The 63240-nt window shown below is 48.8% G+C and overlaps 3 protein-coding genes across 7 annotated transcripts in view; 1 reads left to right on the top strand and 2 right to left on the bottom strand.

Annotated features, from left to right (window-relative positions):
- LOC124026208 (sodium/glucose cotransporter 5-like) overlaps positions 1-3443 on the bottom strand; it is a gene marked incomplete at its 3' end in the record, with an annotated part of 3970 nt that extends 527 nt beyond the window's left edge. Inside the window, exons 1-2 of the mRNA XM_046339314.1 lie at positions 2947-3443; positions 240-311 (exon numbers count right to left, since the gene is read on the bottom strand). Of these exons, the coding sequence (XP_046195270.1) occupies positions 240-311; positions 2947-3057 (183 nt within the window). The remainder of the gene's footprint in view (positions 1-239; positions 312-2946) is intronic.
- A 15407-nt stretch (positions 3444-18850) lies between these two features.
- LOC124026209 (phosphoribosyl pyrophosphate synthase-associated protein 2-like) lies at positions 18851-35196 on the bottom strand. Of its 5 annotated transcripts, none has more exons than XM_046339315.1 (11): positions 34842-35196; positions 32068-32222; positions 31503-31555; positions 31334-31433; positions 30041-30213; positions 29787-29902; positions 28580-28635; positions 25397-25527; positions 20804-20874; positions 20552-20698; positions 18851-19096 (listed from the first exon to the last, which is right to left on the bottom strand). In XM_046339315.1, the coding sequence occupies exons 2-11, from the start codon at positions 32091-32093 to the stop codon at positions 18938-18940; spliced, it is 1032 nt and encodes a 343-aa protein (XP_046195271.1). In that variant the 5' UTR covers positions 32094-32222; positions 34842-35196; the 3' UTR covers positions 18851-18937. The 5 variants fall into 5 exon arrangements, with proteins under 5 accessions (XP_046195271.1, XP_046195273.1, XP_046195272.1 ...); XM_046339317.1 differs by having other exon boundaries at positions 34753-35196; XM_046339316.1 differs by having other exon boundaries at positions 34728-35196.
- A 55-nt stretch (positions 35197-35251) lies between these two features.
- LOC124026210 (chromosome transmission fidelity protein 18 homolog) lies at positions 35252-60392 on the top strand. Its single transcript, XM_046339321.1, has 14 exons — positions 35252-35874; positions 40970-41170; positions 41268-41385; positions 46608-46797; positions 47975-48067; positions 51260-51312; positions 53632-53770; positions 55447-55530; positions 55583-55720; positions 58328-58425; positions 58899-59022; positions 59128-59264; positions 59331-59424; positions 59908-60392. The coding sequence occupies exons 1-14, from the start codon at positions 35787-35789 to the stop codon at positions 60184-60186; spliced, it is 1836 nt and encodes a 611-aa protein (XP_046195277.1). The 5' UTR covers positions 35252-35786; the 3' UTR covers positions 60187-60392.
- The last annotated feature ends 2848 nt before the right edge of the window (positions 60393-63240 follow it).

Consider the following 63240-nt stretch of genomic DNA (forward strand, 5'->3'; position numbering starts at 1 on the left):
ACACACACACAGACACACACACACACACACCACACACAGACACACACACACCACACACACACACACACACCACACACAGATACACACAGACACCACACACAGACACACACACCACACACAGATACACACAGACACACACACAGCTGGTAAACAGAGCGGCTCCGATCTTCCACAAGAGGAGCAGGAAATGGAGGACGGTTTGAGATGAACAGCAGATGCAACAGACTGATGTGACTCACCGGCCACCAGGCCATGTCTCTCCCAGCCAGGAAGTATCCACTCAGAGTGTTCCTGCTGACCCTGCACGACGACTGAAAAACAACCAGAGATCCATAGTTACACAGAGTTACATAGTTACACAGAGTTACATAGTTACACAGAGTTCCATAGTTACACAGAGTTCCATAGTTACACAGAGTTACATAGTTACACAGAGTTACATAGTTACACAGAGTTCCATAGTTACACAGAGTTCCATAGTTACACAGAGTTACATAGTTACACAGAGTTACATAGTTACACAGAGTTACATAGTTACACAGAGTTCCATAGTTACACAGAGTTATACACACACCAGACAGAGTTCCATAGTTACACAGAGTTCCATAGTTACACAGAGTTACATAGTTACACAGAGTTACATAGTTACACAGAGTTCCATAGTTACACAGAGTTCCATAGTTACACAGAGTTACACACACACCAGACAGAGTTCCATAGTTACACAGAGTTCCATAGTTACACAGAGTTCCATAGTTACACAGAGTTACATAGTTACACAGAGTTCCATAGTTACACAGAGTTCCATAGTTACACAGAGTTACATAGTTACACAGAGTTACACACACACCAGACAGAATTCCATAGTTACACAGTTACACACACACCAGACAGAGTTCCATAGTTACACACATCAGACAGAGTTCCATAGTTACACAGTTACACACACCAGACAGAGTTCCATAGTTACACAGTTACACACACCAGACAGAGTTCCATAGTTACACACATCAGACAGAGTTCCATAGTTACACAGTTACACACACCAGACAGAGTTCCATAGTTACACAGTTACACACACACCAGACAGAGTTCCATAGTTACACACATCAGACAGAGTTCCATAGTTACACAGTTACACACACCAGACAGAGTTCCATAGTTACACAGTTACACACACCAGACAGAGTTCCATAGTTACACACACCAGACAGAGTTCCATAGTTACACAGAGTAACACACACCAGACAGAGTTCCATAGTTACACACACCAGACAGAGTTCCATAGTTACACACACACCAGACAGAGTTCCATAGTTACACACACACCAGACAGAGTTCCATAGTAACACACACCAGACAGAGATCCATAGTTACACACATCAGACAGAGTTCCATAGTTACACACATCAGACAGAGTTCCATAGTTACACAGTTACACACACCAGACAGAGATCCATAGTTACACACACCAGACAGCGTTCCATAGTTACAGAGTTACACACACAAACCAGACAGAGTTCCATAGTAACACACATCAGACAGAGTTCCATAGTTACACACACCAGACAGAGATCCATAGTTACACACACCAGACAGAGATCCATAGTTACACACACCAGACAGAGTTCCATAGTTACAGAGTTACACACACCAGACAGAGTTCCATAGTTACACAGAGTTACACAAACCAGACAGAGTTCCATAGTTACAGAGTTACACACACATCAGACAGAGTTCCATAGTTACACACATCAGACAGAGTTCCATAGTTACACACACCAGACAGAGTTCCATAGTTACACAGAGTTACACACACCAGACAGAGTTCCATAGTTACACAGAGTAACACACACCAGACAGAGTTCCATAGTTACACACATCAGACAGAGTTCCATAGTTACACAGAGTAACACACACCAGACAGAGTTCCATAGTTACACACACCAGACAGAGTTCCATAGTTACACACACCAGACAGAGTTCCATAGTTACACAGAGTAGCACACAACAGACAGAGTTCCATAGTTACACACACCAGACAGAGTTCCATAGTTACACACACCAGACAGAGTTCCATAGTTACACACACACCAGACAGAGTTCCATAGTTACACACACACCAGACAGAGTTCCATAGTAACACACACCAGACAGAGTTCCATAGTTACACAGAGTAACACACACCAGACAGAGTTCCATAGTTACACACACCAGACAGAGTTCCATAGTTACACACACACCAGACAGAGTTCCATAGTAACACACACCAGACAGAGTTCCATAGTTACACACATCAGACAGAGTTCCATAGTTACACACACACCAGACAGAGTTCCATAGTAACACACACCAGACAGAGTTCCATAGTTACACACATCAGACAGAGTTCCATAGTTACACACACACCAGACAGAGTTCCATAGTTACACACACACCAGACAGAGTTCCATAGTAACACACACCAGACAGAGTTCCATAGTAACACACACCAGACAGAGATCCATAGTTAGACAGATAGACAGATCATTAGGCAGGCAGGCAGGCAGGCAGGCAGGCAGGCAGGCAGGCAGGCAGGCAGGCAGACAGACAGACAGACAGACAGACAGACAGACAGACAGGCAGGCAGGCAGGCAGGCAGGCAGGCAGGCAGGCAGGCAGGCAGGCAGGCAGGCAGGCAGGCAGGCAGGCAGGCAGACAGACAGACAGACAGACAGACAGACAGACAGACAGACAGACAGACAGACAGACAGACAGACAGACAGACAGACAGACAGACAGACAGACAGACAGACAGACAGACAGACAGACAGACAGACAGACAGACAGACAGACAGACAGACAGACAGACAGACAGACAGACAGACAGACAGACAGACAGACAGACAGACAGACAGACAGACAGACAGACAGACAGACAGACAGACAGTATTAGGTAAGTCTCACCCAGATGCCGACGGCTACGTTGAGCAGGAAGTAAGCAGCGATGATGATGATGTCAGAGATACTGAAGGACTGGGACAGAGCAAAGAACTGGGTGGTGGAGTTGGACGCCATTACTGACCGATCACACTAACACACACACCTAACCCTAACAATAACACACACACACACACCTAACCCCAGACCTGACCACTGATTCACTAACCCCAGACCTGACCACTGATTCACTAACCCCAGACCTGACCACTGATTCACTAACCCCAGACCTGACCAATGCTGCAGACACTATGGAGAACGAGTAGGAGAGAGAGAGAACAGGGGCAGGAGATCGGGGGACATTGTGTCAATTGATGATTAAACACCTCTGCTAATGTGTGTTTAGAGAATCACGCTGACACACACACTACCTGCTGGCTGGGAGGTAATGGAGTGTGTTGTAGGTCACACATGAAGCTCGTGTGAGCAGAGTGGACTCAGGTCAGACACCACCAGAGTGGACCAGGTCAGACACCACCAGAGTGGACCAGGTCAGACACCACCAACAGTCAGCAGAGTGGACCCAGGTCAGACACCACCAGAGTGGACCCAGGTCAGACACCACCAGAGTTGACCCATGTCAGACACCACCAACAGTCAGCAGAGTGGACCCAGGTCAGACACCACCAGAGTGGACCCAGGTCAGACACCACCAGAGTGGACCCAGGTCAGACACCACCAACGGTCAGCAGAGTGGACTCAGGTCAGACACCACCAACAGTCAGCAGAGTGGACTCAGGTCAGACACCACCAACAGTCAGCAGAGTGGACCCAGGTCAGACACCACCAGAGTGGACCCAGGTCAGACACCACCAGAGTGGACCCAGGTCAGACACCACCAACAGTCAGCAGAGTGTACTCAGGTCAGACACAATCAGAGTGGACCCAGGTCAGACACCACCAACAGTCAGTAGAGTGGACCCAGGTCAGACACCACCAACAGTCAGCAGAGTGGACTCAGGTCAGACACCACCAGAGTGGACCCAGGTCAGACACCACCAGAGTGGACCCAGGTCAGACACCACCAGAGTGGACCCAGGTCAGACACCACCAACAGTCAGCAGAGTGGACCCAGGTCAGACACCACCAACAGTCAGCAGAGTGGACCCAGGTCAGACACCACCAACAGTCAGCATAGTGTACTCAGGTCAGACACCACCAACGGTCAGCAAAGTGGACTCAGGTCAGACACCACCAGAGTGGACCCAGGTCAGACACCACCAACGGTCAGCAGAGTGGACTCAGGTCAGACACCACCAACAGTCAGCAGAGTGGACCCAGGTCAGACACCACCAACAGTCAGCAGAGTGGACCCAGGTCAGACACCACCAGAGTGGACCCAGGTCAGACACCACCAGAGTGGACCCAGGTCAGACACCACCAGAGTGGACCCAGGTCAGACACCACCAACGGTCAGCAGAGTGGACCCAGGTCAGACACCACCAGAGTGGACCCAGGTCAGACACCACCAACGGTCAGCAGAGTGGACTCAGGTCAGACACCACCAACAGTCAGCAGAGTGGACCCAGGTCAGACACCACCAACAGTCAGCAGAGTGGACCCAGGTCAGACACCACCAGAGTGGACCCAGGTCAGACACCACCAACAGTCAGCAGAGTGGACCCAGGTCAGACACCACCAGAGTGGACCCAGGTCAGACACCACCAGAGTGGACCCAGGTCAGACACCACCAGAGTGGACCCAGGTCAGACACCACCAACAGTCAGCAGAGTGGACTCAGGTCAGACACCACCAGAGTGGACCCAGGTCAGATACCACCAACAGTCAGCAGAGTGGACCCAGGTCAGACACCACCAGAGTGGACCCAGGTCAGACACCACCAACAGTCAGCAGAGTGGACCCAGGTCAGACACCACCAACAGTCAGCAGAGTGGACCCAGGTCAGACACCACCAGAGTGGACCCAGGTCAGACACCACCAGAGTGGACCCAGGTCAGACACCACCAGAGTGGACCCAGGTCAGACACCACCAGAGTGGACCCAGGTCAGACACCACCAGAGTGGACCCAGGTCAGACACCACCAGAGTGGACCCAGGTCAGACACCACCAGAGTGGACCCAGGTCAGACACCACCAGAGTGGACCCAGGTCAGACACCATCAGAGTGGACCCAGGTCAGACACCACCAGAGTGGACCCAGGTCAGACACCACCAATAGTCAGCAGAGTGGACCCAGGTCAGACACCACCAACGGTCAGCAGAGTGGACTCAGGTCAGACACCACCAACAGTCAGCAGAGTGGACTCAGGTCAGACACCACCAACGATCAGCAGAGTGGACCCAGGTCAGACACCACCAACAGTCAGCAGAGTGGACCCAAGTCAGACACCACCAGAGTGGACCCAGGTCAGACACCACCAACAGTCAGCAGAGTGGACCCAGGTCAGACACCACCAGAGTGGACCTAGGTCAGACACCACCAGAGTGGACCCAGGTCAGACACCACCAGAGTGGACCCAGGTCAGACACCACCAGAGTGGACCCAGGTCAGACACCATCAGAGTGGACCCAGGTCAGACACCATCAGAGTGGACCCAGGTCAGACACCACCAGAGTGGACCCAGGTCAGACACCACCAATAGTCAGCAGAGTGGACCCAGGTCAGACACCACCAACGGTCAGCAGAGTGGACTCAGGTCAGACACCACCAGAGTGGACCCAGGTCAGACACCACCAGAGTGGACCCATGTCAGACACCACCAACAGTCAGCAGAGTGGACTCAGGTCAGACACCACTAACGGTCAGCAGAGTGGACCCAGGTCAGAAACCACCAACAGTCAGCAGAGTGGACTCAGGTCAGACACCACCAACAGTCAGCAGAGTGGACCCAGGTCAGACACCACCAACAGTCAGCAGAGTGGACCCAGGTCAGACACCACCAACAGTCAGCAGAGTGGACCCAGGTCAGACACCACCAGAGTGGACCCAGGTCAGACACCACCAACAGTCAGCAGAGTGGACCCAGGTCAGACACCACCAGAGTGGACCCAGGTCAGACACCACCAGAGTGGACCCAGGTCAGACACCACCAGAGTGGACCCAGGTCAGACACCACCAACAGTCAGCAGAGTGGACTCAGGTCAGACACCACCAGAGTGGACCCAGGTCAGATACCACCAACAGTCAGCAGAGTGGACCCAGGTCAGACACCACCAGAGTGGACCCAGGTCAGACACCACCAACAGTCAGCAGAGTGGACCCAGGTCAGACACCACCAACAGTCAGCAGAGTGGACCCAGGTCAGACACCACCAGAGTGGACCCAGGTCAGACACCACCAGAGTGGACCCAGGTCAGACACCACCAGAGTGGACCCAGGTCAGACACCACCAGAGTGGACCCAGGTCAGACACCACCAGAGTGGACCCAGGTCAGACACCACCAGAGTGGACCCAGGTCAGACACCACCAACAGTCAGCAGAGTGGACTCAGGTCAGACACCATCAGAGTGGACCCAGGTCAGACACCACCAGAGTGGACCCAGGTCAGACACCATCAGAGTGGACCCAGGTCAGACACCACCAGAGTGGACCCAGGTCAGACACCACCAGAGTGGACCCAGGTCAGACACCACCAGAGTGGACCCAGGTCAGACACCATCAGAGTGGACCCAGGTCAGACACCACCAGAGTGGACCCAGGTCAGACACCACCAATAGTCAGCAGAGTGGACCCAGGTCAGACACCACCAACGGTCAGCAGAGTGGACTCAGGTCAGACACCACCAACAGTCAGCAGAGTGGACTCAGGTCAGACACCACCAACGATCAGCAGAGTGGACCCAGGTCAGACACCACCAACAGTCAGCAGAGTGGACCCAAGTCAGACACCACCAGAGTGGACCCAGGTCAGACACTACCAACAGTCAGCAGAGTGGACCCAGGTCAGACACCACCAGAGTGGACCTAGGTCAGACACCACCAGAGTGGACCCAGGTCAGACACCACCAGAGTGGACCCAGGTCAGACACCACCAGAGTGGACCCAGGTCAGACACCATCAGAGTGGACCCAGGTCAGACACCATCAGAGTGGACCCAGGTCAGACACCACCAGAGTGGACCCAGGTCAGACACCACCAATAGTCAGCAGAGTGGACCCAGGTCAGACACCACCAACGGTCAGCAGAGTGGACTCAGGTCAGACACCACCAGAGTGGACCCAGGTCAGACACCACCAGAGTGGACCCAGGTCAGACACCACCAACAGTCAGCAGAGTGGACTCAGGTCAGACACCACTAACGGTCAGCAGAGTGGACCCAGGTCAGAAACCACCAACAGTCAGCAGAGTGGACTCAGGTCAGACACCACCAACAGTCAGCAGAGTGGACCCAGGTCAGACACCACCAACAGTCAGCAGAGTGGACCCAGGTCAGACACCACCAACAGTCAGCAGAGTGGACCCAGGTCAGACACCACCAGAGTGGACTCAGGTCAGACACCACCAACAGTCAGCAGAGTGGACCCAGGTCAGACACCACCAGAGTGGACCCAGGTCAGACACCACCAACAGTCAGCAGAGTAGACCCAGGTCAGACACCACCAGAGTGGACCCAAGTCAGACACCACCAGAGTGGACCCAGGTCAGACACCACCAACAGTCAGCAGAGTGGACCCAGGTCAGACACCACCAGAGTGGACCCAAGTCAGACACCACCAGAGTGGACCCAGGTCAGACACCACCAACAGTCACCAGAGTGGACCCAGGTCAGACACCACCAACAGTCAGCAGAGTGGACTCAGGTCAGACACCACCAACAGTCAGCAGAGTGGACCCAGGTCAGACACCACCAGAGTGGACTCAGGTCAGACACCACCAGAGTGGACCCAGGTCAGACACCACCAACAGTCAGCAGAGTGGACTCAGATCAGACACCACCAACGGTCAGCAGAGTGGACCCAGGTCAGAAACCACCAACAGTCAGCAGAGTGGACTCAGGTCAGACCTGAGTCCACTCAGCCTGCCAGCATAGTGGAGTCTGCCACTAGCATAGTTAGTGTAGTCAGCTCAGCTATCACCATTGAGACCGTGTCTGTGCCTCGACCTGGGTTGGGCAAAACTAAACATGGCGGTGTTCGCCTTAGCAATCTCACTAGGATAAAGACCACCTCCATTCCTGTCATTACTGAAAGAGATCATGATACCTCACATCTCAAAATAGGGCTACTTAATGTTAGATCCCTTACTTCAAAGGCAATTATAGTCAATGAACTAATCACTGATCATAATCTTGATGTGATTGGCCTGACTGAAACATGGCTTAAGCCTGATGAATTTACTGTGTTAAATGAGGCCTCACCTCCTGGCTACACTAGTGACCATATCCCCCGTGCATCCCGCAAAGGCGGAGGTGTTGCTAACATTTACGATAGCAAATTTCAATTTACAAAAAAAAAAATGACGTTTTCGTCTTTTGAGCTTCTAGTCATGAAATCTATGCAGCCTACTCAATCACTTTTTATAGCTACTGTTTACAGGCCTCCTGGGCCATATACAGCGTTTCTCACTGAGTTCCCTGAATTCCTATCAGACCTTGTAGTCATTGCAGATAATATTCTAATCTTTGGTGACTTTAATATTCACATGGAAAAGTCCACAGACCCACTCCAAAAGGCTTTTGGAGCCATCATCGACTCAGTGGGTTTTGTCCAACATGTCTCTGGACCCACTCACTCTCACAGTCATACGCTGGACCTAGTTTTGTCCCATGGAATAAATGTTGTGGATCTTAATGTTTTTCCTCATAATCCTGGACTATCAGACCACCATTTTATTACGTTTGCAATTGCAACAAATAATCTGCTCAGACCCCAACCAAGGAACATCAAAAGTCGTGCTATAAATTCACAGACAACACAAAGATTCCTTGATGCCCTTCCAGACTCCCTCTGCCTACCCAAGGACGCCAGAGGACAAAAATCCGTTAACCACCTAACTGAGGATCTCAATTTAACCTTGCGCAATACCCTAGATGCAGTTGCACCCCTAAAAACTAAAAAAATGTCTCATAAGAAACTAGCTCCATGGTACACAGAAAATACCCGAGCTCTGAAGCAAGCTTCCAGAAAATTGGAACGGAAATGGCGCCACACCAAACTGGAAGTCTTCCGACTAGCTTGGAAGGATGGTACCGTGCAGTACCGAAGAGCCCTTACTGCTGCTCGATCGTCCTATTTTTCTAACTTAATTGAGGAAAATAAGAACAATCCGAAATTCCTTTTTGATACTGTGGCAAAGCTAACTAAAAAGCAGCATTCCCCAAGAGAGGATGACTTGCACTTTAGCAGTGATAAATTCATGAACTTCTTTGAGGAAAAGATTATGATTATTAGAAAGCAAATTACGGACTCCTCTTTAAACCTGCGTATTCCTCCAAACCTCAGTTGTCCTGAGTCTGCACAACTCTGCCAGGACCTAGGATCAAGAGAGACGCTCAAGTGTTTTAGTACTATATCTCTTGACACAATGATGAAAATAATCATGGCCTCTAAACCTTCAAGCTGTATACTGGACCCTATTCCAACTAAACTACTGAAAGAGCTGCTTCCTGTGCTTGGCCCTCCTATGTTGAACATAATAAACGGCTCTCTATCCACTGGATGTGTACCAAACTCACTAAAAGTGGCAGTAATAAAGCCTCTCTTGAAAAAGCCAAACCTTGACCCAGAAAATATAAAAAACTATCGGCCTATATCGAATCTTCCATTCCTCTCAAAGATTTTAGAGAAGGCTGTTGCGCAGCAACTCACTGCCTTCCTGAAGACAAACAATGTATACGAAATGCTTCAGTCTGGTTTTAGACCCCATCATAGCACTGAGACGGCACTTGTGAAGGTGGTAAATGACATTTTGATGGCATCGGACCGAGGCTCTGCATCTGTCCTCGTGCTCCTAGACCTTAGTGCTGCTTTTGATACCATCGATCACCACATTCTTTTGGAGAGATTGGAAACCCAAATTGGTCTACACGGACATGTTCTGGCCTGGTTTAGGTCTTATCTGTCGGAAAGATATCAGTTTGTCTCTGTGAATGGTTTGTCCTCTGACAAATCAACTGTACATTTCGGTGTTCCTCAAGGTTCTGTTTTAGGACCACTATTGTTTTCACTATATATTTTACCTCTTGGGGATGTTATTCGAAAACATAATGTAAACTTTCACTGCTATGCGGATGACACACAGCTGTACATTTCAATGAAACATGGTGAAGCACCAAAATTGCCCTCGCTAGAAGCATGTGTTTCAGACATAAGGAAGTGGATGGCTGCAAACTTTCTACTATTAAACTCGGACAAAACAGAGATGCTTGTTCTAGGTCCCAAGAAACAAAGAGATCTTCTGTTGAATCTGACAATTAATCTTAATGGTTGTACAGTCGTCTCAAATAAAACTGTGAAGGACCTCGGCGTTACTCTGGACCCTGATCTCTCTTTTGAAGAACATATCAAGACCATTTCGAGGACAGCTTTTTTCCATCTACGTAACATTGCAAAAATCAGAAACTTTCTGTCCAAAAATGATGCAGAAAAATTAATCCATGCTTTTGTCACTTCTAGGTTAGACTACTGCAATGCTCTATTTTCCGGCTACCCGGATAAAGCACTAAATAAACTTCAGTTAGTGCTAAATACGGCTGCTAGAATCCTGACTAGAACCAAAAAATTTGATCATATTACTCCAGTGCTAGCCTCTCTACACTGGCTTCCTGTCAAAGCAAGGGCTGATTTCAAGGTTTTACTGCTAACCTACAAAGCATTACATGGGCTTGCTCCTACCTACCTCTCTGATTTGGTCCTGCCGTACATACCTATACGTACGCTACGGTCACAAGACGCAGGCCTCCTAATTGTCCCTAGAATTTCTAAGCAAACAGCTGGAGGCAGGGCTTTCTCCTATAGAGCTCCATTTTTATGGAACGGTCTGCCTACCCATGTCAGAGACGCAAACTCGGTCTCAACCTTTAAGTCTTTACTGAAGACTCATCTCTTCAGTGGGTCATATGATTGAGTGTAGTCTGGCCCAGGAGTGGGAAGGTGAACGGAAAGGCTCTGGAGCAACGAACCGCCCTTGCTGTCTCTGCCTGGCCGGTTCCCCGTTTTCCACTGGGATTCTCTGCCTCTAACCCTGTTACGGGGGCTGAGTCACTGGCTTGCTGGGGCTCTCTCGTGCCGTCCCTGGGGGGATGCGTCACCTGGGTGGGTTGATTCACTGTTGTGGTCGGCCTGTCTGGGTTCCCCCACCCCTTGGGTTGTACCGTGTCGGAGATCTTTGTGGGCTATACTCGGCCTTGTCTCAGGATGGTAAGTTGGTGGTTGAAGATTTCCCTCTAGTGGTGTGGGGGCTGTGCTTTGGCAAAGTGGGTGGGGTTATATCCTTCCTGTTTGGCCCTGTCCGGGGTGTCCTCGGATGGGGCCACAGTGTCTCCTGACCCCTCCTGTCTCAGCCTCCAGTATTTATGCTGCAGTAGTTTATGTGTCGGGGGCTAGGGTCAGTTTGTTTATCTGGAGTACTTCTCCTGTCCTATTCGGTGTCCTGTGTAAATCTAAGTGTGCGTTCTCTAATTCTCTCCTTCTCTCTTTCTTTCTCTCTCTCGGAGGACCTGAGCCCTAGAACCATGCCCCAGGACTACCTGACATGATGACTCCTTGCTGTCCCCAGTCCACCTGGCCATGCTGCTGCTCCAGTTTCAACTGGCCTGGGCCCTAGGACCATGTCCCAGGACTACCTGACATGAGGACTCCTTGCTGTCCCCAGTCCACCTGGCCATGCTCCTGCTCCAGTTTCAACTGTTCTGCCTTACTATTATTCAACCATGCTGGTCATTTATGAACATTTGAACATCTTGGCCACGTTCTGTTATAATCTCCACCTGGCACAGCCAGAAGAGGACTAGCCACCCCACATATGCTCTCTCTAATTCTCTCTTTCTTTTCTCTCTCGGAGGACCTGAGCCCTAGGACCGTGCCCCAGGACTACCTGACATGATGGCTCCTTGCTGTCCCCAGTCCATCTGACTGTGCTGCTGCTCCAGTTTCAACTGTTCTGCCTTATTATTATTTGACCATGCTGGTCATTTATGAACATTTGAACATCTTGGTCATGTTCTGTTATAATCTCTACCCGGCACAGCCAGAAGAGGACTGGCCACCCCACATAGCCCGGTTCCTCTCTAGGTTTCTTCCTAGGTTTTGGCCTTTCTAGGGAGTTTTTCCTAGCCACCGTGCTTTTACACCTGCATTGTTTGCTGTTTGGGGTTTTAGGCTGGGTTTCTGTACAGCACTTTGAGATATCAGCTGATGTACGAAGGGCTATATAAATAAATTTGATTTGATTTGATTTGATTTGATTACTGGTCCAACACTCTAACCACTAAGCTACCTGCTGGTTACTAGCCCAACGCTCTAACCACTAGGCTACTTGCTGGTTACTAGTCCAACGCTCTAACCACTAGGATACCTGCTGGTTACTGGTCCAACGCTCTAACCACTAGGATACCTGCTGGTTACTAGTCCAACGCTCTAACCAATAGACTACCTGCTGGTTACTAGTCCAACGCGCTAACCACTAGACTACCTGCTGGTTACTGGTCCAACGCTCTAACCACTAGACTACCTGCTGGTTACTGGTCCAACGCTCTAACCACTAGACTACCTGCTGGTTACTAGTCCAACGCTCTAACCACTAGACTACCTGCTGGTTACTGGCCCAATGCTCTAACCACTAGGCTACCTGCCTCTAACCACTAGGATACCTGCTGGTTACTAGTCCAACGCTCTAACCACTAGGCTACCTGCTGGTTACTGGTCCAACACTCTAACCACTAGGCTACCTGCTGGTTACTGGCCCAACACTCAAACCACTAGGCTACCTGCTGGTTACTGGCCCAACACTCAAACCACTAGGCTACCTGCTGGTTACTGGCCCAACACTCAAACCACTAGACTACCTGCTGGTTACTAGTCCAACACTATAACCACTAGGCTACCTGCTGGTTACTAGTCCAACCCTCTAACCACTAGGCTACCTGCTGGTTACTGGTCCAACACTCTAACCACTAGGCTACCTGCTGGTTACTAATCCAACACTCTAACCACTAGGCTACCTGCTGGTTACTGGTCCAACACTCTAACCACTAGGCTACATGCTGGTTACTAGTCCAACGCTCTAACCACTAGGCTACCTGCTGGTTACTGGTCCAATGCTCTAACCACTAGGCTACCTGCTGGTTACTGTTCAAACCCTCTAACCACTAGGATACCTGCTGGTTACTGGTCCAACGCTCTAACCACTAGGATACCTGCTGGTTACTGGTCCAACACTCTAACCACTAGGATACCTGTTGGTTACTAGTCCAACGCTCTAACCACTAGACTACCTGCTGGTTACTAGTCCAACGCTCTAACCACTAGACTACCTGCTGGTTACTAGTCCAACGCTCTAACCACTAGACTACCTGCTGGTTACTAGTCCAACGCTCTAACCACTAGACTACCTGCTGGTTACTAGTCCAACGCTCTAACCACTAGACTACCTGCTGGTTACTAGTCCAACGCTCTAACCACTAGACTACCTGCTGGTTACTAGTCCAACGCTCTAACCACTAGACTACCTGCTGGTTACTAGTCCAACGCTCTAACCACTAGACTACCTGCTGGTTACTAGTCCAACGCTCTAACCACTAGACTACCTGCTGGTTACTAGTCCAACGCTCTAACCACTAGACTACCTGCTGGTTACTAGTCCAACGCTCTAACCACTAGACTACCTGCTGGTTACTAGTCCAACGCTCTAACCACTAGACTACCTGCTGGTTACTAGTCCAACGCTCTAACCACTAGACTACCTGCTGGTTACTAGTCCAACACTCAAACCACTAGGCTACCTGCTGGTTACTGGTCCAACGCTCTAACCACTAGGATACCTGCTGGTTACTGGTCCAACGCTCTAACCACTAGGATACCTGCTGGTTACTAGTCCAACGCTCTAACCACTAGACTACCTGCTGGTTACTAGTCCAACGCGCTAACCACTAGACTACCTGCTGGTTACTGGTCCAACGCTCTAACCACTAGACTACCTGCTGGTTACTGGTCCAACGCTCTAACCACTAGACTACCTGCTGGTTACTAGTCCAACGCTCTAACCACTAGACTACCTGCTGGTTACTGGCCCAATGCTCTAACCACTAGGCTACCTGCCTCTAACCACTAGGATACCTGCTGGTTACTAGTCCAACGCTCTAACCACTAGGCTACCTGCTGGTTACTGGTCCAACACTCTAACCACTAGGCTACCTGCTGGTTACTGGCCCAACACTCAAACCACTAGGCTACCTGCTGGTTACTGGCCCAACACTCAAACCACTAGGCTACCTGCTGGTTACTGGCCCAACACTCAAACCACTAGACTACCTGCTGGTTACTAGTCCAACACTATAACCACTAGGCTACCTGCTGGTTACTAGTCCAACGCTCTAACCACTAGGCTACCTGCTGGTTACTGGTCCAACACTCTAACCACTAGGCTACCTGCTGGTTACTAGTCCAACACTCTAACCACTAGGCTACCTGCTGGTTACTGGTCCAACACTCTAACCACTAGGCTACATGCTGGTTACTAGTCCAACGCTCTAACCACTAGGCTACCTGCTGGTTACTGGTCCAATGCTCTAACCACTAGGCTACCTGCTGGTTACTGTTCAAACCCTCTAACCACTAGGATACCTGCTGGTTACTGGTCCAACGCTCTAACCACTAGGATACCTGCTGGTTACTGGTCCAACACTCTAACCACTAGGATACCTGCTGGTTACTAGTCCAACGCTCTAACCACTAGACTACCTGCTGGTTACTAGTCCAACGCTCTAACCACTAGACTACCTGCTGGTTACTAGTCCAACGCTCTAACCACTAGACTACCTGCTGGTTACTAGTCCAACGCTCTAACCACTAGACTACCTGCTGGTTACTAGTCCAACGCTCTAACCACTAGACTACCTGCTGGTTACTAGTCCAACGCTCTAACCACTAGACTACCTGCTGGTTACTAGTCCAACGCTCTAACCACTAGACTACCTGCTGGTTACTAGTCCAACGCTCTAACCACTAGACTACCTGCTGGTTACTAGTCCAACGCTCTAACCACTAGACTACCTGCTGGTTACTAGTCCAACGCTCTAACCACTAGACTACCTGCTGGTTACTAGTCCAACGCTCTAACCACTAGACTACCTGCTGGTTACTAGTCCAACGCTCTAACCACTAGACTACCTGCTGGTTACTAGTCCAACGCTCTAACCACTAGACTACCTGCTGGTTACTAGTCCAACGCTCTAACCACTAGACTACCTGCTGGTTACTAGTCCAACACTCAAACCACTAGGCTACCTGCTGGTTACTGGTCCAACACTCTAACCACTAGGCTACCTGCTGGTTACTAGTCCAACACTCTAACCACTAGGCTACCTGCTGGTTACTAGTCCAACGCTCTAACCACTAGGATACCTGCTGGTTACTACGCTCTAACCCTGTGGGTTACTAGTCCTACGCTCTAACCCTGTGGGCTACTGGCCCTACGCTCTAACCCTGTGGGTTACTGGCCCTACGCTCTAACCCTGTGGGTTACTGGTCCTACGCTCTAACCCTGTGGGTTACTGGCCCTATGCTCTAACCCTGTGGGCTACTGGTCCTACGCTCTAACCCTGTGGGTTACTGGTCCTACGCTCTAACCCTGTGGGTTACTGGTCCTACGCTCTAACCCTGCGGGTTACTGGTCCTACGCTCTAACCCTGCTGGTTACTGGTCCTACGCTCTAACCCTACTGGTTACTGGTCCTACGCTCTAACCCTGTGGGCTACTGGTCCTACGCTCTAACCCTGAGGGTTACTGGTCCTACGCTCTAACCCTGTGGGTTACTGGTCCTACGCTCTAACCCTGGGGGTTACTGGTCCTACGCTCTAACCCTGCGGGTTACTGGTCCTACGCTCTAACCCTGCGGGTTACTGGCCCTACGCTCTAACCCTGCGGGTTACTGGTCCTACGCTCTAACCCTGCGGGTTACTGGTCCTACGCTCTAACCCTGCGGGTTACTGGTCTTACGCTCTAACCCTGTGGGTTACTGGCCCTACGCTCTAACCCTGCTGGTTACTGGTCCTATGCTCTAACCCTGCTGGTTACTGGCCCTACGCTCTAACCCTGTGGGTTACTGGCCCTACGCTCTAACCCTGTGGGTTACTGGTCCTTCTGGTGTGTTTGTGTGTCTAGGTAACATCCGTTGGTCAGTGTGTTTTAGAGAAACAGATGGCTCTGACGTCACACACACACACTGCCATCACCATCAATCACACACACACACACACACACACACACACACACCACACACACAGACACACCACACACACACACTGCCATCACCATCAATCACACACACACACACACACACCGTAAACACACACACACAGACACACACAAACATCATAGACACACACACACACACACACCGTAAACACACACACACAGACACACACAAACATCATAGACACACACACACACACACACACACACACACACACACACACACACACACACACACACACACACACACACACACACACACACACACACACACACACACACACACACACACACACACACACACACACACACACACACACACCAGGCAGGAGAAGTGAACATGCTCAACATCAATCATCCAGCTGAATAAATACATCAACTGGAATACAGAACAGACCAGAGGAGGCTGGTGGGGGAGGCTGGAACACAGTACAGACCAGAGGAGGCTGGAATACAGAACAGACCAGAGGAGGCTGGTGGGGGAGGCTGGAACACAGTACAGACCAGAGGAGGCTGGAATACAGTACAGACCAGAGGAGGCTGGTGGGGGAGGCTGGAACACAGTACAGACCAGAGGAGGCTGGTGGGGGAGGCTGGAATACAGTACAGACCAGAGGAGGCTGGTGGGGGAGGCTGGAATACAATACAGACCAGAGGAGGCTGGTGGGGGAGGCGGGAATACAGAACAGACCAGAGGAGGCTGGTGGGGGAGGCTGGAATACAGAACAGACCAGAGGAGGCTGGTGGGGGAGGCTGGAATACAGTACAGACCAGAGGAGGCTGGAATACAGAACAGACCAGAGGAGGCTGGTGGGGGAGGCTGGAACACAGAACAGACCAGAGGAGGCTGGTGGTAGGAGGCTGGAATACAGAACAGACCAGAGGAGGCTGGTGGGGGAGGCTGGAATACAGAACAGACCAGAGGAGGCTGGAACACAGCCTAGGACAGGTCTGACAACAGGGTAGGGCAGGTCTGACAACAGGGTAGGACAGGTCTGATAACAGGGTAGGACAGGTCTGATAACAGGGTAGGACAGGTCTGATAACAGGGTAGGACAGGTCTGATAACAGGGTAGGGCAGGTCTGACAACAGGGTAGGACAGGTCTGATAACAGGGTAGGACAGGTCTGATAACAGGGTAGGACAGGTCTGACAACAGGGTAGGACAGGTCTAATAACAGGGTAGGGCAGGTCTGATAACATCATTTCACTGTGAGGTCTACTACACCTGTTGTATTCAGCATTTCACTGTGAGGTCTACTACACCTGTTGTATTCAGCATTTCACTGTGAGGTCTACTACACCTGTTGTATTCAGCATTTCACTGTGAGGTCTACTACACCTGTTGTATTCAGCATTTCACTGTGAGGTCTACTACACCTGTTGTATTCAGCATTTCACTGTGAGGTCTACTACACCTGTTGTATTCAGCATTTCACTGTGAGGTCTACTACACCTGTTGTATTCAGCATTTCACTGTGAGGTCTACTACACCTGTTGTATTCAGCATTTCACTGTGAGGTCTACTACACCTGTTGTATTCAGCATTTCACTGTGAGGTGTACTACACCTGTTGTATTCAGCATTTCACTGTGAGGTGTACTACACCTGTTGTATTCAGCATTTCACTGTGAGGTCTACTACACCTGTTGTATTCAGCATTTCACTGTGAGGTCTACTACACCTGTTGTATTCAGCATTTCACTGTGAGGTCTACTACACCTGTTGTATTCAGCATTTCACTGTGATGTCTACTACACCTGTTGTATTCAGCATTTCACTGTGATGTCTACTACACCTGTTCGGCGAACGTGACAAATAAACTTTGATTTGAAAACATCTGCTGCACAAATACCGACAAACAATTCGTTTTTATTTTGGCAGAAAATAAACGTGCATATGTGTGTGTAGTCTGTGGTGTGTGTGTGTGTAGTCTGTGGTGTGTGTGTGTGTGTGTGTGTAGTCTGTGGTGTGTGTGTGTGTGTGTAGTCTGTGGTGTGTGTGTGTGTGTGTGTGTAGTCTGTGGTGTGTGTGTGTGTGTGTGTGTAGTCTGTGTGTGTGTGTGTGTGTGTGTGTGTAGTCTGTGGTGTGTGTGTGTGTGTGTGTGTAGTCTGTGGTGTGTGTGTGTGTGTGTGTGTGTGTGTGTGTAGTCTGTGTGTGTGTGTGTGTGTAGTCTGTGTGTGTGTGTCTGTGTGTGTGTGTAGTCTGTGTGTGTGTGTGTGTGTGTGTGTGTAGTCTGTGTGTGTGTGTGTGTGTGTAGTCTGTGGTGTGTGTGTGTGTAGTCTGTGGTGTGTTTGTGTGTGTGTGTAGTCTGTGTGTGTGTGTGTGTGTGTGTGTGTGTGTGTGTAGTCTGTGTGTAGTCTGTGTGTGTGTGTGTGTGTGTGTGTGTGTGTGTAGTCTGTGTGTGTGTGTAGTCTGTGTGTGTGTGTAGTCTGTGTGTGTGTGTAGTCTGTGTGTGTAGTCTGTGTGTGTGTGTGTGTGTGTGTGTGTAGTCTGTGTGTGTGTGTGTGTCTGTGGTGTGTGTGTGTGTGTGTGTGTGTCTGTGTGTGTGTGTGTGTGTGTGTGTGTGTGTGTGTGTGTGTGTGTATCAGTCGTCAGCTCCTATGTTGTGGAACAGACAAGACATTGACTCTCCACAGTGGATCCTCCGTACAGCTTCAGACAGGATCAGAGAAACATCAACCGTCTTTATCTTACAGCACTGGAGCTTCTGGGACGAGTGGGGAATCGTGTTGGTTACCACCACCTAGAGAAGAGAGAGACAGAGACAGACAGACGGGCAGAGAGACAGACAGACGGACAGATAGACAGACAGACAGATGGGCAGAGTGACAGACAGACAGACGGGCAGACAGACAGACGGGCAGAGAGACAGACAGACAGACGGGCAGAGAGACAGACAGACAGACGGGCAGAGAGACAGACAGACGGGCAGAGAGACAGACAGACGGGCAGAGAGACAGACAGACGGGCAGAGAGAGAGACTAAATCAAGAGAATCATGAGAAAACTAATAAAGCTCCAACTAGACAGACAGACCCTCCCCTCCGTTCCCGTCCCCTCCCCTCCATTCCCCTCCCCTCCGTTCCTGTCCCCTCCCCTCCGTTCCTGTCCCGTCCCCTCCCCTCCGTTCCCCGTCCCCTCCGTTCCAGTCCCCTCCGTTCCCTCCCCTCCGTTCCGTCCCCTCCCCTCCATTCCCCTCCCCTCCGTTCCTGTCCCCTCCCCTCCGTTCCTGTCCCGTCCCCTCCCCTCCGTTCCGTCCCCTCCGTTCCAGTCCCCTCCGTTCCCTCCCCTCCGTTCTCGTCCCCTCCGTTCCCGTCCCCTCCGATCTCGTCCCCTCCGTTCCCGTCCCCTCCCCTCCGATCTCGTCCCCTCCGTTCCCGTCCCCTCCCCTCCGTTCCCCTCCCCTCCGTTCCCGTCCCCTCCGTTCCCGTCCCCTCCCCTCCGTTCCGTCCCCCCCCCCTCCCTCCGTTCCCGTCGCCTCCGTTCCCCTCCCCTCCGTTCCGTCCCCTCCCCTCCGTTCCCGTCCCCTCCGTTTCGTCCCCTTACCTCCGTTCCCGTCCCCCTCCGTTTCGTCCCCCTCCGTTCCGTCCCCCTCCGTTCCCTCCCCTCCCCTCCGTTCCCGTCCCCCTCCGTTCCCTCCCCTCCGTTCCCGTCCCCTCCGTTCTCCTCCCCTCCGTTCCCGTCCCCTCCGTTCCCGTCCCCTCCGTTCCCGTTCCCTCCGTTCCCATCCCCTCCCGTTCCCCTCCCCTCCCGTTCCCCTCCCCTCCCGTTCCCGATCCCTCCGTTCCCGTCCCCTCCCGTTCCCGTCCCCTCCGTTCCAGTCCCCTCCGTTCCAGTCCCCTCCGTTTCCGTCGCCTCCCCTCCGTCCCCTCCATTCCCATCCCCTCCGTTCCCGTTCCCCTCCTGTTCCGTCCCCGTCCCCTCCCGTTCCCCTCCGTTCCCGTCCCGTCCCCTCCCCCTCCTATCCTGTCCCCTCCATTCCCGTCCCCTCCGATCCCGTCCCCTCCCCACCCCCTCCTATCCCGTCCCCTCCGTTCCCGTCCCCTCCGTTCCATCCCGTTCCCGTCCCCTCCGTTCCCGTCCCCTCCCCTCCGTTCGTCCCCTCCGTTCCCGTCCCCTTCGTTCCCCTCCCCTCCGTTCCGTTCCCCTCCGTTCCCCTCCCCTCCGTTCCGTTCCCCTCCCCTCCATTCTGCTCTTACCTGACTAATGGCTGACTCCTGGAGGATTCTGGGAGCGTCCGCAGACAGGATGGCATGTGTTGCCATGGCGATGATCGGCCCCGCCCCCCTCTCCCTCAGCATCTCCGCTGCCGCCACAAAACCCACTGCATCATCGATGATGTCATCCTGACATACACACACACACCAGGTTAACGCACATACACACCTCCCCCGTCCTGCCCTGACGATGTCACACAGCCTCCTCCCCGACCTCTGACCCCAGCCACTCACCACGATGATGGCGATGCGTCCGGCCACATCTCCCACGGCTGTGATAGGATGCTTCTCCTTAGGGATACAGACTGACAGAGAGAGAGACGGTAGAGGCCCTTTATCTACTGACCCAGAGTCAGATGATCTCCTTAGGGATACAGACTGACAGAGAGAGAGACGGTAGAGGCCCTTTATCTACTGACCCAGAGTCAGATGATATCCTTAGGGATACAGACTGACAGAGAGAGAGACGGTAGAGGCCCTTTATCTACTGACCCAGAGTCAGATGATCTCCTTAGGGATACAGACTGACAGAGAGAGAGACGGTAGAGGCCCGTTATCTACTGACCCAGAGTCAGATGAAGTCCTTTATCTACTGACCCAGAGTCAGATGAGGTCCTTTATCTACTGACCCAGAGTCAGATGAGGTCCTTTATCTACTGACCCAGAGTCAGATGAGGCCCTTTATCTACTGACCCAGAGTCAGATGAGGCCCTTTATCTACTGACCCAGAGTCAGATGAAGTCCTTTATCTACTGACCCAGAGTCAGATGAGGCCCGTTATCTACTGACCCAGAGTCAGATGAAGTCCTTTATCTACTGACCCAGAGTCAGATGATCTCCTTAGGGATACAGACTGACAGAGAGAGAGACGGTAGAGGCCCTTTATCTACTGACCCAGAGTCAGATGAAGTCCTTTATCTACTGACCCAGAGTCAGATGAGGTCCTTTATCTACTGACCCAGAGTCAGATGAGGCCCTTTATCTACTGACCCAGAGTCAGATGAGGCCCTTTATCTACTGACCCAGAGTCAGATGAAGTCCTTTATCTACTGACCCAGAGTCAGATGAGGTCCTTTATCTACTGACCCAGAGTCACATGAAGTCCTTTATCTGTCTCCTCACCACGCGCTCTCACCACTGGTGTCCCCCAGGGCTCTGTTCTTGGCCTTCTCCTATTCTCGCTATACACCAAGTCACTTGGCTCTGTCATAACCTCACATGGTCTCTCTTATCATTGCTATGCAGACGACACACAACTAATCTTCTCCTTTCCCCCTTCTGATGACCAGGTGGCGAATCGCATCTCTGCATGTCTGGCAGACATATCAGTGTGGATGACGGATCACCACCTCAAGCTTAACCTCGGCAAGACGGAGCTGCTCTTCCTCCCGGGGAAGGACTGCCCGTTCCATGATCTCGCCATCACGGTTGACAACTCCATTGTGTCCTCCTCCCAGAGCGCCAAGAACCTTGGCGTGATCCTGGACAACACCCTGTCGTTCTCAACCAACATCAAGGCGGTGGCCCGTTCCTGTAGGTTCATGCTCTACAACATCCGCAGAGTACGACCCTGCCTCACACAGGAAGCGGCGCAGGTCCTAATCCAGGCACTTGTCATCTCCCGTCTGGATTACTGCAACTCGCTGTTGGCTGGGCTCCCTGCCTGTGTCATTAAACCCCTTCAACTCATCCAGAACGCCGCAGCCCGTCTGGTGTTCAACCTTCCCAAGTTCTCTCACGTCACCCCGCTCCTCCGTTCTCTCCACTGGCTTCCAGTTGAAGCTCGCATCCGCTACAAGACCATGGTGCTTGCCTACGGAGCTGTGAGGGGAACGGCACCTCAGTACCTCCAGGCTCTGATCAGGCCCTACACCCAAACAAGGGCACTGCGTTCATCCACCTCTGGCCTGCTCGCCTCCCTACCACTGAGGAAGTACAGCTCCCGCTCAGCCCAGTCAAAACTGTTCGCTGCCCTGGCCCCCAATGGTGGAACAAACTCCCTCACGACGCCAGGACAGCGGAGTCAATCACCACCTTCCGGAGACACCTAAAACCCCACCTCTTTAAGGAATACCTAGGATAGGATAAGTAATCCCTCTCACCCCCCCCCCCCTAAGTTTTAGATGCACTATTGTAAAGTGGCTGTTCCACTGGATGTCATAAGGTGAATGCACCAATTTGTAAGTCGCTCTGGATAAGAGCGTCTGCTAAATGACTTAAATGTAAATGTAAAATCTACTGACCCAGAGTCAGATGAAGTCCTTTATCTACTGACCCAGAGTCAGATGCTCTCCTTAGGGATACAGACTGACAGAGAGAGAGACGGTAGAGGCCCTTTATCTACTGACCCAGAGTCAGATGAAGTCCTTTATCTACTGACCCAGAGTCAGATGAGGCCCTTTATCTACTGACCCAGAGTCAGATGAGGCCCGTTATCTACTGACCCAGAGTCAGATGAAGTCCTTTATCTACTGACCCAGAGTCAGATGAAGTCCTTTATCTACTGACCCAGAGTCAGATGAAGCAGGGAACTGTGTGGTGTGTCTCTAACAGGGAACTGTGTGGTTTGTCTCTAACAGGGAACTGTGTGGTGTGTCTCTAACAGGGAACTGTGTGGTGTGTCTCTAACAGGGAACTGTGTGGTGTGTCTCTAACAGGGAACTGTGTGTCTCTAACAGGGAACTGTGTGTCTCTAACAGGGAACTGTGTGTCTCTAACAGGGAACTGTGTGTCTCTAACAGGGAACTGTGTGGTGTGTCTCTAACAGGGAACTGTGTGGTGTGTCTCTAACAGGGAACTGTGTGGTGTGTCTCTAACAGGGAACTGTGTGGTGTGTCTCTAACAGGGAACTGTGTGGTGTGTCTCTAACAGGGAACTGTGTGGTGTGTCTCTAACAGGGAACTGTGTGGTGTGTCTCTAACAGGGAACTGTGTGGTGTGTCTCTAACAGGGAACTGTGTGTCTCTAACAGGGAACTGTGTGTCTCTAACAGGGAACTGTGTGGTGTGTCTCTAACAGGGAACTGTGTGGTGTGTCTCTAACAGGGAACTGTGTGGTGTGTCTCTAACAGGGAACTGTGTGGTGTGTCTCTAACAGGGAACTGTGTGGTGTGTCTCTAACAGGGAACTGTGTGGTGTGTCTCTAACAGGGAACTGTGTGGTGTGTCTCTAACAGGGAACTGTGTGTCTCTAACAGGGAACTGTGTGTCTCTAACAGGGAACTGTGTGTCTCTAACAGGGAACTGTGTGGTGTGTCTCTAACAGGGAACTGTGTGGTGTGTCTCTAACAGGGAACTGTGTGGTGTGTCTCTAACAGGGAACTGTGTGGTGTGTCTCTAACAGGGAACTGTGTGGTGTGTCTCTAACAGGGAACTGTGTGGTGTGTCTCTAACAGGGAACTGTGTGGTGTGTCTCTAACAGGGAACTGTGTGGTGTGTCTCTAACAGGGAACTGTGTGGTGTGTCTCTAACAGGGAACTGTGTGGTGTGTCTCTAACAGGGAACTGTGTGTCTCTAACAGGGAACTGTGTGTCTCTAACAGGGAACTGTGTGGTGTGTCTAACAGGGAACTGTGTGTCTCTAACAGGGAACTGTGTGTCTCTAACAGGGAACTGTGTGTCTCTAACAGGGAACTGTGTGGTGTGTCTCTAACAGGGAACTGTGTGTCTCTAACAGGGAACTGTGTGTCTCTAACAGGGAACTGTGTGGTGTGTCTAACAGGGAACTGTGTGTCTCTAACAGGGAACTGTGCGGTGTGTCTCTAACAGGGAACTGTGTGTCTCTAACAGGGAACTGTGTGTCTCTAACAGGGAACTGTGTGGTGTGTCTAACAGGGAACTGTGTGTCTCTAACAGGGAACTGTGTGTCTCTAACAGGGAACTGTGTGGTGTGTCTCTAACAGGGAACTGTGTGTCTCTAACAGGGAACTGTGGGTCTCTAACAGGGAACTGTGGGTCTCTAACAGGGAACTGTGTGTCTCTAACAGGGAACTGTGTGGTGTGTCTCTAACAGGGAACTGTGTGTCTCTAACAGGGAACTGTGTGTCTCTAACAGGGAACTGTGTGGTGTGTCTAACAGGGAACTGTGTGTCTCTAACAGGGAACTGTGTGGTGTGTCTCTAACAGGGAACTGTGTGTCTCTAACAGGGAACTGTGTGTCTCTAACAGGGAACTGTGTGGTGTGTCTAACAGGGAACTGTGTGTCTCTAACAGGGAACTGTGTGTCTCTAACAGGGAACTGTGTGTCTCTAACAGGGAACTGTGTGGTGTGTCTCTAACAGGGAACTGTGTGGTGTGTCTCTAACAGGGAACTGTGTGGTGTGTCTCTAACAGGGAACTGTGTGTCTCTAACAGGGAACTGTGGGTCTCTAACAGGGAACTGTGTGGTGGGTCTCTAACAGGGAACTGTGTGTCTCTAACAGGGAACTGTGTGTCTAACAGGGAACTGTGGGTCTAACAGGGAACTGTGGGTCTCTAACAGGGAACTGTGGGTCTCTAACAGGGAACTGTGTGGTGGGTCTCTAACAGGGAACTGTGTGTCTAACAGGGAACTGTGGGTCTCTAACAGGGAACTGTGTGGTGTGTCTCTAACAGGGAACTGTGTGTCTAACAGGGAACTGTGGGTCTCTAACAGGGAACTGTGTGGTGTGTCTCTAACAGGGAACTGTGTGTCTAACAGGGAACTGTGGGTCTCTAACAGGGAACTGTGTGGTGTGTCTCTAACAGGGAACTGTGTGTCTAACAGGGAACTGTGGGTCTCTAACAGGGAACTGTGTGGTGTGTCTCTAACAGGGAACTGTGTGTCTCTAACAGGGAACTGTGGGTGTCTTACAGGGTAGTTCAGGTAGACATCCGGTGGTTCTGACTGTCGGAGGAGAGTGCCGTCCGTCCAGCAGGTCCGTCTCTGCATCACCGTGGATCACAGCAATAGACACACGCAACCTCTCGGCGAGGGACTGGGCCCTGGACAACAGAGACAGAGAGACAGACACAGAGACAGACTTAGTTGTAGTGTGTTAATTCATAGCGTCAGGGTAACTCACCTCTTAGAGACAGAGAGACAGAGACAGAGAGACAGAGAGAGACAGAGAGACAGAGACAGAGAGACAGAGAGACAGACTTAGTTGTAGTGTGTTAATTCATAGCGTCAGGGTAACTCAGCTCTTAGAAACAGAGAGACAGAGAGACAGAGACAGAGAGACAGAGAAACAGACACAGAGACAGACAGAGAGACAGAGACAGAGAGACAGAGAGACAGACTTAGTTGTAGTGTGTTAATTCATAGCGTCAGGGTAACTCACCTCTTAGAAACAGAGACAGAGAGACAGAGAGACACAGACACAGAGACAGAGAGACAGACACAGAGACAGAGAGACAGACACAGAGAGACAGAGACAGAGAGACAGAGAGACAGACACAGAGACAGACTTAGTTGTAGTGTGTTGATTCATAGCGTCAGGGTAACTCACCTCTTAGAAACAGAGACACAGAGACAGACTTAGTTGTAGTGTGTTAATTCATAGCGTCAGGGTAACTCACCTCTTAGAAACAGAGACAGAGAGACAGAGAGACAGAGAGACAGACACAGAGACAGACTTAGTTGTAGTGTGTTAATTCATAGCGTCAGGGTAACTCACCTCTTAGAAACAGAGACAGAGAGACAGAGAGACAGACTTAGTTGTAGTGTGTTAATTCATAGCGTCAGGGTAACTCAGCTCTTAGAAACAGAGACAGAGAGACAGAGACAGAGACAGACAGACACAGAGACAGACTCAGTTGTAGTGTGTTAATTCATAGCGTCAGGGTAACTCACCTCTTAGAAACAGAGACAGAGAGACAGAGAGACAGACTTAGTTGTAGTGTGTTAATTCATAGCGTCAGGGTAACTCAGCTCTTAGAAACAGAGACAGAGAGACAGAGACAGACAGACACAGAGACAGACTTAGTTGTAGTGTGTTAATTCATAGCGTCAGGGTAACTCACCTCTTAGAAACAGAGACAGAGAGACAGAGACAGAGACAGACAGACACAGAGACAGACTTAGTTGTAGTGTGTTAATTCATAGCGTCAGGGTAACTCACCTCTTAGAGACAGAGAGACAGAGAGACAGAGACAGAGAGACAGAGAGACAGAGAGACAGAGACAGAGAGACAGAGAGACAGACTTAGTTGTAGTGTGTTAATTCATAGCGTCAGGGTAACTCACCTCTTAGAAACAGAGACAGAGAGACAGACACAGAGACAGACTTAGTTGTAGTGTGTTAATTCATAGCGTCAGGGTAACTCACCTCTTAGAGACAGAGACAGAGAGACAGAGAGACAGACTTAGTTGTAGTGTGTTAATTCATAGCGTCAGGGTAACTCACCTCTTAGAAACAGAGACAGAGAGACAGAGAGACACAGACACAGAGACAGAGAGACAGACACAGAGACAGAGAGACAGAGAGACAGAGAGACAGACACAGAGACAGACTTAGTTGTAGTGTGTTAATTCATAGCGTCAGGGTAACTCACCTCTTAGAAACAGAGACAGAGAGACAGAGAGACAGAGAGACAGACACAGAGACAGACTTAGTTGTAGTGTGTTAATTCATAGCGTCAGGGTAACTCACCTCTTAGAAACAGAGACAGAGAGACAGAGAGACAGACTTAGTTGTAGTGTGTTAATTCATAGCGTCAGGGTAACTCAGCTCTTAGAAACAGAGACAGAGAGACAGAGACAGAGACAGACAGACACAGAGACAGACTTAGTTGTAGTGTGTTAATTCATAGCGTCAGGGTAACTCACCTCTTAGAAACAGAGACAGAGAGACAGAGACAGAGAGACAGACACAGAGACAGACTTAGTTGTAGTGTGTTAATTCATAGCGTCAGGGTAACTCACCTCTTAGAAACAGAGACAGAGAGACAGAGAGACACAGAGACAGACTTAGTTGTAGTGTGTTAATTCATAGCGTTAGGGTAACTCACCTCTTAGAGACAGAGAGACAGAGAGACAGACACAGAGACAGACTTAGTTGTAGTGTGTTAATTCATAGCGTCAGGGTAACTCACCTCTTAGAAACAGAGACAGAGAGACAGAGAGACAGAGAGACAGACTTAGTTGTAGTGTGTTAATTCATAGCGTCAGGGTAACTCACCTCTTAGAGACAGAGACAGAGAGACAGAGAGACAGACTTAGTTGTAGTGTGTTAATTCATAGCGTCAGGGTAACTCACCTCTTAGAAACAGAGACAGAGAGACAGAGAGACAGAGAGACAGACACAGAGACAGACTTAGTTGTAGTGTGTTAATTCATAGCGTCAGGGTAACTCAGCTCTTAGAAACAGAGACAGAGAGACAGAGAGACAGACACAGAGACAGACTTAGTTGTAGTGTGTTAATTCATAGCGTCAGGGTAACTCACCTCTTAGAAACAGAGACAGAGAGACAGAGAGACAGACAGACAGACACAGAGACAGACTTAGTTGTAGTGTGTTAATTCATAGCGTCAGGGTAACTCACCTCTTAGAAACAGAGACAGAGAGACAGAGAGACAGACTTAGTTGTAGTGTGTTAATTCATAGCGTCAGGGTAACTCACCTCTTAGAAACAGAGACAGAGAGACAGAGAGACAGACACAGAGACAGACTTAGTTGTAGTGTGTTAATTCATAGCGTCAGGGTAACTCACCTCTTAGAAACAGAGACAGAGAGACAGACTTAGTTGTAGTGTGTTAATTCATAGCGTCAGGGTAACTCACCTCTTAGAAACAGAGACAGAGAGACAGAGAGACAGACTTAGTTGTAGTGTGTTAATTCATAGCGTCAGGGTAACTCACCTCTTAGAAACAGAGACAGAGAGACAGAGAGACAGAGAGACAGACACAGAGACAGACTTAGTTGTAGTGTGTTAATTCATAGCGTCGGGGTAACTCAGCTCTTAGAAACAGAGACAGAGAGACAGAGAGACAGAGAGACAGACACAGAGACAGACTTAGTTGTAGTGTGTTAATTCATAGCGTTAGGGTAACTCACCTCTTAGCGGAGGACGGTGATTTGGCCACGATGACGGCATTATGGTAGTCTGGAATCTACAGGGAGACAACAAGGAGTTATGGGTAGTGGAGTTTAGAATCTACAGGGAGACAACAAGGAGTTATGGGTAGTGTAAGTCCTTCCTCCTGTTTGTACTGTAGTAGGAGGGGGTTGTGGGTAGTGTAGTCCTCCCTCCTGTATGTACTGTAGTAGTAGGGGGTTGTGGGTAGTGTAGTCCTTCCTCCTGTATGTACTGTAGTAGTAGGGGTTGTGGGTAGTGTAGTCCTTCCTCCTGTATGTACTGTAGTAGTAGGGGTTGTGGGTAGTGTAGTCCTCCCTCCTCCTGTATGTACTGCAGTAGGAGGAGGTTGTGGGTAGTGTAGTCCTCCCTCCTGTATGTACTGTAGTAGTAGGGGGTTGTGGGTAGTGTAGTCCTTCCTCCTGTATGTATGGTAGTAGTAGGGGGTTGTGGGTAGTGTAGTCCTCCCTCCTGTATGTACTGCAGTAGTAGGGGTTGTGGGTAGTGTAGTCCTCCCTCCTGTATGTACTGTAGTAGTAGGGGGTTGTGGGTAGTGTAGTCCTTCCTCCTGTATGTACTGTAGTAGTAGGGGGTTGTGGGTAGTGTAGTCCTTCCTCCTGTATGTACTGCAGTAGTATGGGGTTGTGGGTAGTGTAGTCCTCCCTCCTGTATGTAATGCAGTAGTAGGGGGTTGTGGGTAGTGTAGTCCTCCCTCCTGTATGTACTGCAGTAGTAGGGGGTTGTGGGTAGTGTAGTCCTACCTCCTGTATGTACTGTAGTATTAGGGGGTTATGGGTAGTGTAGTCCTACCTCCTGTATGTACTGCAGTAGGAGGGGGTTGTGGGTAGTGTAGTCCTTCCTCCTGTATGTACTGTAGTAGTAGGGGTAGTGTAGTCCTACATGGCATATATTATTATTATATTATTACCTCCTCCTGTATGTACTGCAGTAGTAGGGGGTTGTGGGTAGTGTAGTCCCACCTCCTCCTGTATGTACTGTAGTAGGAGGGGGTTGTGGGTAGTGTAGTCCCACCTCCTCCTGTATGTACTGTAGTAGGAGGGGGTTGTGGGTAGTGTAGTCCTACCTCCTCCTGTATGTACTGTAGTAGTAGGGGGTTGTGGGTAGTGTAGTCCTCCCCCCTCCTGTATGTACTGCAGCATGAGGGGGTTGTGGGTAGTGTAGTCCTACCTCCTCCTGTATGTACTGCAGTAGGAAGGGAGAAGCTCTCAGGTTGTCTACTGGGATGTTGAAGAAGCCCTGAATCTCCTTCTGATGAAGATCCACAGTGATGAGATGGGTCAGACCTACACACACACACACACACACACACACACACACACACACACACACACACACACACACACACACACGTACGTCAGACCTCACACAGCGTAGATGAACCGTTATCTCCGACACATTTGATTATAAACATAACATCTCACCTGCCCTGCACATCAGAGAGGCGATCAGCTTACAGACGATGGATCCCCGTTTCCTCATCTTACACTGTTTACTGTAGGGTAGGTACGGCAGCACACCACACACACTCCTCGCGCACGCCGTCACGCACCCATACGCCATCACACACAGCTCCATCAGGCACCGGTTCACATCCCTGCACACACACACACTTTACTGTTACAGTAACACAAATACACAGAGAGAGGGAGAGCTCCATTGATAGAACAATTTGAATATTTAAAGTAGTGACTAAAGTATTCCACCCTGAATCTGTAGAATTGGGTGAAATGTGTTAGAATCATAAGACTATAATCTATAATCTACTATAACCCAGTATAAACTGACACCAGGTGTATCCTGTTATAAACTGACTGTGTACACCAGGTGTATCCTGTTATAAACTGTGTACACCAGGTGTATCCTGTTATAAACTGTGTACACCAGGTGTATCCTGTTATAAACTGTGTACACCAGGTGTATCCTGTTATAAACTGTGTACACCAGGTGTATCCTGTTATAAACTGTGTACACCAGGTGTATCCTGTTATAAACTGTGTACACCAGGTGTATCCTGTTATAAACTGTGTACACCAGGTGTATCCTGTTATAAACTGTGTACACCAGGTGTATCCTGTTATAAACTGTGTACACCAGGTGTATCCTGTTATAAACTGTGTACACCAGGTGTATCCTGTTATAAACTGTGTACACCAGGTGTATCCTGTTATAAACTGTGTACACCAGGTGTATCCTGTTATAAACTGTGTACACCAGGTGTATCCTGTTATAAACTGTGTACACCAGGTGTATGCTGTTATATACTGTGTACACCAGGTGTATGCTGTTATAAACTGTGTACACCAGGTGTATCCTGTTATAAACTGTGTACACCAGGTGTATCCTGTTATAAACTGACACCAGGTGTATTCTGTTATAAATTGACACCAGGTGTATCCTGTTATAAACTGACACCAGGTGTATCCTGTTATAAATTGACACCAGGTGTATCCTGTTATAAACTGACACCAGGTGTATCCTGTTATAAACTGACTGTGTACACCAGGTGTATTCTGTTATAAACTGACACCAGGTGTATCCTGTTATAAACTGACACCAGGTGTATCCTGTTATAAACTGACACCAGGTGTATTCTGTTATAAATTGACACCAGGTGTATCCTGTTATAAACTGACACCAGGTGTATCCTGTTATAAATTGACACCAGGTGTATCCTGTTATAAACTGACACCAGGTGTATCCTGTTATAAACTGACTGTGTACACCAGGTGTATCCTGTATAAACTGACGGTGAGATGGTCTGGATGATGTAGACGTCTTTCCCTCTGACCGACTCCTGGATCTGGATACGCGTTTCTATGGAGACAAGAAGTCAGGTCAGGGGTCACACAGAACCATTACCATCATCCTCCTCCTCTTCCTCACCTCCATTAGAATCCTGGTATACTTCAGTCTTCCCCAGCTCTACTCCCAGTCTCCTATAGACAGACAGGTTAGGAGGTGTTATGTAATATTCAACTAGAGGTGTAGACAGACAGACAGACAGACAGACAGACAGACAGACAGACAGACAGACAGACAGACAGACAGACAGACAGACAGACAGACAGACAGACAGACAGACAGACCACTCTAGTCAAGGCGTTTCTAGGCGTTTCTATCAAGGCGTTTCTATCTGATGTGTAGTAAGAGGGAGTCATGTCCACTCTAGTCAAGGCGTTTCTATCTGATGTGTAGTAAGAGGGAATCATGTCCACTCTAGTCAAGGCGTTTCTATCTGACGTGTAGTAAGAGGGAATCATGTCCACTCTAGTCAAGGCGTTTCTATCTGACGTGTAGTAAGAGGGAATCATGTCCACTCTAGTCAAGGCGTTTCTATCTGACGTGTAGTAAGAGGGAGTCATGTCCACTCTAGTCAAGGCGTTTCTATCTGCAACAGCCCTGGTGTAAACTGGAACATCTGGAAAGTGGGTGTGGTCTATTGACTCACTCTGCGATCCTATTGGCCAGCTCCATACAAGAGGGTGAGGAGTTAGCAGAGAACAGGACCAATCGGTCCTTCAGTTTGTCTACATTGGTCTTAGCCCCTCCCTCTGGGGGCGTGGCCAACCCCTGTCTGGGCTGCCACACTTCAGTGAGACCTTCCTGGAAAACACACAACATTATTACCACACAAATCACATTTAATTTGCCAAATACAACAGTGAAATGCTTACAAGCCCTTAACCAACAATGCAGATTTAAGAAAACAGGGTTAGGAAAATAAAACAAAGTTAATTTATTATTATTTTTTTTTAAATCGCACAATAAAATAACAATTACATTTACATTTAAGTAATTTAGCAGACGCTCTTATCCAGAGCGACTTACAAATTGGTGCATTCACCTTATGACATCCAGTGGAACAGTCACTTTACAATAGTGCATCTAAATCTTAAAGGGGGGGGGGTGAGAAGGATTACTTTATCCTATCCTAGGTATTCCTTAAAGAGGTGGGGTTTCAGGTGTCTCCGGAAGGTGGTGATTGACTCCGCTGTCCTGGCGTCGTGAGGGAGTTTGTTCCACCATTGGGGGGCCAGAGCAGCGAACAGTTTTGACTGGGCTGAGCGGGAGCTGTACTTCCTCAGTGGTAGGGAGGCGAGCAGGCCAGAGGTGGATGAACGCAGTGCCCTTGTTTGGGTGTAGGGCCTGATCAGAGCCTGGAGGTACTGAGGTGCCGTTCCCCTCACAGCTCCGTAGGCAAGCACCATGGTCTTGTAGCGGATGCGAGCTTCAACTGGAAGCCAGTGGAGAGAACGGAGGAGCGGGGTGACGTGAGAGAACTTGGGAAGGTTGAACACCAGACGGGCTGCGGCGTTCTGGATGAGTTGAAGGGGTTTAATGGCACAGGCAGGGAGCCCAGCCAACAGCGAGTTGCAGTAATCCAGACGGGAGATGACAAGTGCCTGGATTAGGACCTGCTCCGCTTCCTGTGTGAGGCAGGGTCGTACTCTGCGGATGTTGTAGAGCATGAACCTACAGGAACGGGCCACCGCCTTGATGTTGGTTGAGAACGACAGGGTGTTGTCCAGGATCACGCCAAGGTTCTTAGCGCTCTGGGAGGAGGACACAATGGAGTTGTCAACATGATGGCGAGATCATGGAACGGGCAGTCCTTCCCCGGGAGGAAGAGCAGCTCAGTCTTGCCGAGGTTCAGCTTGAGGTGGTGATCCGTCATCCACACTGATATGTCTGCCAGACATGCAGAGATGCGATTCGCCACCTGGTCATCAGAAGGGGGAAAGGAGAAGATTAATTATGTGTCGTCTGCATAGCAATGATAGGAGAGACCATGTGAGGTTATGACAGAGCCAAGTGACTTGGTGTATAGCGAGAATAGGAGAGGGCCTAGAACAGAGCCCTGGGGGACACCAGTGGTGAGAGCGAGTGGTGAGGAGACAGATTCTCGCCACGCCACCTGGTAGGAGCAACCTGTCAGGTAGGACGCAATCCAAGCGTGGGCCGCGCCGGAGATGCCCAACTCGGAGAGGGTGGAGAGGAGGATCTGATGGTTCACAGTATCGAAGGCAGCCGATAGATCTAGAAGGATGAGAGCAGAGGAGAGAGAGTTAGCTTTAGCAGTGCGGAGCGCCTCCGTGATACAGAGGAGAGCAGTCTCAGTTGAATGACTAGTCTTGAAACCTGACTGATTTGGATCAAGAAGGTCATTCAGAGAGAGATAGCGGGAGAGCTGGCCAAGGACGGCACGTTCAAGAGTTTTGGAGAGAAAAGAAAGAAGGGATACTGGTCTGTAATTGTTGACATCGGAGGGATCGAGTGTAGGTTTTTTCAGAAGGGGTGCAACTCTCGCTCTCTTGAAGATGGAAGGGACGTAGCCAGCGGTCAGGGATGAGTTGATGAGCGAGGTGAGGTAAGGGAGAAGGTCTCCGGAAATGGTCTGGAGAAGAGAGGAGGGGATAGGGTCAAGCGGGCAGGTTGTTGGGCGGCCGGCCGTCACAAGACGCGAGATTTCATCTGGAGAGGGGAGAAAGAGGTCAGAGCACAGGGTAGGGCAGTGTGAGCAGAACCAGCGGTGTCGTTTGACTTAGCAAACGAGGATCGGATGTCGTCAACCTTCTTTTCAAAATGGTTGACGAAGTCATCTGCAGAGAAAGTGCATCTGCAATAAAGTGTCTACACTTCTCGGGTTTTGCTCAGTGGGCGAAACACTGTCTTGAGTGGGTTTCAGTACCCAAGAGGTTACATTATGTAGTTAACTAACTAATTGACTAACTAACTCTCTCCTCTACAGCTTGGTCCTGGGGCCCCCCTCCCCCATGGGTGCACGTTTTGGTATTTACCCTAGTCCTGGGTAATTTGAATCGGTGTCCTGCCTAGGGGCAGGGGCCCCAGGAGTTTGGTCTTCTGGTACCTTACCTGGTGGTTACCATGGTGACACCGGGGATGGTGATCACCTGGCTGCTCAAGCACTTCCTGATAGCTAACGTTGTCTAGCAACAAACTAAGGAGTAAAAGTTATTACATACTAAACCACTTATATTTATAAATGTTTCAAAGTCTAAACTAACAAGAATCTAACTAGCTCCACTTTAATTGAGAGATATTTTTTTTTAGGGGTTTTAAGTTATCCAAGGTAATTATTATTATTACCCCTGCGGTTTATCCCGTACTTCACCGTTTATAGTATTAGATGTGTCCAGGTTGCGATGCTTTGGGTCCTGACAGACAATATAAACAACGTCGTTATCGAATTAAATCTCTCACCAGTTTGCTTTCGGTGTCCAGTATAAAAACCGTATTAATAATGTTTTCTTTCCAAATCAACAACAAGTTGGAGACATGAGTTGTGTTGACAGCTGTTTTAGTAGACAGACACGAAGAGCACCGTCACCCAGCGGTAGAGTTGAACCTCCCACGTTTTATCCACCTGGAGTCTTTCTGTTTTCACAAGAAACGGATGTTATTTATTTTTTATTTATTTATTTTTAACAGAGATCTTGTGTGAGAAATAATCAGCAACATTTTAACTCTGGTTTTATCCGCAGTAGTGTATAGAATTTGTTTTATTATTCTGTTGCTCAAACTAACATGGTCCGACCGGATACGGAAGTACCCCCTCCGGAACATGAATATCTGGATCAGAGAGTTTCTAAACCAAGAGGCGCAATATTTTGAGACTTCCGCGAACACTTGTGAAATAGATCAATGAGATAAATGAACAATTCTTCCTTATTAGTTGTTAATTTTCCTTAAATCTAAAAGGCACAATCTAGATTCAAGCCAATGTTTTAAGTAGTTGAACATATTATTACTCCAACTTCGTGAAAAATGACAAATTGACACGTTTTCATTTTCGGCAGAAACAACTTTATATCAGAAAAGTGTGGACTTTGATTTTTTGACTGGCTGCACATGCGCAGTTTGTCGTGTCGTCGCCATAACAGCACCAACAAATGGAATTGGTTGATTTCTATTGGACAAGCAGCTTAGTCTTTGTCTGGATCATCCAATCACAAGCGAGAAAACAAAATTAACCCGGAAATAGTTAACCCAAAGAGTTTACCGCGAAATTGAGCAGACAGACGGGGAGAAGACAAAAACGAAGAAACACGGAACCGACTGAAAAAGTAGTATTGCATATAGATATTATTATCATATTTATACACCTCGGCTGTCCGGTACATACCGGTCAACTTTGACTGACTACTAATGGACGAGTATGACGAGATGTTCGGGATAGAGGACGAGTATGAACAACAGTTCGCTGATGAGCTGGAGGTCCTGGCTGAGATGGACTGTGAGTTGTAGCCTAGTTAGATAAAGGATAAAAGTTAGTCTGGTCAAGATTTTAAAAAATATCCAAAAGTCTTCTTATTATTAAACCGACGTTTCTAAACGCGGGGCGATTTGTTTGTTTCTCACCTGGGCGTCAGGTGATATAATATAGCCACGTTTTGAAAAGTCGCTTTATAGGGTCGTCAATAGTTAAAAATGTATTTGTCACATGAGCCGACTACAACAGGTGTAGTAGACCTCACAGTGAAATGCTGAATACAACAGGTGTAGTAGACCTCACAGTGAAATGCTGAATACAACAGGTGTAGTAGACCTCACAGTGAAATGCTGAATACAACAGGTGTAGTAGACCTCACAGTGAAATGCTGAATACAACAGGTGTAGTAGACCTCACAGTGAAATGCTGAATACAACAGGTGTAGTAGACCTGACAGTGAAATGCTGAATACAACAGGTGTAGTAGACCTCACAGTGAAATGCTGAATACAACAGGTGTAGTAGAGCTGACAGTGAAATGCTGAATACAACAGGTGTAGTAGACCTTACAGTGTAATGCTGAATACAACTGGTGTAGTAGACCTCACAGTGAAATGCTGAATACAACAGGTGTAGTAGACCTCACAGTGAAATGCTGAATACAACAGGTGTAGTAGACCTTACAGTGTAATGCTGAATACAACAGGTGTAGTAGACCTCACAGTGAAATGCTGAATACAACAGGTGTAGTAGACCTTACAGTGAAATGCTGAATACAACAGGTGTAGTAGACCTCACAGTGAAATGCTGAATACAACAGGTGTAGTAGACCTCACAGTGAAATGCTGAATACAACAGGTGTAGTAGACCTCACAGTGAAATGCTGAATACAACAGGTGTAGTAGACCTCACAGTGAAATGCTGAATACAACAGGTGTAGTAGACCTCACAGTGAAATGCTGAATACAACAGGTGTAGTAGACCTCACATTGAAATGCTGAATACAACAGGTGTAGTAGACCTCACAGTGAAATGCTGAATACAACAGGTGTAGTAGACCTCACAGTGAAATGCTGAATACAACAGGTGTAGTAGACCTCACAGTGAAATGCTGAATACAACAGGTATAGTAGACCTCACAGTGAAATGCTGAATACAACAGGTGTAGTAGACCTCACAGTGAAATGCTGAATACAACCGGTGTAGTAGACCTCACAGTGAAATGCTGAATACAACAGGTGTAGTAGACCTCACAGTGAAATGCCTTTACAGGTCATACTAACGAGCCCTTCCCCCAAAATGCATAGTTAAAAGTAGGAACAGATGTAGTAGTTCTCTAGGAACAGATGTAGTAGTTCTCTAGGAACAGATGGAGTAGTTCTCTGGGAACAGATGTAGTAGTTCTCTAGGGACAGATGTAGTAGTTCTCTAGGAACAGATGTAGTAGTTCTCTAGGAACAGATGTAGTAGTTCTCTAGGAACAGATGGAGTAGTTCTCTAGGAACAGATGGAGTAGTTCTCTAGGAACAGATGGAGTAGTTCTCTAGGAACAGATGGAGTAGTTCTCTAGGAACAGATGGAGTAGTTCTCTAGGAACAGATGGAGTAGTTCTCTAGGAACAGATGGAGTAGTTCTCTAGGAACAGATGGAGTAGTTCTCTAGGAACAGATGGAGTAGTTCTCTAGGAACAGATGGAGTAGTTCTCTAGGAAGAGATGTAGTAGTTCTCTAGGGAGAGATGGAGTAGTTCTCTAGGAACAGATGGAGTAGTTCTCTAGGAACAGATGGAGTAGTTCTCTAGGAACAGATGGAGTAGTTCTCTAGGAACAGATGTAGTAGTTCTCTAGGAACAGATGGAGTAGTTCTCTAGGAACAGATGGAGTAGTTCTCTAGGAACAGATGGAGTAGTTCTCTAGGAACAGATGGAGTAGTTCTCTAGGAACAGATGGAGTAGTTCTCTAGGGACAGATGGAGTAGTTCTCTAGGGACAGATGGAGTAGTTCTCTAGGAACAGATGGAGTAGTTCTCTAGGAACAGATGGAGTAGTTCTCTAGGAACAGATGTAGTAGTTCTCTAGGAACAGATGGAGTAGTTCTCTAGGAACAGATGGAGTAGTTCTCTAGGAACAGATGGAGTAGTTCTCTAGGAACAGATGTAGTAGTTCTCTAGGAACAGATGGAGTAGTTCTCTAGGAACAGATGGAGTAGTTCTCTAGGAACAGATTGAGTAGTTCTCTAGGAACAGATGGAGTAGTTCTCTAGGAAGAGATGGAGTAGTTCTCTAGGAACAGATGGAGTAGTTCTCTAGGAACAGATGGAGTAGTTCTCTAGGAACAGATGGAGTAGTTCTAAGAGCTGTTAGGGTTCCCATGTCTCCATGTTACAGCTCTTGGTTAGGGTTCCCATGTCTCCATGTTACAGGTCTTGGTTAGGGTTCCCATGTCTCCATGTTACAGGTCTTGGTTAGGGTTCCCATGTCTCCATGTTACAGCTCTTGGTTAGGGTTCCCATGTCTCCATGTTACAGGTCTTGGTTAGGGTTCCCATGTCTCCATGTTACAGCTCTTGGTTAGGGTTCCCATGTCTCCATGTTACAGGTCTTGGTTAGGGTTCCCATGTCTCCATGTTACAGCTCTTGGTTAGGGTTCCCATGTCTCCATGTTACAGCTCTTGGTTAGGGTTCCCATGTCTCCATGTTACAGGTCTTGGTTAGGGTTCCCATGTCTCCATGTTACAGGTCTTGGTTAGGGTTCCCATGTCTCCATGTTACAGGTCTTGGTTAGGGTTCCCATGTCTCCATGTTACAGGTCTTGGTTAGGGTTCCCACAGGGCCATGTCTCCATGTTACAGGTCTTGGTTAGGGTTCCCATGTCTCCATGTTACAGGTCTTGGTTAGGGTTCCCATGTCTCCATGTAACAGCTCTTGGTTAGGGTTCCCATGTTACAGGTCTTGGTTAGGGTTCCCATGTTACAGGTCTTGGTTAGGGTTCCCATGTCTCCATGTTACAGCTCTTGGTTAGGGTTCCCATGTCTCCATGTTACAGGTCTTGGTTAGGGTTCCCATGTCTCCATGTTACAGGTCTTGGTTAGGGTTCCCATGTCTCCATGTTACAGGTCTTGGTTAGGGTTCCCATGTCTCCATGTTACAGGTCTTGGTTAGGGTTCCCATGTCTCCATGTTACAGGTCTTGGTTAGGGTTCCCATGTCTCCATGTTACAGGTCTTGGTTAGGGTTCCCATGTCTCCATGTTACAGGTCTTGGTTAGGGTTCCCATGTCTCCATGTTACAGGTCTTGTTACAGGTCTTGGTTAGGGTTCCCATGTCTCCATGTTACAGGTTCCCATGTCTCCATGTTACAGGTCTTGGTTAGGGTTCCCATGTTCCATGTTACAGGTCTTGGTTAGGGTTCCCATGTCTCCATGTTACAGGTCTTGGTTAGGGTTCCCATGTCTCCATGTTACAGGTCTTGGTTAGGGTTCCCATGTCTCCATGTTACAGGTCTTGGTTAGGGTTCCCATGTCTCCATGTTACAGGTCTTGGTTAGGGTTCCCATGTCTCCATGTTACAGGTCTTGGTTAGGGTTCCCATGTCTCCATGTTACAGGTCTTGGTTAGGGTTCCCATGTCTCCATGTTACAGGTCTTGGTTAGGGTTCCCATGTCTCCATGTTACAGGTCTTGGTTAGGGTTCCCATGTCTCCATGTTACAGGTCTTGGTTAGGGTTCCCATGTCTCCATGTTACAGCTCTTGGTTAGGGTTCCCATGTCTCCATGTTACAGGTCTTGGTTAGGGTTCCCATGTCTCCATGTTACAGGTCTTGGTTAGGGTTCCCATGTCTCCATGTTACAGGTCTTGGTTAGGGTTCCCATGTCTCCATGTTACAGGTCTTGGTTAGGGTTCCCATGTCTCCATGTTACAGGTCTTGGTTAGGGTTCCCATGTCTCCATGTTACAGGTCTTGGTTAGGGTTCCCATGTCTCCATGTTACAGGTCTTGGTTAGGGTTCCCATGTCTCCATGTTACAGGTCTTGGTTAGGGTTCCCATGTCTCCATGTTACAGGTCTTGGTTAGGGTTCCCATGTCTCCATGTTACAGGTCTTGGTTAGGGTTCCCATGTCTCCATGTTACAGCTCTTGGTTAGGGTTCCCATGTCTCCATGTTACAGGTCTTGGTTAGGGTTCCCATGTCTCCATGTTACAGCTCTTGGTTAGGGTTCCCATGTCTCCATGTTACAGGTCTTGGTTAGGGTTCCCATGTCTCCATGTTACAGCTCTTGGTTAGGGTTCCCATGTCTCCATGTTACAGCTCTTGGTTAGGGTTCCCATGTCTCCATGTTACAGGTCTTGGTTAGGGTTCCCATGTCTCCATGTTACAGCTCTTGGTTAGGGTTCCCATGTCTCCATGTTACAGCTCTTGGTTAGGGTTCCCATGTCTCCATGTTACAGGTCTTGGTTAGGGTTCCCATGTCTCCATGTTACAGCTCTTGGTTAGGGTTCCCATGTCTCCATGTTACAGGTCTTGGTTAGGGTTCCCATGTCTCCATGTTACAGGTCTTGGTTAGGGTTCCCACAGGGCCATGTCTCCATGTTACAGGTCTTGGTTAGGGTTCCCACACGGCCATGTTACAGGTCTTGGTTAGGGTTCCCATGTCTCCATGTTACAGCTCTTGGTTAGGGTTCCCATGTCTCCATGTTACAGCTCTTGGTTAGGGTTCCCATGTCTCCATGTTACAGGTCTTGGTTAGGGTTCCCATGTCTCCATGTTACAGGTCTTGGTTAGGGTTCCCATGTCTCCATGTTACAGGTCTTGGTTAGGGTTCCCACAGGGCCATGATGTGTGTGTATTCTGATGTGTGTGTGTGTGTGTGTGTGTGTGTGTGTGTGTGTGTGTGTGTGTGTGTGTGTGTGTGTGTGTGTGTCTCTGTGTATGTGTGTGTATTATAATGTGTGTGTGTGTGTGTCTCTCATTACATTACATTTAAGTAATTTAGCAGACGCTCTTATCTCTGTGTGTGTGTGTATTCTGATGTGTTTCTCTCTGTGTGTGTGTGTCTCTCTGTGTGTGTGTGTGTATTCTGATGTGTGTGTGTGTGTGTATTCTGATGTGTGTCTCTCTGTGTGGTCAGTTAATCCAGCTCCTTCCACTAAACGGTCAGAGTTCCGGAAGCAGAAGCCTCAGTCGTTCCAGGAAGCCATCACCGCTGGTGACCAGCCACTCAGGAGCCAATCACAGGCATCGTCAGAACGGAGCCTCGGCCAATTGGAAGGCCCGTCTGTGGCGTGTGACGGAGAGGACATAGAACACCTGCTGGCGGACGAGCCAATCAGTGAGTAGCTCTTCCCTCTTCTCTGCCGTTAGTGTTATGACGTGAGAGAGAGTACTGTGGTGACTCTTGTCGTTGATGTATTTGAATCCGTGTGTAGCTCCCAAGGCTAAGCGTCTGAGGCAGGATGTGGCTAAGAAGCTGTTTGAGGTGTCTCAGGTTGATGACATCACCCCCCCGTCGTCTCCAGAGGAGTTCCATCGAACCCCGAGCAGCAGGTAGGACCGTAGGATCAAAGGTCATACTGGAACCAGCTGACCAGCCCTCTAATAACCCACTAGAACCAGCTGACCAGCCTTCTAATAACCCACTAGTACATCAACTAGAACCAGCCCTCTAATAATCCACTAGTACATCAACTAGAACCAGCTGACCAGCCCTCTAATAACCCACTGGAACCAGCTGACCAGCCCTCTAATAACCCACTGGAACCAGCTGACCAGCCCTCTAATAACCCACTGGAACCAGCTGACCAGCCCTCTAATAACCCACTAGTACATCAACTAGAACCAGCCCTCTAATAACCCACTAGTACATCAACTAGAACCAGCCTTCTAATAACCCACTAGTACATCAACTAGAACCAGCCCTCTAATAACCCACTAGTACATCAACTAGAACCAGCTGACCAGCCCTCTAATAACCCACTGGAACCAGCTGACCAGCCCTCTAATAACCCACTGGAACCAGCTGACCAGCCCTCTAATAACCCACTGGAACCAGCTGACCAGCCCTCTAATAACCCACTGGAACCAGCTGACCAGCCCTCTAATAACCCACTGGAACCAGCTGACCAGCCCTCTAATAACCCACTGGAACCAGCTGACCAGCCCTCTAATAACCCACTAGTACATCAACTAGAACCAGCCCTCTAATAACCCACTAGTACATCAACTAGAACCAGCTGACCAGCCCTCTAATAACCCACTGGAACCAGCTGACCAGCCCTCTAATAACCCACTGGAACCAGCTGACCAGCCCTCTAATAACCCACTAGTACATCAACTAGAACCAGCTGACCAGCCCTCTAATAACCCACTGGAACCAGCTGACCAGCCCTCTAATAACCCACTGGAACCAGCTGACCAGCCCTCTAATAACCCACTGGAACCAGCTGACCAGCCCTCTAATAACCCACTGGAACCAGCTGACCAGCCCTCTAATAACCCACTGGAACCAGCTGACCAGCCCTCTAATAACCCACTGGAACCAGCTGACCAGCCCTCTAATAACCCACTGCAACCAGCTGACCAGCCCTCTAATAACCCACTGGAACCAGCTGACCAGCCCTCTAATAACCCACTGGAACCAGCTGACCAGCCCTCTAATAACCCACTGGAACCAGCTGACCAGCCCTCTAATAACCCACTGGAACCAGCTGACCAGCCCTCTAATAACCCACTGGAACCAGCTGACCAGCCCTCTAATAACCCACTAGTACATCAACTAGAACCAGCCCTCTAATAATCCACTAGTACATCAACTAGAACCAGCCCTCTAATAACCCACTAGTACATCAACTAGAACCAGCCCTCTAATAACCCACTAGTACATCAACTAGAACCAGCCCTCTAATAACCCACTAGTACATCAACTAGAACCAGCCCTCTAATAACCCACTAGTACATCAACTAGAACCAGCCCTCTAATAACCCACTAGTACATCAACTAGAACCAGCCCTCTAATAACCCACTAGTACATCAACTAGAACCAGCCCTCTAATAACCCACTAGTACATCAACTAGAACCAGCCCTCTAATAACCCACTAGTACATCAACTAGAACCAGCCCTCTAATAACCCACTGGAACCAGCTGACCAGCCCTCTAATAACCCACTAGTACATCAACTAGAACCAGCCCTCTAATAACCCACTAGTACATCAACTAGAACCAGCTGACCAGCCCTCTAATAACCCACTGGAACCAGCTGACCAGCCCTCTAATAACCCACTGGAACCAGCTGACCAGCCCTCTAATAACCCACTGGAACCAGCTGACCAGCCCTCTAATAACCCACTGCAACCAGCTGACCAGCCCTCTAATAACCCACTGCAACCAGCTGACCAGCCCTCTAATAACCCACTGGAACCAGCTGACCAGCCCTCTAATAACCCACTGGAACCAGCTGACCAGCCCTCTAATAACCCACTGGAACCAGCTGACCAGCCCTCTAATAACCCACTGGAACCAGCTGACCAGCCCTCTAATAACCCACTAGTACATCAACTAGAACCAGCCCTCTAATAACCCACTAGTACATCAACTAGAACCAGCCCTCTAATAACCCACTAGTACATCAACTAGAACCAGCCCTCTAATAACCCACTAGTACATCAACTAGAACCAGCCCTCTAATAACCCACTAGAACCAGCTGACCAGCCCTCTAATAACCCACTAGTACATCAACTAGAACCAGCCCTCTAATAACCCACTAGTACATCAACTAGAACCAGCCCTCTAATAACCCACTAGAACCAGCTGACCAGCCCTCTAATAACCCACTAGTACATCAAGTTGGTATTGATCTGTCCCAATAGGTGGTTTCAGGCCCTGTCTGATGGTTGGTATTGATCTGTCCCAATAGGTGGTTTCAGGCCCTGTCTGATGGTTGGTATTGATCTGTCCCAATAGGTGGTTTCAGGCCCTGTCTGATGGTTGGTATTGATCTGTCCCAATAGGTGGTTTCAGGCCCTGTCTGATGGTTGGTATTGATATAGTTGGTATTGATCTGTCCCAATAGGTGGTTTCAGGCCCTGTCTGATTGTTGGTATTGATCTGTCCCAATAGGTGGTTTCAGACCCTGTCTGATGGTTGGTATTGATCTAGTGGTATTGATCTGTCCCAATAGGTGATTTCAGGCCCTGTCTGATGGTTGGTATTGATATAGTTGGTATTGATCTGTCCCAATAGGTGTTTGGTATTGATATAGTTGGTATTGATCTGTCCCAATAGGTGGTTTCAGGCCCTGTCTGATGGTTGGTATTGATCTGTCCCAATAGGTGGTTTCAGACCCTGTCTGATGGTTGGTATTGATCTGTCCCAATAGGTGGTTTCAGGCCCTGTCTGATGGTTGGTATTGATCTGTCCCAATAGGTGGTTACTGTCTGATGGTTGGTATTGATCTGTCCCAATAGGTGGTTACTGTCTGATGGTTGGTATTGATCTGTCCCAATAGGTGGTTACTGTCTGATGGTTGGTATTGATCTGTCCCAATAGGTGGTTTCAGGCCCTGTCTGATGGTTGGTATTTATCTGTCCCAATAGGTGGTTTCAGGCCCTGTCTGATGGTTGGTATTGATATAGTTGGTATTGATCTGTCCCAATAGGTGGTTTCAGGCCCTGTCTGATGGTTGGTATTGATCTGTCCCAATAGGTGGTTTCAGGCCCTGTCTGATGGTTGGTATTGATCTGTCCCAATAGGTGGTTTCAGACCCTGTCTGATGGTTGGTGTTGATCTGTCCCAATAGGTGGTTTCAGGCCCTGTCTGATGGTTGGTAATTGATATAGTTGGTATTGATCTGTCCCAATAGGTGGTTTCAGGCCCTGTCTGATGGTTGGTATTGATCTGTCCCAATAGGTGGTTTCAGGCCCTGTCTGATGGTTGGTATTGATCTGTCCCAATAGGTGGTTTCAGGCCCTGTCTGATGGTTGGTATTGATCTGTCCCAATAGGTGGTTTCAGGCCCTGTCTGATGGTTGGTATTGATATAGTTGGTATTGATCTGTCCCAATAGGTGGTTTCAGGCCCTGTCTGATTGTTGGTATTGATCTGTCCCAATAGGTGGTTTCAGACCCTGTCTGATGGTTGGTATTGATCTAGTGGTATTGATCTGTCCCAATAGGTGATTTCAGGCCCTGTCTGATGGTTGGTATTGATATAGTTGGTATTGATCTGTCCCAATAGGTGTTTGGTATTGATATAGTTGGTATTGATCTGTCCCAATAGGTGGTTTCAGGCCCTGTCTGATGGTTGGTATTGATCTGTCCCAATAGGTGGTTTCAGACCCTGTCTGATGGTTGGTATTGATCTGTCCCAATAGGTGGTTTCAGGCCCTGTCTGATGGTTGGTATTGATCTGTCCCAATAGGTGGTTACTGTCTGATGGTTGGTATTGATCTGTCCCAATAGGTGGTTACTGTCTGATGGTTGGTATTGATCTGTCCCAATAGGTGGTTACTGTCTGATGGTTGGTATTGATCTGTCCCAATAGGTGGTTTCAGGCCCTGTCTGATGGTTGGTATTTATCTGTCCCAATAGGTGGTTTCAGGCCCTGTCTGATGGTTGGTATTGATATAGTTGGTATTGATCTGTCCCAATAGGTGGTTTCAGGCCCTGTCTGATGGTTGGTATTGATCTGTCCCAATAGGTGGTTTCAGGCCCTGTCTGATGGTTGGTATTGATCTGTCCCAATAGGTGGTTTCAGACCCTGTCTGATGGTTGGTGTTGATCTGTCCCAATAGGTGGTTTCAGGCCCTGTCTGATGGTTGGTAATTGATATAGTTGGTATTGATCTGTCCCAATAGGTGGTTTCAGGCCCTGTCTGATGGTTGGTATTGATCTGTCCCAATAGGTGGTTTCAGGCCCTGTCTGATGGTTGGTATTGATCTGTCCCAATAGGTGGTTTCAGGCCCTGTCTGATGGTTGGTATTGATCTGTCCCAATAGGTGGTTTCAGGCCCTGTCTGATGGTTGGTATTGATCTGTCCCAATAGGTGGTTTCAGACTCTGTCTGATGGTTGGTATTGATCTGTCCCAATAGGTGGTTTCAGGCCCTGTCTGATGGTTGTTACTGATCTGTCCCAATAGGTGGTTTCAGGCCCTGTCTGTTGGTGGTTATTGATCTGTCCCAATAGGTGGTTTCAGGCCCTGTCTGATGGTTGGTATTGATATAGTTGGTATTGATCTGTCCCAATAGGTGGTTACTGTCTGATGGTTGGTATTGATATAGTTGGTATTGATCTGTCCCAATAGGTGGTTTCAGGCCCTGTCTGATGGTTGGTATTGATCTGTCCCAATAGGTGGTTTCAGGCCCTGTCTGATGGTTGGTATTGATATAGTTGGTATTGATCTGTCCCAATAGGTGGTTTCAGGTCCTGTCTGATGGTTGGTATTGATCTGTCCCAATAGGTGGTTTCAGGTCCTGTCTGATGGTTGGTATTGATATAGTTGGTATTGATCTGTCCCAATAGGTGGTCTCAGGCCCTGTCTGATGGTTGGTATTGATCTGTCCCAATAGGTGGTTTCAGGCCCTGTCTGATGGTTGGTATTGATCTGTCCCAATAGGTGGTTTCAGGTCCTGTCTGATGGTTGGTATTGATCTGTCCCAATAGGTGCTTTCAGGCCCTGTCGGATGGTTGGTGTTGATCTGTATGTATGTGTGTGTGTGTGTGTGTGTGTGTGTGTGTGTGTGTGGTGTGTGTGTGTGTGTGTGTGTGTGTAGACCCCAGCTAATCCCGGTGATCTTGGACATCAGTGGCTTCGCAGCCATCCAGGAGTCTCCTCGGAGAGTCACCGCGGCAACGTCGTGTCACGTTCTGAAGCGCCCCCCGGCCGAGGGGGGATACGTTAGCGTGACGGACCAGACAGGAAACCGCGTCTACCTCCGACAGACAGACGACCTGAGGGGAAAGGTAAACTTTTAGCCAATCACTGAGCTTTACCTGATCCACCAATCATCTCTCTCTCTGTCTCCCTTATTTACTGTCTTATAGGACCCCAGTCACCTCTCTCTGTCTCCCTTATTTACTGTCTTATAGGACCCCAGTCACCTCTCTCTCTGTCTCCCTTATTTACTGTCTTATAGGACCCCAGTCACCTCTCTCTCTGTCTCCCTTATTTACTGTCTTATAGGACCCCAGTCACCTCTCTCTGTCTCCCTTACCTCTCTCTCTTTACTGTCTTATAGGACCCCAGTCACCTCTCTCTCTGTCTCCCTTATTTACTGTCTTATAGGACCCCAGTCACCTCTCTCTCTGTCTCCCTTATTTACTGTCTTATAGGACCCCAGTCACCTCTCTCTGTCTCCCTTATTTACTGTCTTATAGGACCCCAGTCACCTCTCTCTCTGTCTCCCTTATTTACTGTCTTATAGACCCCAGTCACCTCTCTCTCTGTCTCCCTTATTTAGTCTTATAGGACCCCAGTCACCTCTCTCTCTCTCTGTCTCCCTTATTTACTGTCTTATAGGACCCCAGTCACCTCTCTCTGTCTCCCTTATTTACTGTCTTATAGGACCCCAGTCACTCTCTCTCTGTCTCCCTTATTTACTGTCTTATAGGACCCCAGTCACCTCTCTCTTTCTGTCTCCCTTATTTACTGTCTTATAGGACCCCAGTCACTCTCTCTCTGTCTCCCTTATTTACTGTCTTATAGGACCCCAGTCACCTCTCTCTCTGTCTCCCTTATTTACTGTCTTATAGGACCCCAGTCACCTCTCTCTCTCTGTCTCCCTTATTTACTGTCTTATAGGACCCCAGTCACCTCTCTCTCTGTCTCCCTTATTTACTGTCTTATAGGACCCCAGTCACCTCTCTCTCTGTCTCCCTTATTTACTGTCTTATAGGACCCCAGTCACCTCTCTCTGTCTCCCTTATTTACTGTCTTATAGGACCCCAGTCACCTCTCTCTCTGTCTCCCTTATTTACTGTCTTATAGGACCCCAGTCACCTCTCTCTCTGTCTCCCTTATTTACTGTCTTATATTTACTGTCCCAGTCACCTCTCTCTGTCTCCCTTATTTACTGTCTTTTACTGTCTTATAGGACCCCAGTCACCTCTCTCTGTCTCCCTTATTTACTGTGTCTTTTAGGCTGTGGACCCCAGTGCTTTTCGTAGCTCCCATAATGCATTGGGTTTGCTGGCTGTTCCCATCGAGGTACTGAGAGAACAGGTGGCAGAGAAGGTGAGTACACCCCCACACATACAGCTAACCTTGCGGGGGGACACAATTCATTTTCCGTAAACCTAACACGTACTCTTAACCTAATCCTAACCATAACCCCAAAACGGAACCCTAGCTCCTAACCCTAGCTCTTAACCCTTAACCTAATCCTAACCATAACCCCAAAACGGAACCCTAGCTCCTAACCCTAGCTCCTAACCCTTAACCTAATTCTAATCTTAACCCTAGCTCCTAACCCTAGCTCCTAACCCTAGCTCCTAACCCTAGAACTAACCCTAGAACTAACCCTAGAACTAACCCTAGCTCCTAACCCTAGCTCCTAACCCTAGCTCCTAACCCTAGCTCCTAACCCTAGCTCCTAACCCTAGCTCCTAACCCTAGCTCCTAACCCTAGCTAGCCTAACCCTAGCTCCTAACCCTAGCTCCTAACCCTAGCTCCTAACCCTAGCTCCTAACCTTAACCTAAGCTCCTAACTCTAGCTCCTAAACTCTAGCTCCTAACTCTAGCTCCTAACTCTAGCTCCTAACCCTTAACCTCCTAAGCTCCTAACTCTCCTAAGCTCCTAACTCTAGCTCCTAATCCTAGCTCCTAACCCTAGCTCCTAACCCTAGCTCCTAACCCTAGCTCCTAACCCTAGCTCCTAACCCTAACCTAACCCTAGCCCTAACCCTAGCTCCTCCTAAACCCTAGCTCTAGCTCCTAACCCTAGCTCCTAACCCTAGCTCCTAACCCTAGCTCCTAACCCTAGCTCCTAACCCTAGCTCCTAACCCTAGCTCCTAACCCTAGCCCTAACCCTAGCTCCTAACCCTAGCTCCTAACCCTAGCTCCTAACCCCTAGCTCCTAACCCTAGCTCCTAACCCTAGCTCCTAACCCTAGCTCCTAACCCTAGCTCCTAACCCTAGCTCCTAACCCTAGCTCCTAACCCTAGCTCCTAACCCTAGCTCCTAACCCTAGCTAACCCCTAACCCTAGCTAACCCCTAACCCTAGCTCCTAACCCTAGCTCCTAACCCTAGCTCCTAAGCTCCTAACCCTAGCTCCTAACCCTAGCTCCTAACCCTAGCTCCTAACCCTAGCTCCTAACCTTAGCTCCTAACCCTAGCTCCTAACCCTAGCTCCTAACCCTAGCTCCTAACCCTAACCCCTCCTAACCCAAAGACCTAACCCTAGCTAACCCTAAGCCCCTAACCCTAGCTCCTAACCCTAGCTCCTAACCCTAGCTCCTAACCCTAGCTCCTAACCCTAACCTAATCCTAACCTTAACCCAAAGACTAACCCTAGCTCCTAACCCTAGCTCCTAGCCCTAGCTCCTAACCCTAGCTCCTAACCCTAGCTCCTAACCCTTAACCTAATCCTAACCTTAACCCAAAGACTGAACCCTAGCTCCTAACCCTAGCTCCTAACCCTAGCTCCTAACCCTTAACCTAATTCTAATCTTAACCCTAGCTCCTAACCCTTAACCTAATTCTAATCTTAACCCTAGCTCCTAACCCTAGCTCCTAACCCTAGCTCCTAGAAACAGCATTTGGGGACCAACAAAATGTTCCCAGTTTGTTAAATTTTAGTTTGTTTACTATTCTACTTCTGGTCGTATAGTTAAACCTTCACCTTAAACATGTCCACACACACCCTTCCAACGTCTAGAGCTGACTGTTTCTGACTGAGCTGACTGTTTCTGACTGAGCTGACTGTTTCTGACTGAGCTGACTGTTTCTGACTGAGCTGACTGTTTCTGACTGAGCTGACTGAGCTGACTGTTTCTGACTGAGCTGACTGTTTCTGACTGAGCTGACTGTTTCTGACTGAGCTGACTGTTTCTGACTGAGCTGACTGTTTCTGACTGAGCTGACTGTTTCTGACTGAGCTGACTGTTTCTGACTGAGCTGACTGTTTCTGACTGAGCTGACTGTTTCTGACTGAGCTGACTGTTTCTGACTGAGCTGACTGTTTCTGACTGAGCTGACTGTTTCTGTCTGAGCTGACTGTTTCTGACTGTTTCTGACTGTTTCTGACTGTTTCTGACTGTTTCTGACTGTTTCTGACTGTTTCTGACTGTTTCTGTCTGTTTCTGACTGAGCTGACTGTTTCTGACTGAGCTGACTGTTTCTGACTGAGCTGACTGTTTCTGACTGAGCTGACTGTTTCTGTCTGAGCTGACTGTTTCTGACTGAGCTGACTGTTTCTGACTGAGCTGACTGTTTCTGACTGAGCTGACTGTTTCTGACTGAGCTGACTGTTTCTGACTGAGCTGACTGTTTCTGACTGTTTCTGACTGAGCTGACTGTTTCTGACTGAGCTGACTGTTTCTGACTGAGCTGACTGTTTCTGACTGAGCTGACTGTTTCTGTCTGTTTCTGACTGAGCTTACTGTTTCTGACTGAGCTTACTGTTTCTGACTGAGCAGCTGACTGTTTCTGACTGAGCAGCTGACTGTTTCTGACTGAGCAGCTGACTGTTTCTGACTGAGCAGCTGACTGTTTCTGACTGAGCAGCTGACTGTTTCTGACTGAGCAGCTGACTGTTTCTGACTGAGCAGCTGACTGTTTCTGACTGAGCAGCTGACTGTTTCTGACTGAGCAGCTGACTGTTTCTGACTGAGCAGCTGACTGTTTCTGACTGTTTCTGTCTGAGCTGACTGTTTCTGTCTGAGCTGACTGTTTCTGTCTGAGCTGACTGTTTCTGTCTGAGCTGACTGTTTCTGACTGTTTCTGACTGAGCTGACTGTTTCTGACTGAGCTGACTGTTTCTGACTGAGCTGACTGTTTCTGACTGTTTCTGACTGAGCTGACTGTTTCTGACTGTTTCTGACTGAGCTGACTGTTTCTGACTGAGCTGACTGTTTCTGACTGAGCTGACTGTTTCTGACTGAGCTGACTGTTTCTGACTGAGCTGACTGTTTCTGACTGTCTGACTGTAGCTGACTGTTTCTGTCTGTTTCTGTCTGTTTCTGACTGACTGAGCTGACTGTTTCTGACTGACTTAGCTGACTGTTTCTGACTGACTTAGCTGACTGTTTCTGCCTGTTTCTGTCTGACTTAGCTGACTGTTTCTGACTGAGCTGACGGTTTCTGACTGTTTCTGACTGACTGAGCTGACTGTTTCTGAGCTGACTGTTTCTGTCTGTTTCTGACTGACTGAGCTGTCTGTTTCTGACTTTCTGTCTGTTTCTGGTTTTCTGACTGTTTCTGCAGCGTCATCGCCAAGTGGTGGAGGAATCTCAGCGCCTGACAGAGCGACTCAACAGGTGTGTGTGTGTGTACATGCAGTACCAATCTAAAGTTACTCATTCAAGGGGTTTTCTTTATGTTGAATAATAGTGAAGACATCAAAACTATGAAATAACACATATGGAATCATGTAGTAACCAAAAAGTGTTAAACAAATCCAAATATATTTGAGATTCTTCAAAGTTGCCACACTTGGCTTTGATGACAGCTTTGCACAACCTTGGAATTCTCTCAACCAGCTTCATGAGGAATGCTTTTCCAGCAGTCTTGAAGGAGTTCCCACATATGCTGAGCACTTGTTGGCTGCTTTTCCTTCACTCTGCTGTCCAACTCATCCCAAACCATCTCAATTGGGTTGAGGTCAGGTGATTGTGGAGGCCAGATCATCTGATGCAGCACTCCATCACTCTCCTTCTTGGTCAAATAGCCCTTATACAGCCTGGAGGTGTGTTGGGTCATTGTCCTGTTGAAAAACAAATGATGGTCCCGCTAAGCTCAAACCAGATGGGATGGCGTATCGCTGCAGAATGCTGTGGTAGCCATGCTGGTTAAGTGTGCCTTGAAATGTAAATATATCACTGACCGTGTCACCAGCAAAGCACCATCACACCACCTCCTCCTCAGTGCTTCACGGTGGGAACCACACACCATCACACCACCTCCTCCTCAGTGCTTCACGGTGGGAACCACACACCATCACACCTCCTCCTCCTCAGTGCTTCACGGTGGGAACCACACACCATCACACCATCACACCTCCTCCTCCTCAGTGCTTCACGGTGGGAACCACACACCATCACACCACCTCCTCCTCAGTGCTTCACGGTGGGAACCACACACCATCACACCACCTCTTCCATGCTTCACGGTGGGAACCACACACCATCACACCACCTCCTCCTCAGTGCTTCACGGTGGGAACCACACACCATCACACCACCTCTTCCATGCTTCACGGTGGGAACCACACACCACCTCATCCATGCTTCACGGTGGGAACCACACACCATCACACCACCACCTCCTCCATGCTTCACAGTGGGAACCACACATGTGGAGATCATCCGTTCAGTGTACCTACTCTGCGTCTCACAAAGACACAGCGGTTGGGTCAACAGACCAAAGGACAGATTTCCACTGGTCTAATGTCCATTGTTCGTGTTTCTTGGCCCAAGCAAGTCTCTTCTTCTTATTGATGTCCTTTAGTAGTGGTTTCTTTGCAGCCATTCGACCATGAAGGCCTGATTCAAACAGTCTCCTCTGAACAGTTGATGTTGAGATGTGTCTGTTACTTGAACTGCGTGAAGCATTTATTTGGGCTGAAATTTCAGAGGCTGGTAACTCTAATGAAATGATCCTCTGCAGCAGAGGTAACTCTGGGTCTTCCTTTCCTGTGGCGGTCCTCATGAGAGACAGTTAACTCTAATGAACTTATCCTCTGCAGCAGAGGTCACTCTGGGTCTTCCTTTCCTGTGGCCGTCCTCATGAGAGCCAGTTAACTCTAATGAACTTATCCTCTGCAGCAGAGGTCACTCTGGGTCTTCCTTTCCTGTGGTGGTCCTCATGAGAGCCAGTTAACTCTAATGATCTTATCCTCTGGTGGTCCTCATGAGAGCCAGTTAACTCTAATGATCTTATCCTCTGGTAACTCTGGGTCTTCCTTTCCTGTGCCAGTCCTCATGAGAGCCAGTTTCATCATAGTGCTTGATGGTTTTTGCGACTGCACTTGAAGAAAGTTTCAAAATTCTTGAAATGTTCCATATTGTCTGACCTTCATGTCTTAAAGTAATGATGGACTGTTGTTTCTCTTTGTTTATTTGAGCTGTTCTTGCCATAATATGGACTTGGTCTTTTACCAAATAGGGCTGTCTTCTGTATACCACCCCTACCTTAAAGCATTAAGAGGGAAAGAAATTCCACAAATTAACGTTTAACAAGGCACACCTGTTAATTGAAATGCATTCCAGGTGACTACCTCGTGAAGCTGGTTGAGAGAATGCGAAGTGTGCAAAGCTGTCATCAAGGCAAAGGGTGGCTACTTTTAAGAATCTCAAATATAAAATATTTTATATATATATATATTGTTTAATATTTTTTGGTTACTACATGATTCCATATGTGTTATTTCATAGTTCTGATGTCTTCACAATTATTCTACAATGTAGAAAATAGTAAAAATAAAGAAAAACCCTTGAATGAGAAGGTGTGTCTAAACATTTGACTGGTACTGTATCAGGTGAACACACACCTGATAGATATTGTTGTTTCTGTACATTAATACTTGTTTATAGCATAAACGTGTGTGTGTGTGTGTGCGTGTGTGTGTGTGTATTCAGTCAAGTGGATGAAGAGTTTGGAGAGCTGGACGGTAGACAGAGAGAAGAGGGGGATCGAGAGGAGGAGGAGGAGGAATCTTCTCGTCTCTGGGTGGATCAGTTTTCTCCTCAACACTACACTGAACTACTCAGCGACGACGTGAGTGGTGGAGGTTGGGGAACAGGACTGGTGGAGGAGGTTGGGGAACAGGACTGGTGGTGGAGGTTGGGGAACGGACTGGTGGAGGAGGTTGGGGAACGGGACTGGTGGAGGAGGTTGGGGAACGGGACTGGTGGAGGAGGTTGGGGAACGGGACTGGTGGAGGAGGTTGGGGAACGGGACTGGTGGAGTAGGTTGGGGAACGGGACTGGTGGAGTAGGTTGGGGAACGGGACTGGTGGTGGAGGTTGGGGAACGGGACTGGTGGAGGAGGTTGGGGAACAGGACTGGTGGAGGAGGTTGGGGAACAGGACTGGTGGTGGAGGTTGGGGAACAGGACTGGTGGTGGAGGTTGGGGAACAGGACTGGTGGAGGAGGTTGGGGAACAGGACTGGTGGAGGAGGTTGGGGAACGGGACTGGTGGAGGAGGTTGGGGAACGGGACTGGTGGAGGAGGTTGGGGAACAGGACTGGTGGAGGAGGTTGGGGAACAGGACTGGTGGAGGAGGTTGGGGAACAGGACTGGTGGAGGAGGTTGGGGAACAGGACTGGTGGAGGAGGTTGGGGAACAGGACTGGTGGAGGAGGTTGGGGAACAGGACTGGTGGAGGAGGTTGGGGAACAGGACTGGTGGAGGAGGTTGGGGAACAGGACTGGTGGAGGAGGTTGGGGAACAGGACTGGTGGAGGAGGTTGGGGAACAGGACTGGTGGAGGAGGTTGGGGAACAGGACTGGTGGAGGAGGTTGGGGAACAGGACTGGTGGAGGAGGTTGGGGAACGGGACTGGTGGAGGAGGTTGGGGAACAGGGACTGGTGGAGGAGGTTGGGGAACAGGACTGGTGGAGGAGGTTGGGGAACAGGACTGGTGGAGGAGGTTGGGGAGGAGGTGGAGGAGGTTGGGGAACAGGACTGGTGGAGGAGGTTGGGGAACAGGACTGGTGGAGGAGGTTGGGGAACAGGACTGGTGGAGGAGGTTGGGGAACAGGACTGGTGGAGGAGGTTGGGGGACTGGTGGAGGAACTGGTGGAGGAGGTTGGGGGACTGGTGGAGGAGGTTGGGGGACTGGTGGAGGAGGTTGGGGGAAGGGGTGGAGGAGGTTGGGGGACTGGTGGAGGAGGTTGGGGACTGGTGGAGGAGGTTGGGGGACTGGTGGAGGAGGTTGGGGGACTGGTGGAGGAGGTTGGGGGACTGGTGGAGGAGGTTGGGGAACGGGACTGGTGGAGGAGGTTGGGGGACTGGTTGAGGGACTGGTGGAGGAGGTTGGGGAACGGGACTGGTGGTGGAGGTTGGGGAACGGGACTGGTGGAGGAGGTTGGGGAACTGGTGGAGGAGGTTGGGGGACTGGTGGAGGAGGTTGGGGAACGGGACTGGTGGAGGAGGTTGGGGGGACTGGTGGAGGTTGGGGAGGACTGGTGGGGAACGGGACTGGTGGAGGTTGGGGAACGGGACTGGGAGGAGGTTGGGGAACGGGACTGGTGGAGGAGGTTGGGGAACGGGACTGGTGGAGGAGGTTGGGGAACGGGACTCTAACGGATTACATTGAATCTTTTACTTCCCAAGCCTGTGTGTGTGTATAATTACTGTGTGTTGTTAATTTCTGTGTGTATAGTGTCTGTGTATGTAATTGCTGTGTGCATATTGTGTGTGTGTATATTGTGTGTGTCTGTGTGTGTGTGTAGTTCACCAACCGCTGTTTGCTGAAGTGGCTGAAGCTGTGGGACCAGGTGGTGTTTGGACGAGAGAGGAAGACACGCCCACCCCCAGCCGAGAGGCCCGACCAGAACACAGCCAATCAGGACCAGGGACTTCAATAAGGGCCGGGGTCGCTTTAATTCCACCAACCGGAGCCAGGGGAACTTTAATCAAGCCAATCAGAAATTTAAGACCAAGAGTCAGATCACTGAGGAGCTTCTGGAGGCCGAACTGGACCAGTACAAAAGGCCCAGATACAAGGTAGGTAGACCTACACAGACTGATAGATACAAGGTAGGTAGACCTACACAGACTGATAGATACAAGGTAGGTAGACCTACACAGACTGATAGATACAAGGTAGGTAGACCTACACAGACTGATAGATACAAGGTAGGTAGACCTACACAGACTGATAGATACAAGGTAGGTAGACCACACAGACTGATAGATACAAGGTAGGTAGACCTACACAGACTGATAGATACAAGGTAGGTAGACCTACACAGACTGATAGATACAAGGTAGGTAGACCTACACAGACTGATAGATACAAGGTAGATAGACCTACACAGACTGACAGATACAAGGTAGATAGACCTACACAGACTGACAGATACAAGGTAGATAGACCTACACAGACTGATAGATACAAGGTATATAGTCCTACACAGACTGATAGATACAAGGTATATAGTCCTACACAGACTGATAGATACAAGGTATATAGTCCTACACAGACTGATAGATAAAAGGTAGGTAGACCTACACAGACTGATTGATACAAGGTAGGTAGACCTACACATCACACAGACTGATAGATAAAAGGTAGGTAGACCTACACAGACTGATAAATACAAGGTAGGTAGACCTACACAGACTGATAGATACAAGGTAGGTAGACCTACACAGACTGATAGATACAAGGTAGGTAGACCTACACAGACTGATAGATACAAGGTAGGTAGACCTACACAGACTGATAGATACAAGGTAGGTAGACCTACACAGACTGATAGATACAAGGTAGGTAGACCTACACAGACTGATAGATACAAGGTAGGTAGACCTACACAGACTGATAGATACAAGGTAGGTAGACCTACACAGACTGATAGATACAAGGTAGGTAGACCTACACAGACTGATAGATACAAGGTAGGTAGACCTACACAGACTGATAGATACAAGGTAGGTAGACCTACACAGACTGATAGATACAAGGTAGGTAGACCTACACAGACTGATAGATACAAGGTAGGTAGACCTACACAGACTGATAGATACAAGGTAGGTAGACCTACACAGACTGATAGATACAAGGTAGGTAGACCTACACAGACTGATAGATACAAGGTAGATAGACCTACACAGACTGACAGATACAAGGTAGATAGACCTACACAGACTGATAGATACAAGGTATATAGTCCTACACAGACTGATAGATACAAGGTATATAGTCCTACACAGACTGATAGATACAAGGTATATAGTCCTACACAGACTGATAGATAAAAGGTAGGTAGACCTACACAGACTGATTGATACAAGGTAGGTAGACACATCACACAGACTGATAGATAAAAGGTAGGTAGACCTACACAGACTGATAAATACAAGGTAGGTAGACCTACACAGACTGATAGATACAAGGTAGGTAGACCTACACATCACACAGACTGATAGATACAAGGTAGATAGACCTACACAGACTGATTAATACAAGGTAGGTAGACCTACACAGACTGATAAATACAAGGCAGGTAGATCACACAGACTGATAGATACAAGGTAGGTAGACCTACACAGACTGATTGATACAAGGCAGGTAGACCTACACAGACTGATTGATACAAGGTAGGTAGACCTACACAGACTGATTGATACAAGGTAGGTAGACCTACACAGACTGATAGATACAAGGTAGGTAGACCTACACAGACTGATAGATACAAGGCAGGTAGACCTACACAGACTGATAGATACAGGTAGGTAGACCTACACAGACTGATAGATACAAGGTAGGTAGACCTACACAGACTGATAAATACAAGGCAGGTAGACCTACACAGACTGATAAATACAAGGCAGGTAGACCTACACAGACTGATAAATACAAGGCAGGTAGACCTACACAGACTGATAAATACAAGGTAGATAGACCTACACAGACTGATAAATACAAGGTAGGTAGACCTACACAGACTGATAGATACAAGGTAGGTAGACCTACACAGACTGATAAATACAAGGTAGGTAGACCTACACAGACTGATAAATACAAGGTAGGTAGACCTACACAGACTGATAGATACAAGGTAGGTAGACCTACACACACAGACTGATAGATACAAGGTAGATAGACCTACACAGACTGATTAATACAAGGTAGGTAGACCTACACAGACTGATAAATACAAGGCAGGTAGATCTACACAGACTGATAGATACAAGGTAGGTAGACCTACACAGACTGATAAATACAAGGCAGGTAGACCTACACAGACTGATTGATACAAGGTAGATAGACCTACACAGACTGATTGATACAAGGTAGATAGACCTACACAGACTGATAGATACAAGGCAGGTAGACCTACACAGACTGATAAATACAAGGTAGATAGACCTACACAGACTGATAGATACAGGGTAGGTAGACCTACACAGACTGATAGATACAAGGTAGGTAGACCTACACAGACTGATAAATACAAGGTAGACCTAGATCACACAGACTGATAAATACAAGGTAGATAGACCTACACAGACTGATAAATACAAGGCAGATAGACCTACACAGACTGATAAATACAAGGCAGGTAGACTCACACATAGCAGGTTAATCTGTCCTCCTCCCACTAGGTGGTGCTGCTGTCTGGTCCTCCGGGTTTAGGGAAGACCACTCTGGCCCACATCATCGCTAAGCATGCTGGGTACAACGTGGTGGAGATTAACGCCAGGTGGGTTTAAGGACTTCAAGTTGATGCTCTGGTTTCCCATAGTAACCAAGGGGTTGTTGACGCTGTGGTTTCCCATAATAACTAAGGGGTTGTTGACGCTGTGGTTTTCCATAGTAACTAAGGGGTTGTTGACGCTGTGGTTTTCCATAGTAACTAAGGGGTTGTTGACGCTGTGGTTTTCCATAGTAACTAAGGGGTTGTTGATGCTGTGGTTTCCCATAGTAACGAAGGGGTTGTTGATGCTGTGGTTTCCCATAGTAACTAAGGGGTTGTTGATGCTGTGGTTTCCCATAGTAACTAAGGGGTTGTTGATGCTGTGGTTTCCCATAGTAACTAAGGGGTTGTTGATGCTGTGGTTTTCCATAATAACTAAGGGGTTGTTGACGCTGTGGTTTCCCATAGTAACTAAGGGGTTGTTGATGCTGTGGTATCCCATAATAACTAAGGGGTTGTTGACGCTGTGGTTTCCATAGTGATGACCGCAGTGCGGAGCTGTTCCAGAAGCGTATCGACACAGCGACCCAGATGAGGTCAGTGCTGGGAGCCAATGAGAAGCCTAACTGCCTCATCATCGACGAGATCGACGGAGCGCCCGCCGTAAGTCCCGCCCACCGCTCCGTCCCTGCCCTTCTATTGGACCACTCTCACCTAGCCTCATATCAGAGTAATACCTCTCTCTCTCTCTCTGTGATTGGTCGGCAGGCTGCCATCAGCATCCTATTGGCCACTCTGAACAGGAAGGACAGCCAGGGGGCGGAGTCAGAGGCGGAGCCTCTAAAGAAGAAGAAGAAAAAAGAGTCGGTCCTCCTCCGACCAATCATCTGCATCTGTAACGACCTGTAAGAGACGGAGGGGGGGAGGGGTTTATCTCTATCTGTGATCTGATTGGTTCTCTGTCCTGTCAGGTATGTTCCAGCCCTGAGGCCTCTGAGGCAGCAGGCGTTTCTATTGGCCTTCCCCCAGACACAGCCTTCCCGCCTGGCACAGAGACTGGCTGAGGTAATCTTTGTTTTAATTTTCTTAGTGGTGATGCACCATGTCAGACCAGCCATGATGGGGGTCTTTATGTTAATGTGTGGGTTAGATCTCCAGAGGTCAAGGGTCATGAAGACTGACATGTCAGACCAGCCATGATGGGGGTCTTTATGTTAATGTGTGGGTTAGATCTCCAGGGGTCAAGGGTCATGAAGACTGACATGTCAGACCAGCCATGATGGGGGTCTTTATGTTAATGTGTGGGTTAGATATCCAGGGGTCAGGGGTCATGAAGACTGACATGTCAGACCAGCCATGATGGGGTCTTTATGTTAATGTGTGGGTTAGATCTCCAGGGGTCAAGGGTCATGAAGACTGACATGTCAGACCAGCCATGATGGGGGTCTTTATGTTAATGTGTGGGTTGGATCTCCAGGGGTCAAGGGTTATGAAGACTGACATGTCAGACCAGCCATGATGGGGTCTTTATGTTAATGTGTGGGTTAGATCTCCAGGGGCCAGGGTATGAAGGCTGACATGGGGACTCTGATGGCTCTCTGTGAGAAGACGGACAATGACATCAGATCCTGCATAAACACACTGCAGGTACACACACACACACACACACACACACACACACACACACACACACACACACACACACACACACACACACACACACACACACACACACACACACACACACACACACACACACTGTGTTTCCAGATTATAAGAGCTACCATGTATTACAACAATATCAAGGGTCCAAACACTGATCCCTGAGGAACACCTGTCTGTACACATTATCTCACAGTTGACAACTGGGATGGAAAATGACTGAGAATGAGAGGAGTGGCAATATCGTCCTCTATCTGCCATATCTTCAATATTAGTCTACTAGAAAGTCTGTTCCCTCAGGCCTGGAGGGAAGCTAAAGTCATTCTACTACTTAAGAATAGTAAAGCCCTCTACTGGCTCATAGCCGACCAATCAGCCTGTTACCAACCCTAACATGCTGACCAATCAGCCTGTTACCAACCCTAACATGCTGACCAATCAGCCTGTTACCAACCCTAACATGCTGACCAATCAGCCTGTTACCAACCCTAACATGCTGACCAATTAAAAATGTAGGGTAAGTAACATTATATAAGGAAGCATTGTTTAAAGTGGCTAGTGATATATTTACATAATTTCCCATCAATTCCCAAGGACAACAACCACCCGAGCCACTGCCTGTTCACCCCGCTATCATCCAGAAGGCGAGGTCAGTACAGGTGCATCAAAGCTGGGACCGAGAGACTGAAAAACAGCTTCTATCTCAAGGCCATCAGACTGTTAAACAGCCACCACTAACATTGAGTGGCTGCTGCCAACACACTGACTCAACTCCAGCCACTTTAATAATGGGAATTGATGGGAAATGATGTAAAATATTTCACTTGCCACTTTAAACAATGCTACCTTATATAATGTTTACATACCCTACATTATTCATCTCATATGTATACGTATATACTGTACTCTACATCATCGACTGCATCTTTATGTAATACATGTATCACTGCGTTAGAGACAGCTGGACGTGTTAATGTGTTGTAGTTCCTCCACGGTCGAGGTTAGAGACAGCTGGACGTGTTAATGTGTTGTAGTTCCTCCACGGTCGAGGTTAGAGACAGCTGGACGTGTTAATGTGTTGTAGTTCCTCCACGACAGCTGGACGATGTGTTGTAGTTCCTCCAGAGACAGCTGGACGTGTTAATGTGTTGTAGTTCCTCCACGGCCGAGGTTAGAGACAGCTGGACGTGTTAATGTGTTGTAGTTCCTCCACGGTCGAGGTTAGAGACAGCTGGACGTGTTAATGTGTTGTAGTTCCTCCACGGTCGAGGTTAGAGACAGCTGGACGTGTTAATGTGTTGTAGTTCCTCCACGGTCGAGGTTAGAGACAGCTGGACGTGTTAATGTGTTGTAGTTCCTCCACGGTCGAGGTTAGAGACAGCTGGACGTGTTAATGTGTTGTAGTTCCTCCACGGTCGAGGGTAGAGACAGCTGGAGTGTTAATGTGTTGTAGTTCCTCCACGGTCGAGTTAGACAGCTGGACGTGTTAATGTGTTGTAGTTCCTCCACGGTCGAGGTTAGAGACAGCTGGACGTGTTAATGTGTTGTAGTTCCTCCACGGTCGAGGTTAGAGATGGTCAGCTGGACGTGTTAATGTGTTGTAGTTCCTCCACGGTCGAGGTTAGAGACAGCTGGACGTGTTAATGTGTTGTAGTTCCTCCCACGGTCGATGTGTTGTAGTTAGAGACAGCTGGACGTGTTAATGTGTTGTAGTTCCTCCACGGTCGAGGTTAGAGACAGCTGGACGTGTTAATGTGTTGTAGTTCCTCCACGGTCGAGGTTAGAGACAGCTGGACGTGTTAATGTGTTGTAGTTCCTCCACGGTGTTAGAGACAACGTGTTAATGTGTTGTAGTTCCTCCACGGTCGAGGTTAGAGACAGCTGGACGTGTTAATGTGTTGTAGTTCCTCCACGGTCGAGGTTAGAGACAGCTGGACGTGTTAATGTGTTGTAGTTCCTCCACGGTCGAGGTTAGAGACAGCTGGACGTGTTAATGTGTTGTAGTTCCTCCACGGTCGAGGTTAGAGACAGCTGGACGTGTTGTAGTTCCGAGGGAAGAGACCACGGTCGAGGTTAGAGACAGCTGGACGTGTTAATGTGTTGTGTTGTAGTTCCTCCACGGTCGAGGTTAGAGACAGCTGGACGTGTTAATGTGTTGTAGTTCCTCCACGGTCGAGGTTAGAGACAGCTGGACGTGTTAATGTGTTGTAGTTCCTCCACGGTCGAGGTTAGAGACAGCTGGACGTGTTAATGTGTTGTAGTTCCTCTGTGTTGTAGTTCCTCCAATGAGACACGTAGTTCCTCGAGGTTAGAGACAGCTGGACGTGTTAATGTGTAGTTCCTGTAGTTCCTCCACGGTCGAGGTTAGAGACAGCTGGACGTGTTAATGTGTTGTAGTTCCTCCACGGTCGAGGTTAGAGACAGCTGGACGTGTTAATGTGTTGTAGTTCCTCCACGGTCGAGGTTAGAGACAGCTGGACGTGTTAATGTGTTGTGTTGTAGTTCCTCCACGGTCGAGGTTAGAGACAGCTGGACGTGTTAATGTGTTGTAGTTCCTCCACGGTCGAGGTTAGAGACAGCTGGACGTGTTAATGTGTTGTAGTTCCTCCACGGTCGAGGTTAGAGACAGCTGGACGTGTTAATGTGTTGTAGTTCCTCCACGGTAGTTAGAGACAGCTGGACGTGTTAATGTGTTGTAGTTCCTCCACGGTCGAGGTTAGAGACAGCTGGACGTGTTAATGTGTTGTAGTTCCTCCACGGTCGAGGTTAGAGACAGCTGGACGTGTTAATGTGTTGTGTTGTAGTTCCTCCACGGTCGAGGTTAGAGACAGCTGGACGTGTTAATGTGTTGTGTTGTAGTTCCTCCACGGTCGAGGTTAGAGACAGCTGGACGTGTTAATGTGTTTGTAGTTCCTCCACGGTCGAGGTTAGAGACAGCTGGACGTGTTAATGTGTTGTAGTTCCTCCACGGTCGAGGTTAGAGACAGCTGGACGTGTTAATGTGTTGTAGTTCCTCCACGGTCGAGGTTAGAGACAGCTGGACGTGTTAATGTGTTGTAGTTCCTCCACGAGGTTAGAGACAGCTCGTTCCTCCAGGTCGAGGTTAGAGACAGCTGGACGTGTTAATGTGTTGTGTTGTAGTTCCTCCACGGTCGAGGTTAGAGACAGCTGGACGTGTTAATGTGTTGTAGTTCCTCCACGGTCGAGGTTAGAGACAGC

Source organism: Oncorhynchus gorbuscha, unplaced genomic scaffold (genome assembly GCF_021184085.1).
Source record: "Oncorhynchus gorbuscha isolate QuinsamMale2020 ecotype Even-year unplaced genomic scaffold, OgorEven_v1.0 Un_scaffold_2643, whole genome shotgun sequence".
NCBI lineage: Eukaryota > Metazoa > Chordata > Actinopteri > Salmoniformes > Salmonidae > Oncorhynchus > Oncorhynchus gorbuscha.

Bases quoted from the DNA above. Each gene is read 5' to 3' on its own strand.
- LOC124026210 (XM_046339321.1), top strand. From the start codon at position 35,787: ATGGACGAGTATGACGAGATGTTCGGGATAGAGGACGAGTATGAACAA. The intron at 53,771-55,446 runs GTGAGTGGTGGA...GTGTGTGTGTAG, and splicing joins CTGAACTACTCAGCGACGAC to TTCACCAACCGCTGTTTGCT. The intron at 59,425-59,907 runs GTAATCTTTGTT...TGTGTGGGTTAG, and splicing joins TGGCACAGAGACTGGCTGAG to ATCTCCAGGGGCCAGGGTAT.
- LOC124026209 (XM_046339315.1), bottom strand. From the start codon at position 32,093: ATGGAGCTGGCCAATAGGATCGCAGA. The intron at 28,636-29,786 runs GTAGGACTACAC...GTCTCCCTGTAG, and splicing joins TGCAGTACATACAGGAGGAG to ATTCCAGACTACCATAATGC. The intron at 20,699-20,803 runs GTGAGTGGCTGG...TGTGTATGTCAG, and splicing joins GACGCATCGCCATCATCGTG to GATGACATCATCGATGATGC.